The 65,406-nt window shown below is 47.7% G+C and overlaps 1 protein-coding gene across 9 annotated transcripts; it reads left to right on the top strand.

Moving 5' to 3' along the window:
- Positions 1-4,719: 4,719 nt before the first annotated feature.
- ZC3H12D (zinc finger CCCH-type containing 12D) lies at positions 4,720-47,439 on the top strand. 9 transcript variants are annotated; one of them, XM_033235110.1, is made up of 7 exons: positions 4,734-4,958; positions 10,387-10,420; positions 15,943-16,317; positions 29,018-29,157; positions 40,763-40,997; positions 44,926-45,032; positions 46,159-47,439. In XM_033235110.1, exons 3-7 carry the CDS (start codon positions 16,013-16,015, stop codon positions 46,950-46,952), a joined length of 1,581 nt encoding a protein of 526 aa, XP_033091001.1. In that variant the 5' UTR covers positions 4,734-4,958; positions 10,387-10,420; positions 15,943-16,012; the 3' UTR covers positions 46,953-47,439. The 9 variants fall into 9 exon arrangements, with proteins under 9 accessions (XP_033091002.1, XP_033091006.1, XP_033091007.1 ...); XM_033235112.1 differs by lacking the exon at positions 4,734-4,958 and adding an exon at positions 6,056-6,737; XM_033235113.1 differs by lacking the exon at positions 4,734-4,958 and adding an exon at positions 9,994-10,040.
- Positions 47,440-65,406: the final 17,967 nt, after the last annotated feature.

The following is a 65,406-nucleotide window of genomic DNA, read 5'->3' on the forward strand; positions in this document are numbered from 1 at the left end:
TGCCATTATAAGCTTGGATTCTTTCCCTACCAAGATATGCAAAAAAAGAAAAAAAGAAACAATAAAAAAGAGCTTAGATTATTTCTCATACTGTTTATCAAAAGAAATTCCAGGTCATGATTAAAGACCTGAATGTAAAAAATAAAACTTAGGGTGGGCATTGTGGCTCATGCCTGTAATCCCAGCACTTTGGGGGGATCACTTGAGCCCAGGAGTTTGAGACCAGCCTGGGCAAGACGATGCTTCTGCAAAAATTGAAAACATTAGCTGGGTGTGGTGGTGCACCCCTCCTAGTACAGTTCCAGCTACTTGGCTGGGAGGATGGCTTGAGCCCAGGAGTTCAAGGCTGCAGTGAACTGTGGTTATGACAGTGCACTCCAGCCTGAGCAACAAAGACCCTATCTCAAGACAAACGAACAAAATATATATATGAACATTAATACAAATAAAAAGAAAAAAAGTCTACAGAATAGGAAAACGGACAATGGAAGGGTGAAAAAGGAAAATTGCAATGCCAAGAAACATATAAAAAGATCCTTAAGTTCACTGTGAACCAAGGAAATGAAAGTTAAAATAATCATGATATACCATTTCTCACACATTAGATTAGCAGAAAGCACTGAGATTGTCTCAATCCCAGATGTTGGCAGGATATGGAGGAATGGGGACCCCCTCCCATGCTGCTGGTGAACAAGTCATTGGAGAGCAGCTGAGCAGTTTCTAGTGGGGCCCAACCCATGCATGTCCATGTCACCACTGCAAATAGCTCTATATACTCTCTTTTAGCTCACTGGAAAAACAGGTTACACAACCAATGATATTCAGGATGTTCACTGATGCTGCAGATAGAAGGGGACAGGCAAGCTATGGGGTCCCCTCCTGGACCCATGGATGGGCTTCCAGTCTCCAGGACAAATGTTATCTCTCTGGGCATCCGTGTCTTCCTCTGTGGTGACGGTCTGTACCCACACATCTGCCATCCACCATCTCAGCATCTCCGGACTGCTTCCTGAAAGCACAGACCTCAGTCTCACCACAAGGGCCAGAATGGGCAGAAATAGCCTTGGGACAGATCCAATGACAATTTTAAACAAGGTAGAAGAAAGTATGTGAGGCTCACTGCCCCACTCTCTTCTCAGTGCTCTAATAGTGTCCAGAGATGTGTGGACATTGGCCCCACTGCCACAGCAAGAGGGAAGCCATGGCCTTCTCTCTCTCTTTTTTTTTTTTTTTTTTTTGAGATGGAGTCTCGCTCCGTTGCCAAGGCTGGAGTGTAGTGGCACGATCTTGGCTCGCTACAACCTCTGCCTCTTAGGTTCAAGTGATTCTCTTGCCTCAGCTTCCCGAGTAGCTGGGACTACAGGCACGCATCACCATGCCCTGCTAATTGTTTTATTTTTAATAGAGGCAGGGTTTCACTCTGTTGGCCAGGCTGGTCTTGAACTCCTGACCTCATGATCCACCTGCCTCAGCCTCCCAAAGTGCTGGGATTACAGGCATGAGCCACTGCACCTGGCCGCCATTGCCTTCTCTTACATCTCTCAGAGGCAGAGCCTAGTTTTGGTTCAGTGATGTAGCTGAACTTGTTGTTACCCCTGGAAGGCCTTACTTTTTGCTCAAGTGTGCAATAAATATCCTCAACAATGATTTCATTCTTCCAGCTTCTCAGAGTCATGGCAGCAAAATCATTTTAGCTGTGGAGGATTCAAGATGAGGTTTCTCTAAATCAGCTACTGTAAAAAGACTGTAGCATGGCTCTTTTCTTAAATTGAATAATCATTTTTCTGCCCTAAATAATGTCTCCAAAATTTAAGGCAGAACTTTGGGGGCCTCCACCAAATGCTTGTTGTCTGCTAGTTGAGCCGATTCCAGAATCTCTTTTGAGAAGGAGTAGGTGCTGCCCACTGTGGCCCCTGTCCTGTGCAGGCATGCCTGCTCACCTGGGGCTGAGTACACATCAGGATTTCTAAATTTCATTGCCCAGGTTCATCTTTTCTTAAATGCACAGCCAGGTTGCTCTTAGCAATATCCTCAGAGAGTTTCCTCTTTGATCGGTTGCTATCTCACACCTGCCAAAAATGTGGCTCAGTCATCTAGTGTTTGAAAGAGATCATCCAAGGAAGCCATTGCACTATGTGTCTCTGAGTTCTGTTGCTTTACTTGGTTAGACGATCAGAGAGCAAGGCTCTTGGACAGTGATAGCTCATTTCCCCATAGAAATGCCTTCCTTTGAGTTGAGGTATGAGGTTATACCCTCAGCTTTTACTGGGGCTTATGGTGAAGAATGGGCATTTGAAGACCAACATGGCATCTTCTACAGGACTTGAGCTGAAGACATTAACTGATTTCTTACTCAATGTAAGGATTTAGATCTCTTCTTTTTTTTTTTTTAGACGGAGTTTCGCTCTTGTTGCCTAGGCTGGAGTGCAATGGTTCAATCTTGGCTCACTGCAACTTCCACCTCCCGGGTTCAAATGATTCTCTTGCCTCAGCCTCCCAAGTAGCTGGGATTACAGGCACCCACCACCACGCCTGGCTAATTGTTGTATTTTTAGGAGAGACGGGGTTTCTCCATGTTGACCATATTGGCCAGGCTGGTCTCGAACTCCTGACCTCAGGTGATTCACCTGCCTTGGCCTCTCAAAGTGCTGGGATTAGAGGCGTGAGCCACCACACCCGACCAATCTCTCCTAAAATTTAACATCAGGAATGTATTTATTTCTCTTGGAAACTCTGCATCCTTTTTTATGGTTTTGGGAGCTTGGAGGCAACGTGTGTTGTGTAAAGCATGTTTTTGAGCCTGATGGCCCTGGGTTTCCATCTTCACTCAACCACTTAATGAGTGAATGTGTGCAGGTTGGCTACCATTTCTCATCCCCAATGACTTCATCTGGAAATGGGAATAATTATTCCAATGCCATTGAGCTGTTGTGGAGATTAGGATACTTTGATGTAAACTACCATGTATATCATTGGTGCTAAACAAATAGGAGTTGTCGGCCATGTGTGGTGGCTTATGCCTGTAATCCCAGCACTTTGGGAAGCCAAGGTGGGCAGATTATGAGGTCAGGAGTTTGAGACCAGCCTGGCCAACATGTTCAAACCCTGTCTCTACTAAAAATACAAAAATTAGCCGGGTATGGTGGCATGCACCTGTAATCCCAGCTATGTGGGAGGCTGAGACGAGGGAATTGCTTGAACCCAGGAGGCGGAGGTTGCAGTGAGCTGAGATCACACCACTGCACTCCAGACTGGGCGGCAGAGCGAGACTCCATCTCAAACAAACAACAACAAAAGAAAAATGGGAGCTGTTACTTGAAAATCCATTGTACCAGAAAACTTCAAAGCTAGAATTAGTGTTCTAATGCAGTGACTACTCTAATCTAGCTTTCTAGTATGATATTCTTTTTTTCTTGTAAGGATTTCTGATTGAACTTTTAAAAAAATTTTATTTATTTGTTTTTGAGACAGGATCTCACTCTGTCACGCAGGCTGGAGTGCAGTAGTGCAATCACAGCTCACTACGGCCTCAACCTCCTGGGCTCAAGCAATCCATCTCAGCCTCCAGAGTGACTGGGACCATAGGTGTGTGCCACCATGCCTGGCTAATTTTTATACTTTTTGTAGAGCTGGGGTTTGGCCATATTGCCCAGGCTGGTCTTGAACTCCTGGGCTCAAGCACTCCTCCCACCTTGGCCTCCCAGAGTGCTGGGATTACAGGCATGAGACACTGCACCTGGCTTTATTTATTATTTTAATTATTCCATTCTCTATGTGTTTTAATCTACACTGCTTCCCATTTTCTTTGGGAGACAGGTGGTGAATAAATAAATAGAGCTACACATTCCAGTTACCTTGTGCCATTCTTACCTCCCTAGCACCAACACCTGGGTTCCAAACCCACCTTGACCAACTGGTTGACTGTGTGTCCTTGAGCAAGTTGCTGCCTGAGACACGGAGGTTTTTTGGGAGGTGGGCTACCGTGTGGGTTGATTGTGTTTTTTCCTCTTCTTCTGACCCCTGATGAGCATCGGCAAATTTAGGAAATCATTTCAGAGTTCTGGGTCTGTTGCCTGTACCTGGTGAGGCTGGAGGCCAGGCAGCCTGCAGAATGCTGTGGTCAGGTGGTGTCAGACTTCTGGGTCAGACTTCCCCTGCCACAGTGGGAGAGAAGCTACCACCCACGCCCTGCAGGGCAGCAGTAGGGAGCCACAGGGCCATGTTATCTCTGACACAGGCTAGTGCCTTGGTCCCTAGTCAGAAGGACTTCGTGACTTGCTTGGAATTCCCCTTCATGAAGGTAGGGACAGAGTCCTCCCTGCACCATATCCCCATATGTACTTGTATCCCCGTAGCCATCTCTGCTCTCTCTCTTGCCCTGACACTCTTCCTCCTGCAAGCTATGTTTGTATCCAGCTGTGAGTACCGACTTTCCCCAGGAGCAGCTAGAATCTGATCATCTTCTCAGCTGGAGGCAGGAGAACTTCTGTTCCAAGTTCCCACTTGGAACAGGGGTTCTCCCCCTTGGACTCTGAATGCTGTTCTTCTCATGGTGCCTCCCCTGGCTTTGCTGTGCAGCCAACCCCAGCCGCCCTCACGGAGACTTGCTGCCCTCATGGAGGTTGTGAACTTTGATTCTGTGACTCATGCTGAGGCGCAAACTTTAAGTCACCCCCCCCCCATTTAATTGCTTTCTTCCTTTCCTTTTTTTTTTCTTAAAAAAAAAAAACAAAACTCAAAGCATAACTACTTTTGCAGCTGAACGTGACTGTGGCGTGCAGGAAGTGGAGCATTGGCATGAAGTGGCTCCTAGTGGCTGCGTGGCGCATGCCAGCTGCCCTCCTCTGACTCCACTGGTACCTGGGGGCCTGGCCTCACTGGTGGGAGAACATTGGTGTGAAGGCTGCTGGTGACTGGGCCAGCATCCATTGTGAAGACCGGAGGGACACACCCCGCTGGTGAGCGCATGTCCCCTGGCTGTTAGTCAGTGTGGCCAACACCACGCAGACTTGAGTCCAGGGGTGGAGGAGAGAGGCTGGAACCCTGGGGCAGGGGCGGAAGGAGGGCTGTTAGAGAGCAGTCCTGGGGGAGTGTGACCCTGAACAAGCTGGTTTCTCACACTCTAAATTATTTTAAGTGCCAAATAAAAAAATAAGATAACCCTCTTTAATTTCATTTAGGTGAAATCCTTGGTCATTTTAGTAAAATTGTGCTTAATTTCCAGATGAGTTTTTTGGGGGAAAGATTAAACAGAGGAAGCTCTTCAGTTTCAGTAAAACCTCCTTCAGATCCGCTGTGGCCTTTGAAGATATTTACATGTTAGGAAATCAGAAAGAGTAGAACTCTCAGGCACATTTGAGCCCTGTCACCATGCTCATGAGAGCATCTTCTAGACTAGTTATCATCTATGGGAAGCCTAGTTTCCAGGCTGAATGCAGTCAGGAACTTTTGGTAGTGTCTCTTACAGAGGATGCCTCTGTGGGCTTCATGAAGGCTAATGAGGAAACTGAACTAAATCTTAGTCTGACTGCAGTGAAGACAAATTCCCTGCTTCCATAAGAAACCTCATCTGTGGCCCCCAAGATTATGAGCTTTTCTCTAAGGCCAGGCGATGCCAATCATGGGGTGCCCTTCCCTGACACATGAACAGGCTGGGGTGTGGACTACGGTAGAGTTGCTCCGGGATGTGGATCAGGGCTTAAATACTTGTGTGTCCACCTTAGAGAAACCATCACAGTGCAGAAGAGCAGGGGACAAGTTTGAGAAAGCAAAAGGCCAGGCCAGCACTCTTACGTTCACAGCAACATCACTCACAGAGGCCCAGAGGCAGAGACAACCCAAGTATCCATCGAAGAGTGAATAGATAAACATGATGTGGTGTATACATACAAAGGGATGTTATTCAGCCTTAGAAACAAGAGAAATTGGCTGGGAGTGGTGGCTCACACCTGTAATTCCAGCACTTTGTGGGGCCAGGGAGGGAGCATCCCTTGAGGCCAGGGGTTTGAGACCAGCCTGGGCAACTTAGTTAGACCCCTGGCTCTAAAAAAATAAAAAAAAACAACCCGCCAGGCATGGGGGTGTGTGCTTGTAGTTCCAGCTACTCAGGAGGCTGAGGTGGGAGGATTGCTTGAGCCCGGGAGTTTGTATTGAAGATACAATGCTGAGCAAAATAAGCCGGTGACAAAAGGACAAATACTGTACCGTTCCACTCCTAAGAGCTGCCTAGAATCATATTTATTGAGACAGAACGTACAAAGGCGGGTGCCAGGGGCTGGGGATGGGAAATGGGAAGTTACTGTTTAATGAGCAGAGAGTTTCAGTTTTGCAGGCTGAAAAGAGATCTGGAGCTGGACGGTGGTGATGGTTGCACAGCAGTCTGAATGTGCTCCATGCTACTGATCTGTGCTCTTAAGATAGTTACAATGGTACATTTTATGTTACATATAATTTACCACAATTTAAAGAAAATTTTTAAAAAGTACAAATTCCCTTAAAAAAAAAAAAAAAAAGAAGACCAGGCAAGAAACACTAGTCCCATGAACCACAGTCTTTGCCTCTCTGTGACTTCCTCAAAATCTAACTGACAGCTCGACTGAGGGCCTCTAGCTCTGAGCTGAACCAGAAACTTTTTGCTTGGCCTCTGTGGAGAAGCTCAGGGCAGGAAACTTTCTCTTCACCCTGGTGGCTGAGTTCTGGAGGCCATAATGTCGTGGATTTCTGTGGAGCTGACAGAGGTGACCCGGGAACAGACTTGGGGGGCAGGGGCGAGGTGTTGAGTGTGCTGGTCTTGGGACTGGGGTGGCTGTGGCCTGCTCCATGGTGCCTCATGGTGGCCGGTGGCCTTTGGGTGGCACCTGAGCAGCCCTGGGCAGTGCCTTCTGGCCTCGGCGAATCGCCACCTTTGGGAGTCTGCTCTCCCCTATTTACAGTAGGGGCCTGGGTATGTCACCGAAGCCGCTCTTTGCCTCAGTTTCCTCCCCTGCACTGGGAGTAATAAGGTGGTTCCCAGGACACTGAGGTTCCCACAGATGTGATAATATACAAGGAAGCCCCCATGGGAGCTGCCACTTCTCCCCCACCCTCCTTCTCTCCTCTTTGTTTTTCTTTTCCTCAGGACCCTTCTAGTCAGAGGGTGCAGACTAGAGCCTGGGACCCCTCCCTTGGATTGACTGATTCTAGAATGGACAGATCTGATCTGTTCCAGCCGCGGGGCCCCTGCTCTTCCAGGCCGCCCGAACCCACCCCAGGGGCCCGCTCTGACCACAGGAAGCTGCTCCTGTGACCTCCCAGGGCCTTGCGGGGCCACTTGGAGGATTTTCTAAGTGTTGTCGCTAATCATTTGGACAGCGTGTGACTTCCAGTCAGGATGGAGGAAGGAAACTGAAATGAAGTCGTTCAGACTTTCAGGTCTTCAAAATAGGAAGGAAGAAATGAGTCGCGGCTGGCAGAGCTGCAGCTTAAGACCTTCATGTCCTGGGGGAAGGCTGTGGCCCCGAGACCTGGGGGGCTCCTAGGAGCAGCACCTCACCCTCACCCCTGCTTCTTCCGTATTTAGAAGTTTTAAAAAGGAACCAAGTTGATTCTAAAGTCTCAAGGGAGAAAAAGCCTCTGAAGTAGATGCGGTCTTTCAGTTAGTGTAGTGTGAAAACAGCTCTCCTGGCCATGCTTGCCCCTCAGTCTCCTCAGAAAACGGGCTGTGGGCTGTGGCCTGAGGGCCCCTAGGGGAGCTGCCCCCCACTTTGGCCCGGGCGGCTCTCCCTGCGCCCCCCAGGCGAAAGCCCCCAGTATTTTCGTTTTGGAAACGTTCATGTTTCTGTCACATGGAGTGCAAGGACTTTCCTCAGAGCCGTTCCTTGGTAACAGAAGAGAAGTTACCTGACCCAGCTAACAAGATGCTGCCTGTGTCCTGACCACAACTCAAAACGACAAATTATTTTCGTCACTGCCGATCATCTCCGCCATTTTACTAGCCATGCAGCCTTTACTTTCCAAGCCTCAGTTTCCTCACCAGCGGGAAGGGAACACTTGTCTCTACCCCATCTTCCCACCAGGGGTAACAGGAAGGCCTTGGATACAAAGGTTGAGCCACGGCCGGGAGCGTGGTTCACATCTGTAATCCCAGCACTTTGGGAGGCTGAGGCGGGTGGATCATTTGAGGTCAGGAGTTCGAGACCAGCTTGACCTACATAGTGAAACCCCATGTCTACTAAAATACAAAAATTAGTTGGGCATGATGGCATGTGCCTGTAGTTCCAGCTACTCGGGAGGCTGAGACAGGAAAATCACTTGATAATCAGGAGGCAGAGGCTGCAGTGAGCCGTGAGCCGAGGTTGCACCATTGCACTCCAGCCTAGGCAACAGAGCAAGACTCTCTCTCAAAAAAAAAAAAAAAAAAAAAAAAAAAAAGCTGAGCCATAGGAAGTGAACTTTTCTGTTCCTGTCGCCTGTTCCTTTCTTCTGTTCCTTTCTCTCTCTTAGTTCTCACCCTCTTTTCTTTCTTCCACATATCCTCCCTCTTCCCTTCTTTCTTTTTCTTCCAAATTAAAACAAATGTCACAGTGCCTGCGTGGGGAGGGATGGAGGTGGCCACGGCTGTCAGGGGTGGGAAGGCTTCTGAGAGGTGTGGCAGTGGGGTTTGCCTGTGAGGTAGATGTTCTGGGTGAGGGAAGAGCCTGACTGGAGGCCTTCTGGGCTCAGTGAGTGGCCCTGGTGTGAGGCTGGCCTGCCAGGCTGGGTGAGTGTCCTCTTCCTTTATGGAGTCTGGGCCGCAGGTGGACCTCAGCTGAGGGGACAACCGTCCTGAGAGAGAAGGACTGGTCACCAGTCAGGGAGGAGGTGAGGCTGGGCTGGAGACAGGTGACCAAGAGCCTGGAGGGTGCGCTGGGCCCGGCGGTGATGATGGTGTGGAGTGTGACATGGCCCCTCTTCCTGCTTGGAAGAGCCAGCCTCTCTCCAGCAGTTCCTTGGCCTTACCTGCCCCTCAAAAGAAGATAAGACCTTCCTCACCTGTATTATTATTATTATTTTTTGAGACAGAATTAATTTCACTCTTGTTGCCCAGGCTGGAGTACAGTGGCACAATCTTGGCTCACCGCAATCTCCACCTCCTGGGTACAAGCAATTCTCCTGCCTCAGCCTCCTGAGTAGCTGGAATTACAGGCACGTGCCACCATGCCTGGCTAATTTTGTATTTTTAGTAGAGACAGGGTTTCTCCATGTTGGTCAGGCTGGTCTCGAACTCCCAACCTCATCCTCACCTGTATTTTGATAGCACATTTTTCTTTTTCTTTCTTATTTTGTTTTATTTTTTTGAGACAGGGTCTCACTCTGCTGCCCAGGCTGGAGTGCAGTGGCACAATCATGGCTCACTGAAACCTTAAACTCCAGGCTCAATCCTCCCACTTCAGCCTCCTGAGTAGCCGAGACTACAGGTGTGAGCCAACACGCCCAGCTAATTTTTTTTGTATTTTTTGTGGAGTCAGGTTTTGCCATGTTGCCCAGGCTGGTCTTGAACTCCTGGTTCAAGTGATTCGCTCACCTTGGCCTCCCAAAGGGCTGGGATTACAGTGATGAGCCACTGTGCCCAGGCTCCAACTTTTATTTTAGGTTCAAGGATACGTGTGCAGGTTTGTTACATGGGTAAATTACATGTGGTGGGAGTTGGGTGTATAGATTATTTTGTTACTCAGGTAATGAGTTTAGTACCTGATAGGTGGTTTTTCAATCCTTGCCCTCCTCCAACCCTCTGACCTTAAGTAGGTTCTGGTATCTTTTTTTTTTTTTTTTGAGACAGAGATTCAAGCTTATTGCCCAGGCTGGAGCACAATGGTATGATCTCAGCTCACCGCAAGCCCCACCTTCCTGGTTCAAGCAATTCTCCTGCCTCAGCCTCCCGAGCAGCTGGGGTTACAGTCATGCGCCACCACACCCGGCTCATTTTGTATTTTTAGTAGAGACAGGGTTTCTCCATGTTGGTCAGGCTGGTCTGCTTCGGCTTCCCAAAGTTCTGGGATTACAGGAAGAAGCCACTGGGCCCGGTCAGTTCTGGTATCTATTGTTCTCTTCTTTGTGTCCACGTGTACTCCATGTTTCACTCCCACTTATAAGTGAGAACATGTGCTATTTGGTTTTCTGTTTCTGCATTAATTCATCTAGGATAATGGCCTCCAGCTCCATCCATATTGCTGCAAAGGACATGATTTTGTTTTTTATGTCTGCATGGTGTTCCGTGATGTATATGTACCACATTGGAAAGCACATTTTTCTAATTGAATGTCCGTGCTTATCTTCATGATTTACAGCTCATTGTTAACGTTTTTTGTCTGTTTTATTGAACTGATTGTGAATGAGTTGACGCTGGATTGTCTTATTTTGTTTTCATAGAGCTGGGGTGCAGCACAGTGCTGGTGTTGAGTTGGTGAGTAGCAAATGTTTGTTACACAAAGGAGTGAATGAGGTAGGGTGGTGGTGGTGTGAGTGTGAAGGGGAGGGTGGTTATGGAAAATGTCCAGGAAGTAGAATTATTGGCCAATGGGATGTAGAGGTGAGGAAAAGAGAGGAGTGAAAGGGCACTTCGAGATTTCTTCTTTGGGCCTCTGGGAGATGCCATTCAATAAGATTGGGAGCCCAAGGAAAAAAATATTTGAGGAGACAAGATAACTTTAGCTTTGGACATTTAGTTTAAAAAATCTATTAGGGCATTGTGGCACACACCTGTGGTCCTGGATACTTAGTAGTCTAAGGTGGGAGGATCACTTGAGCCCAGGAGTTCAAGTCCAGCTTGGGCAACATAGTAAGACCCTATCTCTAAAAATTAAAAAAAATCCATTAAACTCCTCAGATATACTAGGCATCGTGCTGGTGCTGGTGATTCTGAGGCAATAGGTCAGGATACCTGAGTAATTCAGCGTCTTGAGAAACAGAAGAATGACAATTCACTGTGTTATAAGACAGGTGTGAGCAAAGTGCTGTGGTAGATGAGATGGTCAAGCTGCTCATTCTGTCTGTAGGCGCAGGGATGACAGCTCTGAATAACATCTGAGCTGAATCTTGATGTCTTCCAAGACAAAAAGAGCCTTCCAGGTAGAGAGGAAAACATATGCAGAAACACAGTGCTGAGAACATCCTGTTTTTTTGTTTGTTTTTTAAGTTTAGTTTTATTTTTTGAGAGATAGGATCTTGCTCTGTCACCCAGGCTGGGGTGCCGTGGCGTGATCACAGCTCACTGCAGACTCGACCTCCTGGGGTCAAGTAATCCTCCTGTCTCAGCCTCCTGAGTGACTGGGATTTCAGGCACAAACCAACATGCCCAGATAATTTTTAACATTTTTTTTTTTTTAGAGATGGGGTCTCACTATGTTGTCCAGGCTATTTTTGAACTCCTGGCCTCAGGCAATCTTCCCACCTCGGCTTCCCAAAGTGCTGGGATTACAGACACGAGCCACTATGCTTGGTGTGAGAACATTTTGGAATGCCTCGGGAGCAGGGAAACGTTCAGCATGGCTCTAGAGAAGGGGTCAGGTGTGCCAGGGGTGGGCAGTGAGGTGGACGATATCAGGGCTGCTTTGTGACAAGCTCATCAGCCTGCCTAGGAATTTGGTGTATTTCTTGTAGCCAATGAGGAGATTTCGGAGCAGGTGGCGAACATGATCAGACTCGTTTTAGAAATACAACGCTGGCTACAGGTCAGATGGAGGCTGTTACAGTTGTTGGGTGTGGGGTGAAGACGGCAGGACTGAGGTGTGGGTGGGGCAGAGGACAGTAGGAGATACATTTGAGAGGGCCAGACTGAGGGAGTAAAGACACTGGATGTTCTGTACTGGGGCCCTGGGTGAAGGAGGGCATGTCTATAGGTCACCTACATGGAGTCAGCTATGTGGAAATACCTGTTGGAACAGCTCTAGATTTAAGAATTAACTTTTAAATTTCCGAACCCCTTTATACTCTTAAAAATTACTAAGAGTCTTTGTTTATGTGGGTTCTATCTATCGCTGAATACGTACTTTATTAGAAATGAAAACAAAGAACTTAAAAAAATTCATTTATTTCTACATAAATAATAAACCAATTACACTGACATAAATGACATATCTTCATGAAAAGTAACTTTATTTTCCAAAACAAAAAAAAGTTAGTAAGAAGCCTGGCACTGATTCACATTTCTGCAAATCTCTTTAATGTCTGGGTTAACAGAAGACAGCTGGATTCTCATACTTGCTTCTGCATTCAAGCTGTTGCAGTGTCACACAACATGTAGTCTCTAGAATATTCTGTTGTACACATAGGAGAGGATAAGAGTAAAGCACAGAAATTACATCTTAGCATTATTATAAAAATAGTGTTTTTTTGTTTGTTTGTTTTTTTGAGATGGAGTCTCACTCTGTTGTCCAGGCTGGAGTGCAGTGGCACGATCTCGGCTTACCACAACCTCCGCCTCCCAGGTTCAAGCAATTCTCATGGCTCAGCCTCCCGAGTAGCTGAGACTACAGGTGTACAACACCATGCCCAGCTAATTTTTGCATTTTTAGTAGAGAGGGGGTTTCACTATATTGGCCAGGCTGGTCTCGAACTCATGACCTCGTGATCTGCCCGCCTTGGCCTCCCAAAGTGTTGGGATTACAGGCATGAGCCCTGTGCCCGGCCTAAAAATAGTTTTTACTTTGAAGATGCCCTGAAAAAATCTTGGAGTCCCCCAAGCTTCCCTACACCACACCTTAGGAACCACTGAAGTAGTCACTTAGCAAATGTCTGTTGTGTGACAGCATTCTGAGTTCCCATAAGATTTGAATAGCATGCACAGCATTTGTCTCACAGACTTATAACTGTGCCTGGCGCTCAGTGGGAGGTGTGAGCAAATCATGCAGCTGTGGGGCCCATCAGAATATAGGGGCTGGTGGAGAGTCTGGGTGGCACCCCAACACTGAAGGAGAGGGGACATAGCTGGACCGATTTAGGGAAAGAATGAGGCCAAGTTATACAGCCTAAGGGAACAGATAGTTTCAAGAAAGGGCAGTCCACAATTTTTTAATTTAAAGTAACAGGTCAAGGAGTGGTTCCCAGTTTCAAAAACGGCAGAGAGGTGGCATAAGGCAAAGACTGTGAAGATGTTGCTGGAGTTGGCAGTTAGAAGAGGCTGGTGCCCCTGGGGTCAGTTTCATTATTTCACGTGGTACCTGCCATCAGTGGGCTGAGGTGGAGTGGGAGGTGAGCAGGTGGCCACTGCGGCAGAGGCCTCTCTGTCCAGGGGACTGGCTGCGAAATGCCCTTCACTTGCCAGACCCTGCCATTGTTAGATCTGCTCTGGCTCCTGAACTCCTGGGGCAGGTCTGCAGAGAATGCCAGGCCAAAGTGGGAACCTGGCTGAGAGATGTGATTGACGCAAAGAAGTCAAATAGGAGAAGAGGGACTGAAGGTCAGGAGCCTGTGATACTGAGATGAGGATGGTGTAGAAAGGTGGATGTGCCAGAATGTTCACTGAGCCTGATTTGTAACAGCGAAAAATGGAAAACAGACTTTCATCCTATGACACATGGTTTAAACACTGAAGAACATATTCACTCATTCATTCATTCATTCATTCACCAATCAACATGTATACATTGAATTCAACCATGTGAGTCACTGTCCTAAGTGCTGGGGATACAGTGAGCAGCAGAACAGGTAAACTGGCATGGAAAGATTTCTAAACTGCATTTCTTTTCTATTCTATTCTATTCTATTCTATTCTATTCTATTCTATTCCATTCCATTCCATTCCATTCCATTCCATTCTGATTTATTTTTTAGACAGGGTCTCGCTCTGTCACCTGGGCTGAAATGCAGTGGTATGATCTCGGCTCACTGCAGCCTCAAACTCCTGGGCTCAAGAGATTTTACCATCTCAGCCTCCTGAGTAGCTGGGACTACAGGCCAACGCCACCATGCTCAGCTAATTTTTTCATTTTTTTGTAGAGTCAGGGTTTTGTCATGTTGCTGTGACTGGTCTCAAATTCCTAGGCTAAAGCGATCCACCTGCCTCGGCCCCCCAGAGTATTGGGATTACAGACATGAACCACCGCGCCCAGTCAAGAATGCATTTTTTTTGTTTGTTTGGAGAGATGGAGTCTCACTCTGTCACCCAGGTTGGAGTGCAGTAGCACAATCTTGGCTCACTGCAGCCTTTGCCTCCCAGGTTCCAGCGATTCTCCTGCCTCAGCCTCCCAAGTAGCAAAGATTACAGGCATGTGCCACATGTCTGGCCAATTTGTGTATTTTTAGTAGAGATGGGGTTTCGCCATGCTGGCCAGGCTGGTCTCGAACTCCCGACCTTGGGACCCACCTGCCTTGGCCTTCCAAAGTGCTGGAATTATAGGTGTGAGCCACTGTGCCCAGCCCCCAAAATGCATTTTTAATAATAAAAGTAAGTTGCTGAGCAATAAGTGTAATATGACACCATTTGTGTGAAACTAAAACAAAACAACTCTAAAACAATATTTGTGTTTATCTATTAGACATGCAAGTGAACTTATAGAGAAAGCACTAGAGGGATGCAGAAAAACAGTAGGGGAGGTGAGTGGGTTGGGGTTGCGCAGGAGAGACATCATGTATTTTATTCATCGTTGCTTGGAGTTTTCGCTTGCAGTAAATATGTTTTCATGATTATTTCTGTATTAAAAAATTTATTTTTTTGAATATATCGGTCTTTGCGGGTAGAAAAGAGGAGGGACCCAGGCTGTCTAGAGTGTTCCTATTGGTTTAGTCGTCTTCCTTTAGAAACCATCTATCAGGCTGCAACCCCCTTCCCAGGTCACCCCCCACCCCCTGGTGTAGGCCAGGATGTAGTGCCTGGCTGGGACGGATGAAATTTGGGGTAGGCCCTTTTTTTTTTTTTTTGAGATGGAGTTTCACTCTTGTTGCCCAGGCTGGAGTGCAATGGTGTGATATTGGCTCACTGCAACCTCTGCCTCCCAGGTTCAAGCGATTCTCCTGCCTCAGCCTCCAGAGTAGCTGGGATTACAGGCATGCGCCAACATGCCCGGCTAATTTTTGTATTTTTAGTACAGACGGGGTTTCACCATGTTGGCCAGGCTGGTCTCTATCTCCTGACCTCTTGATCTGCCTGCTTCAGCCTCCCAAAGTGCTGGAATGACAGGCGTGAGCCACTGTGCCCGGCCGGGGCGGGCCCTTCTATTGCAGAGATTCAGTGTTGTCTGAGTTAATCATTAGGGAAAGCTGTGCAGGGCACCAAGCAGAATTTGGATGGGAGCACTGCCTTTCTGGGAGTAGAATTCACCAGGGGTCACTTGGCCTTGGGTAAGCCAGGGGCCTCTGTTAGTCTGCTTGGCCCCAGAGCAAAGCACCATAGACTGGGGGCTTAAGGGAAATTCATCGTCTCATAGTTCTGGGGCCTGGAAGTTCAAGGTCAAGGTGCCTGCAGGGTTACTTTCTCCCTTCTCCATGAGTCTTCATATGGTGGTCCCTCTGTGTGTTCTGTGTTCAAATTTCTGCTTCTTATAAGGACACCAGTCATATTGGATGAGGGATCTCCTTTTAGAGGTCCTAGCTCTAAATACAGTCACACTCTGAGGCACTGGGGTGAGGAATTCACCACGGGAATTTTGGGAGATCACTATTCAGCCCCCTACAGAGCCTGAGAAACAAGAAATCTGTGTTTGGCCTGTCCTGAGTGCTGGGTGCACGCTCAGCCCCTGCAGCCCTGGTGTGTGGTCAGGGTTCCCTGCCAGTCAGTGTGGGGTGAAGGCCTCAGAGAGCGCACTGTGAAAGCAGCGTGATTGCTTCTGCAGCTCCGCAGCCACACTGAGCAACTGAAAGTCCACAAGGGGACTGGGCTTCACCTGATTTCCTGACAGCTAGGCCGGGAGGGAGCCAGCGCAGGCATACCTTGCCCTTGCTGCAGTCTGCCCAGGAAACACCTGATGGATGCGTTTTTTTTCTCTTTAGCTCACGCCTGCAGGGCTCTGAGAGGAGGACACCTGGGGCAGGACCTGTGCCCGTGGCCGCTGGGCACAGCATGGAGCACCCCAGCAAGATGGAGTTCTTCCAGAAGCTGGGCTACGACCGGGAGGACGTGCTCCGGGTGCTGGGCAAGCTGGGCGAGGGCGCCCTGGTCAACGACGTGCTGCAGGAGCTTATCCGCACAGGCAGCCGCCCGGGGGCCCTGGAGCACTCGGCTGCACCCAGGCTAGTGCCTCGGGGCTCCTGTGGGGCCCTGGACTCTGCCCAGCGTGGCCCGGGGACAGCCCTGGAAGAGGACTTCGGAGCCCTGGCCAGTTCTCTGCGACCCATAGTGATTGATGGCAGCAATGTGGCAATGAGGTAGCTTCCCTTCATCCTGTAGCTGGGGCTGGGGAGGCCCCTGTTCGCAGGAGCCCTGAGAACTGTCCCTCTTCTCTGTGGTTTGGTCCAAAGAGCTCTGGGGCCAATGGATCAGGCTTTGAATCCCTGTGCCATCTCTTAGTAGCTGTGTGGCATTAAGCAAGTCACTTAACCCCTCTGAGTCTCGTTTTCTCCATCTGTACAGTTGGGATAAAATCTCTGTAGAGGGTTTTTGTGCACAAAATGCCTAGGATAGTGCCTGACACAGAGCAAGTGTTCAACAAGTGTAGCTGTTATTATCATAATCCAGAGGAAGAGCCTTCTTTTGGGGAAGGTGTGGTAATGAGGGAGGCAACCTGGGTCAAGTGTTGGCAGATGTGGCTTCTTGTTGGGAGTTTCTTCCTAACTGGCTGCGAGACTCTGGGAAAGCTGCAGGACTCATTTCCTCGTCTGTGAAAAAGGCCCATAAATATCTCTTCTACTCTCTCAAGATTTTGAGCAACAGAGGGGCTGGTGTGCTTTGAAGTGTGCTGGAAGCCCTCTGCTGGGGTTGCTGGGGAGGCGGTGTTGCGGTTCCCCAGTTAAGTTTGAGAGATTTGTTTGTGGCCCCCTCAGCTGCAGATGCGGCTGTGTGAACATTTGTGTGTTGGCATCTTTGTGGGTTTCGGAAATGCCAGCCTCATGCCCGAATTGTTATCTGCCTGTCTTGGCTAAGCTCCTCTGTGACGGAATCTCTGCAGCCTCCCCCAATACCCTGCTGGGCGAAGTGGGGCATTGCTCAAACAAGTGGATTATTCTACCACTTGGCTTTGTTACAGCCGTGCAAAGGGCAGAGCCATAGGAAATGGTTTACTCACAGCTGTAAATATATGTGCTTCCCTTTTCAAAAGCTGAGTTACTCCCACCATAGGTGGGAATCCATAAAAGCAATTCTCCACAGTGCCGAATGTGTCAACAGAGCCTCCAAGAGTTTCTCCTGGGGATTTGGGCTCACTTTGGGTTTGGTGTTGCAGGACCTAGGTTTGCAATGGTTCAACCCAGATAGTCCAGCCTCAGGGGCTGTCCCTGCCCTTTTTGAGGTGTGTACTGAGGGTTTTTTTTTTTTCAACTTTTGACCAGCTAAGTCTCCTTGGCATTGATGACATCAGCAGGCGATGGAACCCTCTCTTTCTCCTGGGACTTAGGGGCTGGCCCAGGGGTTCTCTGTCACATTCTCACCCATGTCATGTATAGGCACCAGATAGGTAAACCTATGAAATCCTGCTCAATTTAAGATCTCTGGGAAGCTAAAAGGATTTTTAAGAATCCAGTAGGCTCTGAGGGTCCTAGAAAGTCTAGAAGGGGTTGTGAGAGGGGCCTGGCCTCTATATGATCTGAGCAAGGAACCTCTCTCTCTGGGCTTCCATAGAAAGAAGGCTTTGAATGCTTAAATCAAAGACCTTCCCAGTCCTAAGGCTGTATGAGTTCTGTGATTCCAAATCAAAAGAGCAGAGTGGCTGTAGGGTAAAAAGACTCTTTCGGGGCAACAAGAAACATGCCTGGTCTCCAGAGAATCTCTTTGGGGACCAGGCATGTTTTAGAAATTGTTATAACAGGACAGTGGTGGAGGGTTTTGTTTTTATGGGAGTCTCTGTTGCTGCTTGGAGTCAAACTTAAGCCACATCCTCTGTTTGCACATGACCGTAATGTGTCCTGGGTACACCCATTGATCCCCCACCTCTGCCCCTCACCTCCCATGATTGCAATCAGATTAATTTTCTCATGCTCAGTCTGTGTGGGTTGCACATCGAAACCCTTACTCAGACTTACTACGAAGAATGTGTCAGAGCATAAATGTTTTCACACACTGGCTACCTCCAAAACCTCTAAGTTCCAGAGCACATATACGTATGCTCTGTGTCACAATGTGTCTACACACACACACATATCCCCTCCCTCTACCCCTGGATCCCAGTAGTTAGGGAAAAGAGACAAATGGCACAACCGCCACCTGATCACAGGACTTAATTTGTTCCTTTTAAAGGCAAGTTCTGGGGAGAGTGGGGTGTGAGGTTCCACCCTATCCTCTGCCCCTTCTGCAGTGACATCTGTTGTGTCCTCCAATGGGATTTTCAGCAGGACACACGTCCCCTGGGTCTGCCATATCCTTAGTCATGAAAGGTTCAAGCGGGTGCTGACCCTTCACAGGCAATGGGTGATTGAAACCCAAAGTGGTGTCTCATTGTTATCTGTTGACCTCAAAATTCAATTAACCTCAGAAACATGGTTTCTGAAAATTCCCTTTCACTGAGGTTTTGTAGTATTGCAGACATTGCCATTTTCCGTTTTTGAAGGCAGTACTGCTTCATGCACTGTCTGGCCTTGAAATGGTGGAGAAGGGCTTAAAGACCGAATGGGACACCTGTTCTTCCCTCCTTGAGCGGATGATAAATGTGGCTCCTATTGGTGGGAATGTTCTTCAGTGTGCCTGTTCCTGGCTGTGGCTCTGTCCCCTGGAAACGTCCTTCTGGAAATTCTAGAGGAGAGTCTTTTTATTTTTTCCAGTTTCTAGAGACTGCATTCATCAGCTCATGGCCCCTTCTATCTTCAAAGCCAGCAATGGCCTGAAATGATATACACAATGTGGCATGTCTATGTACATATATGTGTTTCTCTGGGGGAAAGATTTATAGCTTTCAATAGATACTTAAAAGGCCTGTCATCCCCAAAATATGACAACCCACTGACATAGAATGAGAAATTACAGATAATACTATGCTTTATGGCCTGGGATTTACTTTTCCTCTGCCTTTCGGGAGGCACTAGGCCATGTGTCCCCTGTTAGCACAGAGAATATTAGAGCAGACCATCAGTCCTTGTTCTGATCCTCTCAGTTACACAGGAAGGGACTTGACAGGCTTGACAATGGTCAACACTGGCTTGAATCAGACCCTGACCCCCACCTATGCTTCCTAACCATGACACAATAGGTAGAAGTTTCTGTGGGCTTCTTTCCCCAGTGCTTCAGAATGTTTAGCCCAAGGCCATTGGTCGTGCTTGGCTGAACCCAGAAGGCCTGGCTGCTGCTCTCTGGAGGCTGACAGAGTGGGCCACTGGCCCAGTGCTTTTTACAGAAATGGGCTCTTCTAAGCAGGACTACTGGCATCATTCATCATTTTGTTTAAGAGGTGGGTCAACGTAATGAGAACTACAAGTGATGATGTGGTGAGAGTGGAAGATGGGGCCCTGGTAAACAGACCTATGGCTGCCCCCAGTTTTGCTGGACCTCTTGCTGCACCCCATAAAGGAAACCAGGGAGGTCAGAGGCATGGGACCGCTAGGCCAGGGCTGCCCAACACAGCTCCCGGCAGGGAGGGCAAGGCCCACCCCTGCCCTGTCCCCCCAGAGCCACTTGCCATGTGTGGTCATCGAGCACTTAGAATGTGGCCAATGCAACCAAGGAACTGGCTTCTACATTTTAGTTTTTAAATTAATTTTAATTTAAATGTGAATAGCCAGGTGTGGCAAGTGGCTACAGATTGGACTGTATAGCTCTCCCTTTTCAGCCATCCAGCTGTGTGACCTCAGGTAAGTCACCTGGCTTGAGCCCTATCTACACAATTAGGAGGCTGGACTAAACCTTAAAAGGCCTTTTCATCTCTAACATGTGAGGATTCAAGGTGGCTATTTTACATATGCTTGAAATAAATAAATACATTTATTTTATTTTATTTTTTTCTTCAGACAGAGTCTTGCTCTTTTGCCAGGCTGGAGTGCAGTGGTCCAATCTCGGCTTTCTGCAACCTCTACTTCCTGGGTTCAATCGATTCTTCTGCGTCAGTCTCCTGAGTAGCTGGGATTACAGGTGCCTGCCACCACACTCGGCTAATTTTTGTAGTTTTTTGTTTGTTTGTTTTGAGACAGAGTCTCACTCTGTCGTCTCGCTCTGTTGCCCAGGCTGGTGTGAAGTGGCAAGATCTTGGCTCACTGCAACCTCTACCTCCTGGGTTCAAGCAATTCTCCTGCCTCAGCCTCCCGAGTAGCTGGGACTACAGGCATGTGCCACCATGCTTGGCTAATTTTTTATATTTTTAGTAGAGACTGGGTTTCACCATGTTGACCAGGCTGGTCTCGAACACCTGACCTCGTGATCTGCCTGCCTCGGCCTCCCAAAGTGCTGGGATTACAGGTGTGAGCCACTGCACCTGGTCAAATTTTTGTATTTTTTTTAATAGAGATGGGGTTTCACCATGTTGGCCAGGTTGGTCTCGAACTCCTGACCTCAAGTGATCCACCCACCTCAGCCTCCAAAGTGCTGGGATTATAGGTGTGAGCCACCGTGCCTGGTCAATACATTTTTCTCATAAAGGAATTTCTCTTCTTTAGAGGTTCAGAGAGTGTAAGTAACTCGCCTGAGGTCACAGAGCAAGAAGAGCCAGCTCTGGATTCAGTGCTTTCTCCAAAGCCTCGGGTTCCCCTGAGACATTACCATTCCTTCTGCTCTCCCCCTGGCCTAGGAAAGGGCCACAGGGTAGGAGACCCTGATCCATAGGCTCTTGTCCTGCAGCCAGAGCCTGGCAGAGCACAGGTGGGCTCTGGCTGCAGTTGACAAGCCCTGGACTTGTCAGCTGCAGACAGGAGGTATGAGGCCCCACTCCCTCCACAGGGGCCCTCTACAGGGCAGGTGCCCAGGATGCCCTCAGAGTGCCACATGTGCCTCAAATAGTAGCTCTCATGGACTAGCAGCCCAAAGACTGATTTCTGAGTGCAGTCTCCACACCTTCAAGGTAGGGCCGTGTGTGTGTTTCTGTGAGAAAGAGAGGGACATCGGCTTGGATTATTCAGCTGAATATCTGAGTCCATAGATACCTCGCCTTAAGAATAATGTCCAGCAACTTTTTAAAAAGAAGGTATCTTTCATTGAAAACATGTTCAAAACGGCATCATGGCGTGTGGGAAGAGCATGAATTCTCGCGAGCCAACAGTTGCAGCATTTTCTTGCCTAGGGCAGGCAGACTCACAAGTGCCCAGCCTGTTTTACATTCTGTAGGCAAATCTAGAAAAGGCGGGATTTGAAGTACAAGCTTGGGGGAAACCACCTGATAATTTCACATCCTCTTAGTGCCCCAAAGTAGGGTTTCATGTAAATGTGTCCTCATTTTGGAATGCACAGGGCTTTTTGCTTTGGCTGTTGTTTACATTTTTATACTCTCAGGACACTCTGCAGGCTCTGGTTTGTGCTGGAGTAAGGGATCTCCAAGGAAGAGACAGATCAGGCTTGAAATCATACCTCTCAGTTTTCATCATGACCCTCTCAGTGGGTTCCCAGCAGGCAAGAAAGATAATGGTGGGGTTTATGACAGGGCTGGGGGTCAGACCTGAATCTGTTCTGTCCGACGTTAGCCTTGGGCTCCTTCCTGTCTCCACCCATTTCTTGTAAGATGAAAGCTCCCAGAGCAGCCCCTGCTCACCCTCTCTTTCCCCTGTCTTGAGCTGGGGAGAGATCTCCTAGTGAGGTCAGGGTGTTTACAACTGAACCCCCAATAAGAAACAGAGTTGGCAACAGCAGCTTCCCTTCACATCTCACACCCCTGAGGAATCATTCCTCCTCTTTCCTCCCGCCCACAGCCACAACCTTCCTCCACATGTGACTGCTTTGTGAGCCGCTAGCCTTTGCAGGAATTTCTTGGCAATAGTCAAAGATGAAGTGGTGTACAATTGGATTGTCTAGTTACTGAAACTGGCTGGCACTCTGATTGCAGTTACCCCACGCACAGTTGTCAGGCAGGCAAAATTTGCCTTAGGTGCCAACCCACTTCCTATTTGTACCTTCGGTTATTCAAAACTCCCAGCTCTGGCAGGGTGCAGTGGCTCATGCCTGTAGTCACAGCACTTTGGGAGGCCAAAGCGGGCGGATCAACTGAGGTCAGGAGTTTGAGACCAGCCTGACTAACATGGCGAAACCCTATCTCTACTAAAAATACAAAATTAGCTGGGTGTGGTGGTGCACCCCAGCTACTCGGGAGGCCGAGGCAGGAGAATCGCTTAAACCTGGGAGGTAGAGGTTGCGGTGAGCTGAGATTGCGCCATTGCACTCCAGTCTGGGCAACAAGAACAAAACTCTGTCTCAAAAACAAACAAAAAACAAAAACAAAACTCCCAGCTCCTGTCTCCTTTTCCCAGGGCCTGGCTCTTGGCTTGCTGCCTGATGAGCTGGTTCACAGTACTGGTTAACAAAGGCATGAGGTGCCTTTTTGTTTAAGCACGAGCATTTAAACTGTGGGTTACTATTGTTCCAAAGGAGCTGCCATCTGGAGCCTGGGGTATAGATGGAGTTGGGGGGAATCAGTGGTCTTCGGGAGACTAGGGAGGAAGAGTTTGCAGCCTAAGGGGTCAGGTTTTGAGGGCTGCCCCTAGATCAGAGAGTTGGACACATTGTTTTGCTTCAGTTTCCTCAAGGGTAAAATGGGGACAGGGTAACTTCCTCAAGGGCTTATTGTAATGATTAAATGAGGCAAAAAGTGCAAAGTGCCCCGGCAGACAGAACCCTCTACAGATCTTAAAAATGAGTTCCAAGGCCAGGTGCAGTGGCTCATGCCTGTAATCTCAGCACTTCGGGAGGCCAACGTTGGAGGATCACCTGGGGCCAGGAGTTCAAGACCAGCCTGGGCAACATAGCCAGACCTTATCTCTACAACAAATTTCTAAAATTAGCCAGGTATGGCAGTGCGCACCTGTAGTCCCAGTGACTTGGGAGGCTGAGGTGGGAGGATTGCTTGAGCCTGAGAGGTCGAGGCTATAGTAAGCCATGATTGTACCACTGCACACTCCAGCCTGGGTAACAGAGCGAGACTCCATTTCTAAAAAAAAAAAAAAAAAAAAAAAAAAAGAGCTCCAAGAAGCAGGGGTGATGTCTCTTCTTTTTTTTTTGAGACGGAGTCTTGCTCTGTCGCCCGGGCTGGAGTGCAGTGGCCGGATCTCAGCTCACTGCAAGCTCCGCCTCCCGGGTTTACGCCATTCTCCTGCCTCAGCCTCCAAAGTAGCCGGGAGTACAGGCGCCCGCCACCTCGCCCGGCTAGTTTTTTGTATTTTTTTTTTTTTAGTAGAGATGGGGTTTCACCGTGTTAGCCAGGATGGTCTTGATCTCCTGACCTCGTGATCCACCCGTCTCGGCCTCCCAAAGTGCTGGGATTACAGGCTTGAGCCACTGCGCCCGGCCGATGTCTCTTCTTAGCACGAGTGCAGAGCCTTGTAGTAGCTATTCAGGAATTGCGCTGAGTCTGTGAAGGAACACGCGGATGAGTGGATGCCTTCGGTGTGTGCATTCCTGTCTGTGTGCTGGGGAGTGGGCTCCCAGGGAGACTGACAGCTCTGCCAGGGTCCAGGTTCCCTTCCTCTCTCTCACCACTGAACACTGCCTCCTACACCCACGAAAGGTGTCAGAGATGACTTGTGAATGGTTAAACGCAAATATGTAAGGAGATCCTGAAAAGAGACCAGCAAGTAAGAAACAGTTTTTTTTTTTTTTTTTTTTTTGACATGGAGTCTCGCTCTGTCACCCAGGCTAGAGTGTAGTGGCTTGATCTCGGCTCACTGAAACCTCTGCCTCCTGGGTTCAAGCGATTTTCCTGCCGCAACTTCCTGAGTAACTGGGATTACAGGCACGCGCCACCACGCCTGGCTAATTTTTGTATTTTTAGTAGAGACGGGGTTTCACCATGTTGGTCAGGCTGGTCTTGAACTCCTGACCTTGTGATCCTCCCGCCTCAGCCTCCCAAAGTGCTGGGATTACAGGTGTGAGCCATTGCGCCTGGCCAAGAAACAACTTTTAAAATAATTGTGGTGGTGCTATTTTCCCTTGAGAATTAACTGAGGGTGGACTTGACTACACTGAAGAGATGCATATATCTCAGGGGTGACGTGGGGGAGGGTGTCATCAAATGTTCACTTTACTGCTTCAAGGACACAGAAAATGGACCTCATTTTCTATGACAGGCACGATCTCTTCCCCTCTTTTTTAGGTGGGGAGGGGGTACATCTTATATTTGCCAGTGTACATCAGGTGGGGCCTCCGTTTCTTCTGTCTCCTAGGCGACTCAGGCTCTGTGGTTCCTATCCACCCCCTCCTGTCTCAGATGGCCTCTGGGGCCTTTGAGACCTGGTATTGGCTGGAAAAGGGGTCTGGGACCCTCACTGGTTCTGCTGGGCTGGCCTGGCCTCTAAACATGGAAGTGGCCTTCTGGGAGCCATACTGGCTTAAAGTGCTGTCTGCTCACTGGCACCAGCTTGTCCATCCCCAAACAGTCCACTAGGCCTGGGGGCACGTGAGGGATGGGGTGTTGCTTCAGACTCACCTCTCCAGCCATGTTCCTCCAAGGCAGCCCTACAGAAACCAGGTTTCTCTGAGGGGCTTGCAACCTGCCTGGGCTGTGCTGAAAAACAAAGGTTCAGCCTCTTGTTCACACAGTCTCGATGTTTCTCCATCTCCCCCTCCTGTATGGCTGGGCTGGGTAGAGCTGGAGTGGGGGTGCGCGGTGAGGACCTTCTCCCTCCATCTTCCCTCTTTTTCAAATTCTGCTGGGCTGGAAGGTACCAGCGATCTGCTTCCTCTTCTTTTTTTTTTTTTTTTTTTTAGATGGAGTCTCGTTGTCGCCCAGGCTGGAGTGCAGTGGTGCGATCTCAGCTCACTGCGACCTCTGCCTCCCAGGTTCAAGCGATTCTCCTGCCTCAGCCTCCTGAATAGACTACATGTGCATGCCATCACACCCAGCTAATTTTTTTGTATTTTTAGTAGAGACAGGTTTCACCGTGTTAGCCAGGATGGTCTCAATCTCCTGACCTCGTGATCCTGCCTCCTTGGCCTCCCAAAGTGCTGGGATTATAGGCGTGAGCAACTGCGCTCGGCCTTCTTCTTCCTTTTGACCACAGACATCCCTGTTGATATTTTCTCCTCACTGTACAAGCCTCAGAGTTCAGCCTCAATAGTGAAAGGGATATTTATCTTTTTTTTTTGAGACAGAATCTTGCACTGTCACCCATGCTGGAGTGTAGTGACCCGATTTCAGCTCACTGCAACCTCTGCCTCCCAGGCTCATGAGATTCTCCAGCCTCAGCCTCTCCAGTAGCTAGGATTACAAGCGCGTGCTGCCACATCCAGCTAATTTTTGTCTGTTTACTAAAGACGAGGTTTCACCATGTTGGCCAGGCTAGTCTTGAACTCCTGACCTCAGGTGATCCACCCACCTTGGCCTCCCAAAGTGCTAGGATTACAGGCATGAGTGTCCTTTCTTTTATAAACTTGTGACTATCCTAATCTCCCCTGAGAAAATAGCAGGAAAGGTCACATACGAGAGAGAGCACAGCAATGCGAATTCAAAATGTCATCCTTGTCTGCATATGGGTTGACTGCCAGGCTTCTCGGGAGAGGGCATGAGTGGCGTGGTGGTCCTTGGCTCTCTAAGAACTTATCCTTGCCTCTCCCTTTACACCTGTTGCCCGGGCTCATTCCTCGTGCTCCAGCCCCACTCCTGTCTTTCTGATCCTTAGACCATATCAGTCATGCCTATGTTTGGATCTTTCCGGTCAGCTCTTCCCTTTGCTTCAGCTTCTCCTCTAGTTGCGTCTCAGCTGAGTTTCTTCTCAGCCATTCGTTTATTCAACGGCTTTTAAATTGGGTCATTACAATTATTAGGCGCAATGCTGGGCACTGACAGTTGCGTGGTGAGCAAGAGGAGCTCATGGTTTAAAGAAGGGAGACCCCGGCCATCCCCTGGATGGGTGCGAATGTTCCCCAGTGCCAGGAAGGAGCGGGAGGGTGCATTGAGAGCTCGTGAGATGGATCTGATGGAGTCTAGGGAGTAGCAGATGCTTTCCTGAGGAAGTGAGGATGAAGCTGGGATCTGAAGGTGGAAGAGGAGGCAGAGTGATCTAATTTGAGGCCAGGCTCTGTCTTATCCATGGCTAAGTCCAATTGATTTTGCCTTCTCAATATCTCAAATCTATCCACTTGTCTCCCTCCAGCGAAACCCCACTGACCCCACTGACTGAGTCTGAGGGACATCTTCAGGTTTCACCAGTTACTTGAAGCAGCGTTTGGTGGCCCCTTTCCCTCCGCTTTCCTGATGCGCACCCTCTGGTTTTCTTCCTGCTTCTTAGATCCGTCCCTCCTGAATCCCATGTGATATTGCCCCCCATCTACCTATAACCAGTTGTGAAGTCGCAGAGTTCCTCCAGGTCCAGCCCAGGCCGCTCACTTTCTCTCCAGGCGAGTAGGAAATTCTGTCCATGCTGTGGCCTCAGCTATTGCATACACAGAGATGGCCTACAGCTTTAATCACTCAGGCATCTCCTCTGCACCATAGCTGTTTACTTAACATTTCCTCTAAGTGGAAATGTTAACAGCTTGATATGTGTCTAAAATAAAACTCATGATCTTTCCCTCTAACCCTGTTCCCTTCCAGAATTCCTGGTGTCAGTGAATAGCCCACCATCCTGTTACACAAGCCAGAGATCTTGAGTCATCTTTGATGCCTTCTTCTCTATCACTCCCATATCCAATCAGTCATTGAGTTCTGGAGATTTGACTTTCTAAATAAATATCTCTCAAGTTCACCTACTCTTCTCCCTCATCCACCACCACCAGCTTAGTCCAAGTCACCGTCAATTTTTGCTTTGTCGCCCAGGCTGGAGTGCAGTGGCACAATCTCGGTTCACTACAACATCCGACTCCCGGGTTCAAGCAATTCTCCTGCCTCAGCCCCCTGAGTAGCTGGGATTACAGGCACGCGCCATCATGCCCGGCTAATTTTTTTTTTTTTTTTTGAGACGGAGTCTTGCTCTGTCGCCCAGGCTGGAGTGCAGTGGCCGGATCTCGGCTCACTGCAAGCTCCGCCTCCCGGGTTCACGCCATTCTCCTGCCTCAGCCTCCCGAGCAGCTGGGACCACAGGCGCCCACCACCATGCCCGGCTAGTTTTTTGTATTTTTTAGTAGAGACGGGGTTTCACCGTGTTAGCCAGGATGGTCTCCATCTCCTGACCTCGTGATCCACCCGTCCCGGCCTCCCAAAGTGCTGGGATTACAGGCTTGAGCCACAGCACCCGGACTAATTTTTGTATTTTTAGTAGAGACAGGGTTTCACCATGTTAGCCAGGATGTTCTCGATCTCCTGACCTCATGATCCACCCGCTTCAGCCTCACAAAGTTCTAGGATTACAGGTGTGAGCCACCACCCCCAGCCTCAGATTGGGCTTTTTGAATCATCACATCACATCACATCATACCACACCACATCACATCACATCACATCATCTACTTCAAATCTTAAAATCCTTCCGTGGCTTTTTAATTCCTCTTAGGAGGAAGAAAGGAATCTTCCATAATGTCTGCAAGGCCCTGCCTGATCTCACACTCTCTCCTTATTGCTTCCACTGAAGTCTTCTGTGGAATTTGAGGGGCACTGGCCTCCTTGCTTGGACTTGGGAAACCCAATAACACATTTACGACCATCTCTCAGGGTGACAGTGATTCTGTAGATGGCTACTCCTATCTGTCTTATGTTGATCTTTCTTAGCTTCAGTTAAAGAGAGGGTCTTGTCTGTTAGTCCTCAGAATGTATTCTCCTTGGAGCTGTATTAGTCAGGATTCTCTGGAGCGAAGAACTAATAGGCTAGATGTATATACGAAGGGGAGTTTATTAAGGAGTACTGACTCACACGATCACAAGGTGAAGTCCCACAACAGGCCATCTGCAAGCTGAGGAGCAAGGAAGCCAGTCCAGGTCCCAAAACCTCAAAAGTAGGGAAGCTGACAGTGCAGCCTTCAGTCTGGCCGAAGGCTGAAGAGCCCCTGGCAGACCACTGGTGTCCAAAAGCTGAAGAACTTGGAGTCTGATGTCGAGGGCAGGAAGCATCCAGCATGGGAGAAAAATGAAGGCCAGAAGACTCAGCAAGTCTGCTCATTCTACTTTCTTCTGCCTGCTTTGTTCTAGCCATGCTGGCAGCTGATTAGATGGTGCCCACCCAGATTGGGGGTGGGTCTGCCTCTCCCAGTTCACTGACTCAAATGTTAATCTCTTTTGGCAACACCCTCACAGACACACCCAGGAACAATACTTGGCATCCTTCAATCCAATCGAGTTGACACTCAGTATTAGCTATCACAGAGCCCAAGACCCCTCTACATACCTATCACACGCTATGTGGTTCTTGTTAATGGATATTATTTGTGAATGAAAGAATGAACTATCTTTAAAATGTAGATTTTTCCTGTGTGTGTATATGTGTGTGTTTTGTTTTGTTGTTGTTGTTGTTGTTATTGTTGAGACAAAGTCTCCCTCTGTTGCCCAGGCTGGAGTGCTGTGGTGGGATTGCAGCTCATTGAATCCTCCACCTTTCAGGTTCAAGTGATTCTCCTGCCCCAGCCTCCAGAGTAGCTGGGACTGCAGGTGCGCACCACTACACCTGGTTAATTTTTGTATTTTTCATAGAGATGAGGTTTCATCATTTTGGCCAAGCTGTTCTCAAACTCCTGACCTCAAACGATCTGCCCGCCTCGGCCTCCCAAAGTGTTGGGATTACAGGTGTGAGCCACCGCTCCTGGCCTAAAATGTAGATTTTCCTGGTTCCCCCTTGATTATGAGACTGTGATCCAGAATATTCACAGGGAATCACTCTTAAGAACACTTGCAGTGTCTCTACAGATTTCTTTGTTTTCCCATTGTAGCCATGGAAATAAAGAAACCTTCTCTTGCCGGGGAATCAAGCTGGCTGTGGACTGGTTCAGGGACAGAGGACACACCTACATCAAAGTTTTTGTTCCATCCTGGAGGAAGGACCCACCAAGAGCTGACACCCCTATCAGAGGTATGCTGGTGCAGATGTATGCCCAAGAGGTACTAGACAAGTGTCCTTGGTGCACTTCTAACATCAATAGTCATATATCTACTTAGTTGTTTGTTTAATGATGTTTGTCTTCCTCACTGTGCTATAAGCTCCATGAAGGCACTGATTATGACTGTTCAATGCCATAGCCCCAGCACCTAGTACCTAGCACCTAGCGTTAACACCTGGTATTCAATAAGTAGTTCAAAATTAGATGTTCATTAAGCAGTTGTTGAGTAGACGAATGAACAAGTTACTCTTTTGGTGTGTTAAGTTATCAAAATAATTGTGCCTGACACCTTTTAATACCTGAAGAGACACTGGATCTGTATTCCACTCCTAATAGTTTATAGCATTTGAAAGAGACATTTATTTGGTCAGGTAATATTTATTTACTGAATACCTCATCTAATCTCTTTATTTAAAAAGAAGAAGAAAACTGAGACCCAGGGAATTCTTCTTATTTTTTGAGACCGAATCTTGCCCTGTCGCCAAACTGGAGTACAGTGGCACGATCTTGGCTCACTGCAACCTCCTCCTCCCGGGTTCAAGTGATTCTCCTGCCTCAGCCTTCTGAGTAGCTGGGATTACAGGCATGTGCCACCACACCCAACTAATTTTTATATTTTTAGTAGAGATAGGGTTTCACCATGTTGGCCATGCCAACTCTTGACTTCGTGATCTGCCCTCCTCAAAATCCCAAAGTGCTGGGATTACAGGCAAGAGTCACCTCACCCAGGCTCTTCATTTTTGATTCTTCAATCAGCTAGGAATATTTTAAGCTAAAATATTAGAATACTGCGGTTTTATTATTTATTTATTTAGTTTTGAGATGAAGTCTCATTATGGCTCATTGCAGACTTGCTCTCCCCTGGCTCAGGAGATCCTCCTACCTTAGCCTTTTCAGTAGCTGGGACTATAGGTGTCCATCACCACACCCAGCTGGTTCCTTCCTTCCTTCCCTCCTCCCTCTCTCTCTCCCTCCCTCCCTCCCTCCCTCCCTCCCTTCTTTCTTTCTTTCTTTCTTTCTTTCTTTCTTTCTTTCTTTCTTTCTTTCTTTCTTTCTTTTCTTTCTCTCCTTCTTTCTGCATGGAGTTTCACTCTTGTCACCCCGGCCAAAGTATAATGGCACGATCTTGGCTCACTGCAACCTCTGCCTCTCAGGTTCAAGCGATTCTCCTGCTTCAGCCTCCCAGGTAGCTGGGACTGTAGGCACACGCCACCACACCCAGCTACTTTTTGTATTTTTATTAGAGATGGGGTTTCACCATGTTGGCTGGTCTTGAACTCCTGACCTCAGGTGATCCACCCTCCTCTGCCTCCCAAAGTGCTGGGATTACACGTGTGAGCCACCACACCTGGCCCTAGCTAGTTTTTGTTTTTTGTAGAGAGGGTGTTTTGCCATGTTGCTCAGGCTGGTCTTTAACTTCTGGGCCCAAGCAATCCCTCTGCCTCGGCCTCCTAAAGTGCTAGAATTACAAGCATGAGCCACTAGGCACGGTCAGAACACTGTGGTTTAAACAAACAGGGTCTTGTTTGTTGTTTGGCTTCTTAAACAGGTTGAGTATCCCTTATCTGAAATACTTGGGACCAGAAGAGTTTTGAATTCCTGAATATTTTCATTATGCTTACTGGCTCAGCATTCCTAATCCAAAAATCCCAGATCCCAAATGCTCCAGTGAGTGTTTCCTTTGAAAATCATGTTGGTCAGATTTTTGGATTAGGGTGCTCACCTGTGAGAAGAGATCAGATGCAAAGCTCTTTATTATTATGATCAAGTGTTACATACTGTACATAATTGTACGTGCTAGACTTTTGCACAACTGGCAGCACAGTAGAGTGTTTCCACCAGCATCACCTCAGACACATGAGTCACGTGTCACACTACAGGGTTAGGATGGCTATGATGATAGGAATTTTTCAACTCTGTTATAGTCTTATGGGACCACTGTCACACACATGGCCTGAAACATTGTTATGCAGCACATGACTGTGTATCTGTGCAATTGCCATGGGTTTTCTCTCCTAGTATAATAACTTCTCCCTGAATGACAGTGTGGACCATTTGTGTTGACTGGCAGTTTTCACTTTAGTATACCTGGCATGGAGTAGGCAGGCAGCCTGGCGCCTCTGCCCACCACTTATTTCAATGGCAGGATGATGATGGTTTTATGGTTTTATTCTAGGAGGTCAACAGCAACAATGGGAGGCTTCCTCCTTCCTAGTTGTATCTTCATTTTGTTTATCGGGATGGGGATGGGAAATGAGTGGAGGTCCATGCTCCTGGGAGCAGCTGCCAGGGAGTAGCTCAGCTCACCTGTTAGTCATCCCGACTTTGCCAACGTCCACTCCATCTCCACCACTGGGAGTGCTCCAAGGCTGCAGGGAAATGGCTCTCACCTCCACTCCAGCCTTCTGCGCACATTCTGGGCTGTGGTTCCCTTCATGCCCCAATCAATAAGATCCTCTCTGCTTTCTGTCTTCCTAAAATATGTCAAAATCCGGGGTTTGCTGCTGTCCCCAGACCTACTTTTAACATGATTACAGCTCTCCCCCACCTTTCATTACGTTGAAACTATGAGAAGGAGGGAATAAAATACTTGTGTTCAGTTCTCTGTCATAAACTTGTTGTCCTGAATTATTCTTTATGGTCTGAATATGAAGAATGGTGAATTTCAACAGTAGTGTAATACTTAAATATAATGTAGGAAAAAGTAGAGAAATTCCTTTGGGGTAGGGAAGGAATTTTTATTTTTTATTTTATTTATTTATTTATTTATTTTTATTATACTTCAAGTTCTAGGGTACACGTGCATAACGTGCAGGTTTGTTACATATGTATACTTGTGCCATGTTGGTGTGCTGCACCCATCAACTCGTCACACCCATCAATTCATCATTTATATCATGTATAACTCCCCAGTGCAATCCCTCCCCACTCCCCATGATAGGCCCCAGTGTGTGATCTTCCCTTCCAAGTCCAAGTGATCTTATTGTTCAGTTCCCACCTATGAGTGAGAACATGCGGTGTTTGGTTTCTCTTCTTGTGATAGTTTGCTAAGAATGATGGTTTCCAGCTGCATCCATGTCCCTACAAAGGATGCAAACTCATCCTTTTTTATGGCTGCATAGTATTCCATGGTGTATATGTACCACATTTTCTTAATCCAGTCTGTCACAGATGGACATTGGGTTGATTCCAAGTCTTTGCTATTGTGAATAGTGCCACAATAAACATACGTGTGCATGTGTCTTTGTAGTAGAATAATTTATAATCCTTTGGGTATATACCCAGTAGTGGGATGGCTGGGTCATATGGTACATCTAGTTCTAGATCCTTGAGGAATCGCCATACTGTTTTCCATAATGGTTGAACTAGTTTACAATCCCAGCAGCAGTGTAAAAGTGTTCCTATTTCTCCACATCCTCTCCAGCACCTGTTGTTTCCTGACTTTTTAATGATTGCCATTCTAACTGGTGTGAGATGGTATCTCATTGTGGTTTTGATTTGCATTTCTCTGATGGCGAGTGATGATGAGCATTTTTTCATGTGTCTGTTGGCTGTATGAATGTCTTCTTTTGAGAAATGTCTGTTCATATCCTTTGCCCACTTTTTGATGGGGTTGTTTGTTTTTTTCTTGTATATTTGTTTGAGTTCTTTGTAGATTCTGGATATTAGCCCTTGTCAGATGAGTAGATTGCAAAAATTTTCTCCCATTCTGTAGGTTGCCTGTTCACTCTGATGGTAGTTTCTTTTGCTGTGCAGAAGCTCTTTAGTTTAATGAGATCCCATTTGTCAATTTTGGCTTTTGCTGCCGTTGCTTTTGGTGTTTTAGACATGAAGTCCTTGCCCATGCCTATGTCCTGAATGGTACTACCTAGTTTCTTCTAGGGTTTTTATGGTATTAGGTCTAACATTTAAGTCTCTAATCCATCTTGAATTAATTTTCACATAAGGAGTAAGGAAAGGATCCAGTTTCAGCTTTCTACTTATGGCTAGCCAATTCCCAGCACCATTTATTAAATAGGGAATCCTTTCCCCATTTCTTGTTTCTCTCAGGTTTGTCAAAGATCAGATGGCTGTAGATGTGTGGTATTATTTCTGAGGACTCTGTTCTGTTCCATTGGTCTATATCTCTGTTTTGGTACCAGTACCATGCTGTTTTGGTTACTGTAGCCTTGTAGTATAGTTTGAAGTCAGGTAGCGTGATGCCTCCAGCTTTGTTCTTTTGACTTAGGATTGTCTTGGCAATGTGGTCTCTTTTTGGTTCCATATGAACTTTAAAGCCGTTTTTTCCAGTTCTGTGAAGAAACTCATTGGTAGCTTGATGGCATTGAATCTATAAATAACCTTGGGCAGTATGGCCATTTTCACGATATTGATTCTTCCTATCCATGAACATGGTATGTTCTTCCATTTGTTAGTGTCCTCTTTTATTTCACTGAGCAGTGGTTTGTAGTTCTCCTTGAAGAGGTCCTTGACATCCCTTGTAAGCTGGATTCCTAGGTATTTTATTCTCTTTGAAGCAATTGTGAATGGAAGTTCATTCATGATTTGGCTCTCTGTTTGTCTGTTACTGGTGTATAAGAATGCTTGTGATTTTTGCACATTAATTTTGTATCCTGAGACTTTGCTGAAGTTGCTTATCAGCTTAAGGAGATTTTGGGCTGAGACAATGGGGTTTTCTAAATATACAATCATGTCATCTGCAAACAGGGACAATTTGACTTCTTCTTTTCCTAACTGATACCCTTGATTTCTTTCTCTTGCCTGATTGCCCTAGCCAGAACTTCCAACACTATGTTGAATAGGAGTGGTGAGAGAGGGCATCCCTGTCTTGTGCCAGCTTTCAAAGGGAATTTTTCCAGTTTTTGCCCATTCAGTATGATATTGGCTGTGGGTTTGTCATAAATAGCTCTTATTATTTTGAGGTACGTTCCATCAATACCAAATGTATTGAGCGTTTTTAGCATGAAGGGCTGTTGAATTTTGTCAAAAGTCTTTTCTGCATCTATTGAGATAATCATGTGGTTCTTGTTCTTGGGTCTGTTTATATGCTGGATTACGTTTATGATTTGTGAATGTTGAACCAGCCTTGCATCCCAGGGATGAAGCCCACTTGATCATGGTGGATAAGCTTTTTGGTGTGCTGCTGAATCCGTTTGCCAGTATTTTATTGAGGATTTTTGCATCGATGTTCATCAGGGATATTGGTCTAAAATTCTCTTTTTTGTGTTTGTCTCTGCCAGGCTTTGGTATCAGGATGATGTTGGCCTCATAAAATGAGTTAGGGAGGATTCCCTCTTTTTCTATTGATTGGAATAGTTTCAGAAGGAATGGTACCAGCTCCTCCTTGTACCTCTGGTAGAATTCAGCTGTGAATCCATCTGGTCCTGGACTTTTTTTGGTGGGTAGGCTATTGATTGTTGCCTCAATTTCAGAGCCTGCTATTGGTCTATTCAGGGATTCAACTTCTTCCTGGTTTAGTCTTGGGAGAGTGTAAGTGTCCAGGAAATTATCCATTTCTTCTAGATTTTCTAGTGATTTGCGTAGAGGTGTTTAGTATTCTCTGATGGTAGTTTGTATTTCTGTGGGGTGGGTGGTGATATCCCCTTTATCATTTTTATTGCATCTATTTGATTCCTCTCTCTTTTCTTCTTTATTAGTCTTGCTAGTGGTCTGTCAATTTTGTTGATCTTTTCAAAAAACCAACTCCTGGATTCATTGATTTTTTGAGGGATTTTGTGTCTCTATCTCCTTCAGTTCTGCTCTGATCTTAGTCATTTCTTGCCTTCTGCTAGCTTTTGAATGTGTTTGCTCTTGCCTCTGTAGTTCTTTTAATTGTGATGTTAGAGTGTCATTTTAGATCTTTCCTCCTGCTTCTCTTGTGGGCATTTAGTGCTATAAATTTCCCTCTGCACACTGCTTTAAATGTGTCCCAGAGATTCTGGTATGTTGTATCTTTGTTCTCATTGGTTTCAAAGAACATCTTTATTTCTGCTTTCATTTCGTTATGTACCCAGTAGTCATTCAGGAGCAGGTGTTCAGTTTCCATGTAGTTGAGTGGTTTTGATTGAGTTTCTTAGTCCTGAGTTCTAGTTTGATTGCACTGTGGTCTGAGACAGAGTTTGTTATAATTTCTGTTCTTTTACATTTGCTGAGGAGTGCTTTACTTCCAACTATGTGGTCAATTTTGGAATAAGTGTGATGTGGTGCTGAGAAGAATGTATATTCTGTTGATTTAGGGTGGAGAGTTCTATAGATGTCTTAATAGACATTAGGTCCGCTTGGTGCAGAGATGAGTTCAATTCCTGGATATCCTTGTTAACTTTCTGTCTCGTTGATCTGTCTAATGTTGACAGTGGAGTGTTGAAGTCTCCCATTATTATTGTATGGGAGTCTAAGTCTCTTTGTAAGTCTCTAAGGACTTGCTTTATGAATCTGGGTGCTCCTGTATTGGGTGCATATATATTTAGGATAGTTAGCTCTTCCTGTTGAATTGATCCCTTTACCATTATGTAATGGCCTTCTTTGTCTCTTTTGATCTTTGATGGTTTAAAGTCTGTTTTATCAGAGACTAGGATTGCAACCCCTGCTTTTTTTGTTCTCCATTTGCTTGGTAGATCTTCCTCCATCCCTTTATTTTGAGCCTATGTATGTCTCTGCATGTGAGATGGGTCTCCTGAATACAGAAGACTGATGGGTCTTGACTCTTTATCCAGTTTGCCAGTCTGTGTCTTTTAATTGGAGCATTTAGTCCATTACATTTAAGGTTAATATTGTTATGTGTGAACTTGATCCTGTCATTATGATATTAACTGGTTATTTTGCTCGTTAGTTGATGCAGTTTCTTCCTAGCCTCGATGGTCTTTACATTTTGGCATGTTTTTGCAATGGCTGGTACCGATTGTTCCTTTCCATGTTTAGGGCTTCCTTCAGGGTCTCTTGTAAGGCAGGCCTGGTGGTGACAAAATCTCTAAGCATTTGCTTATCTGTAAAGGATTTTATTTCTCCTTCACTTATGAAACTTAGTTTGGCTGGATATGAAATTCTGGGTTTCAAATTCTTTTCTTTAAGAATGTTGAATATTGGACCCCACTCTCTTCTGGCTTGTAGAGTTTCTGCCGAGAGATCTGCTGTTAGTCTGATGGGCTTCCCTTTGTGGGTAACCCGACCTTTCTCTCTGGCTGCCCTTAAGATTTTTTCCTTCATTTCAACTTTGGTGAATCTGGCAATTATGTGTCTTGGAGTTGCTCTTCTGGAGGAGTATCTTTGTGGTGTTCTCTGTATTTCCTGAATTTGAATGTTGGCCTGCCCTACTAGGTTGGGGAAGTTCTCCTGGATGATATCCTGAAGAGTGTTTTCCAACTTGGTTCCATTTTCCCCGTCACTTTCAGGCACCCCAATCAGAAGTAGATTTGGTCTTTTTACATAATCCCATACTTCTTGCTGGCTTTGTTCATTTCTTTTTCTTCTTTTTTCTTTTGGTTTCTCTTCTCGCTTCATTTCATTCATTTGATCCTCAATCGCTGATACTCTTTCTTCCAGTTGATTGAGTCGGTTACTGAAGCTTGTGCATTGTCACGTATTTCTCGTGTCATGGTTTTCATCTCTGTCATTTCGTTTATGACCTTCTCTGCATTAATTAGTCTAGCTGTCAATTCTTCCACTGTTTTTCAAGATTTTAGTTTCTTTGCGCTGGGTACGTAATTCTCCTTTAGCTCTGAGAAGTTTGATGGACTGAAGCCTTCTTCTCTCATCTCGTCAAAGTCATTCTCTGACCAGCTTTGATCCGTTGCTGGCGATGGGCTGCGCTCCTTTGCAGGGGGAGATGCGCTCTTATTTTTTGAATTTCCAGCTTTTCTGCCCTGCTTCTTCCCCATCTTTGTGGTTTTATCTGTCTCTGGTCTTTGATGATGGTGACGTACTGATGGGGTTTTGGTATAGGTGTCCTTCCTGTTTGATAGTTTTCCTTCTGACAGTCAGGACCCTCAGCTGTAGGTCTGTTGGAGATTGCTTGAGGTCCACTCCAGACCCTGTTTGCCTGGGTATCAGCAGCAGAGGTTGCAGAAGATAGAATATTGCTGAACAGCGAGTGTACCTGTCTGATTCTTCTTTGGAAGCTTCCTCTCAGGGGTGTACTCCACCCTGTGAGGTGTGGGGTGTCAGACTGCCCCTAGTGGGGGATGTCTCCCAGTTAGGCTACTCAGGGGTTAGGGACCCACTTGAGCAGGCAGTCTGTCCGTTCTCAGATCTCAACCTCCGTGTTGGGAGATCCACTGCTCTCTTCAAAGCTGTCAGACAGAGTCGTTCGCATCTGCACAGCCCTGCTGCTTCCTGTTGTTTTTTAGCTGTGCCCTGTCCCCAGAGGTGGAGTCTACAGAGACAGGCAGGGTTTCCTTGAGCTGCTGTGAGCTCCACCCAGTTCGAGCTTCCCAGCGGCTTTGTTTACCTACTTAAGCCTCAGCAATGGCGGGCGCTCCTCCCCTAGCCTCGCTGCTCCTTGTGGTTAGATCGCCGCAGACTGCTGTGTTAGCAATGAGGGAGGCTCCGTGGGCGTGGGACCCTCCCGGCCAGGTGTGGGATATATTCTCCTGGTGTGCCTGTTTGCTTAAAGCGCAGTATTGGGGTGGGAGTTACCTGATTTTCCAGGTGTTGTGTGTCTCAGTTCCCCTGGCTAGGAAAAGGGATTCCCTTCCCCCTTGCGCTTCCCAGGTGAGGCGATGCCTCGCCCTGCTTCAGCTCTCGCTGGTCCGGCTGCAGCAGCTGACCAGCACCGATTGTCCGGCACTCCCCAGTGAGATGACCCCAGTACCTCAGTTGAAAATGCAGAAATCACTGGTCTTCTGTGTCGCTCGCGCTGGGAGTTGGAGACTGGAGCTGTTCCTATGCGGCCATCTTGCTCCGCCCTCCTCAGGAATTTTTAAATAAGCCACAACAAGTGCAAACTTATGAGGAAAGATGAATAAATTTCACTATTTATTATGTATGATGTAATAAATGTAATACATACATGTATGTTAGGTATAATTTGACTACACGTGGCTAATTTTCTTTTTTTTTTTTTTACTTTTTGTAGAGACAAAGTTTCGCTATGCTGCCCAGGCTGGTCTTGAACTCCTGAGTTCAAGGGATCTTTCTGCCTCAGCTTCCCAAAGTGTTGAGATTACCCATGTGAACCACTGCACTCAGATGACTGCACTTTTAAGCTGCTAGGTGATTCTGACACTGCTGGCTTTAACCACAGTGGGAGAAACACCCAAAGAGGCCCACACAACCTATTGATGAAACAGCGAACAGGGAGAACAGTGGGAACTGAGGCGGCGCTGCAGGCGCAGTCCTATGCCCCGAGCACCCACTCCCTACTGCCCTCTCAACCTATTAAGCTTTTATTCATTAATAGATACCACAAAAACAAAAAAGTGAAAAGATAAGCCTCACACTGGGGTGAGAGTGTGGGGGCGGGTTATACATCACACATTACTGATGAAGGATTACTGCCTAGGTCTAGAGAGAACTTCTCCAAATCAATGAGAAAAGACAATGAATCAACAGAAAGATGGGCTAAAGCATGAAGAAGCTGTTTACAGAAAAGGAAACATATATGGCCATATAAACATACAAACATATGAAAAGATGCTCAATATCATTAGCAACCAGAGAAATGCAAAATGAAACCACAATAGGAGGCCATTTTGTGCCCACCAGATTGGCAAAAATTCAAAAGCCTGAAAATGGCAAGTGTCAGCAAGGTTGTCTTATGTGCTGTGTTGGGTATGTAACTTGGCATCACCACTCTGGAAAACAATTTGGCATTACCTTGTAAAGTGCCTTCCATACCACTAATCCATATTCACCCTTGGAGATATACCCTGAAGAGGCTTTTGCCTCTTCTGTGCCAGGGACTTAGATGCAAGACTAACAGTGATGAACATATGACATAACCAAACCTCACAAACATAATGATGAACAAAAAAGACAAGCTGCTTAAGTATATGTATAGTATGATTCCATTTGTGTCAAGTCTACTGTGTAATCACACTGAAAATGGTCCTCAGCAGGGCATGTGACTTACACCTGTAATCCCAGCACTTTGGGAGGTTGAGGTGGGTGGATGCTTGAGTCTAGAAGTTTGAGACCAGCTTGGGCAACATGGCGAAACCCCATCTTTACAAAAAATACAAAAATTAGCTGAGCGTGATGGTGCATGCCTGCAGTCCTAGCTACATGGGAGGCTGAGGTAAGAGGATCACCTGAGCCTGGAGGGTAGAAGCAGCAGTGAGCCATGATCATGCTACTGCACTCCAGCCTGGATGACACAATGAGATCTTGTCAAAAAAAAAAAAAGAAAGAAAGAAAGAAAATGATTTTCATAATCTGCATTTTTAAAACTAAAAACAAGGAAATTATAAACACAGAGTTCTAAAACTAGGGTTATCCTAAGGGCTTAAGGGGAATGGAGAGGATTGCAGACTGAGGGGACAGAGGGGACTTCAAAACATGAGCCACCTCCTGTTTCTCAAAGGAGATGCTGGATATGTGGTGTCTTTATTTTTGTTCTTTGTGTCATGGCTGCATTATGCACCTTTTAAAAATCAGCCAACAGTGTCATATGGGAAAGGACTTAAACTTGAGGGACCGGAGTAATTCTTACGGGTCAAATGGATTTTTTTTTTTTTTCCTGCATGTCTCCAAAGGCAAAATTCAGATCAAACAGTTGGCCCTCCTGGGATGCAGATTTTAGCCTCTGATAAAAAAAAGGCCTTGTAATGTTTGTACCATCTGGTATATGTTTATCTCTTGAGTAGTTTTTGCAAGAACTCACACTCACTTGAGCTCAGTCCACTTACAGACACTCTGAGACCGGAAGAGGAGGCGTTGCTATCTTCATTTTATAGATATAAAACCGGACGGACATTAAACGGGGGTGAAGTACCCAGGAACTGGAGCCTAGCCCAGACTCCAGGCTGGATTCCTAGTCCTGGACGCTTTCTACGATGTTCTTGAGTCCCTGTATCTGTCAGAGATGGGGTGCTCCATCCCGAAGGTGTCCCAGGCAGATTCCTGTATGGTGGGAGAAGATGGACCTCTGGCTCCCAGCTAGGGGCCCATGCAGGGCTTTCCAGGTGGAGGCAAGGCTCCCCATCATGCTGAAGGCATCACCAAGGTCCGGGTTAATACAGGAGTGTCTTTCTCCAGGAGGCACTCCTCCTGTGCCTGCTACCATAGGGACATTGTGGCATGGATCCCTCAAAAAGACAAAGGCTGTGGCTGAACCCTTCCTTCTAAAGTGACTCTCCCTTGTAGAGTACCGCTTTCTGGACTCCTGTCATGACGTGGGCAGGACGGAAGCCACACGCCCGCTTCACCTGGGGCTTCAGTCAAATTCGGTGAAATTGAGTGAAAGGAGCGAACGCTATGGCGGGAAAAACTGATATTTTTTCCCCCCGCTCCCCTCAAAACCTCTCTGGCCCTCATTTGACCGGCCCAGGAAGCGGGTGGGGAGGCGGGTGGCCTCGCGTTGGGGGTGGTCCTCAGGGGCGGTGCCCTTGGGCCCTCACCCGCATCTCCGTCGCCCGCCCCTAGAGCAGCACGTGCTGGCGGAGCTGGAGCGGCAGGCGGTGCTGGTGTACACGCCATCCCGCAAGGTGCACGGCAAGCGCCTGGTCTGCTACGACGACCGCTACATCGTGAAGGTGGCCTACGAGCAGGACGGCGTCATCGTCTCCAACGACAACTACCGGGACCTGCAGAGCGAGAACCCCGAGTGGAAGTGGTTCATCGAGCAGAGGCTGCTCATGTTCTCCTTCGTCAACGACCGGTACGGCCGGCTGGGGTCCTGACACCCGGGCGGGCGGGGGTTTGGGGGCGGGGCAGTGGCCATGCCCGCCTCCAGGTGGCGGGGCTTGGGGTCATCCGGTCACTCAGCCCCACAGACAGAGCTCCCCCAGGTCCGCATTCTCAGCGGGCTGCTTTGCTCTGACCTTGCTGTTCCCAGGGCCACATCTGACACACTACAGAGAAGCCCAAGATGTGGGCCAAGCATGCAAGCATGCGCTTAGGGCACCACTAACTTAAAAAAACAGAATTGCATACTTCAGATTACTGAAATAGTCATCATGGAAAAGATCTATACTTTGTTGTATTGCCTTTCACTTATTTCAGGTTTTTGTCTTATTTTATTTTATTTTATTTTTTGAGATGGACTCTTGCTCTGTCACCCAGGCTAGAGTGGCTCAATCTTGGCTCACTGCAAACTCTGCCTCCGGCGTTCAAGCGATTCTCCTCCCTTAGCCTCCTGAATAGCTGGGATTACAGGCACGCACCATCACGCCTGGCTAATTTTTTGTATTTTTAGTAGAGATAGGGTTCACCATGTTAGCCAGATAGCCTCGATCTCCTGACCGCGTGATCTGTCCACCTTGGCTTCCCAAAATCCTGGGATTACAGGCGTGAGCCACTGCTTTTTTTTTTTTTTTTTTTTTTTTTTTAACAAAAGTTTTGAATTACATATGGGAGTGCGCAACAGATTTTTTTTTTTTTTTTTTGACAGGGCCTTGACTCTGTTGCCCAGGTTGGAGTGCAGTGGCATGATCACAGCTCACTGCAGCCTTGAACACCTGGGCTCAAGCGATCCTCCTGCCTCAGCCTCCTAAAGTGTTGAGATTTTAGGTGTGAGCCACTGAGACCCGCCCAGAATCTTTTCTTTTGGGCTGTAAAGATCTCCCCTTGCCTGGCCCTGACTCTGTCTCCATACCTCTGGGTTGAAATGTTCAAGAGAACCTGGCTGGTTCATGTAGCCCTGAAATAGGACCCTTGGGTCAGTTCATCCCAGACCAACTGGCTATGGCTGGAGGTGGAGAGGGACACCAGGGCCACAGGCACAAACTGCTTAGCAGGTGGTGAGGGCAGACACTGGCAAGGAGGATGAGGGTCTGGAGACCAGAGCAGTATGTGACAGAGCACAGCCAGCTGGGCTGTTGCTCCCATTTCCATTTCTGTTCCAGGCAGTGTTAGCTTAGCCCTCATTCTGGGCTCTCTGACTGACTTTTTGGAATGTGGTTTGAGACAAAGTCCTCAGTTCTGTGAGGGCAGGGACTGTATCTGTCTTACATGTGGTGTCTCCAGCATGCCTGACCCACAGGCATGCAGTAACTAGTTGTAAAGGAATGACCGAGTGAATGGCCGTGGCCCGGGGAAGGGTCGATGGGGAGAGAGGTCTGGGCTCAGGCTGTTTGCACACGACTGAATAGCTCCTGATTCTGGACCCAGGGACACAGTGTAGTGTTTAAGAAAGGGCTGGGGCAGGTGAGGTTTCCATCTGAGGCCCTGCCACTTACTGGCTGGGAGTCAAGGGGGAACCACTCAACCTCTCTGAGCTGAATGTTCTTCAGCTTGAAAAGGGATTAATAGTGTCACCTCAGATCATTGTGAGGACTAGAGGCAATTGTGCCCCAGAAGTGGTAGCAGCTATTCCCAGGACATGGTGCCCCAAGGGGTACTGTGGTCCCCATGGCCAACTGCTCCTGCAGCCGTGGAGGTGGAGGGCCAGAGGCATGGCAGCAGCGCCCTGCAGGAGCCCCCATTCTCATTTCCAGCTGCAAAAGGCCGGTGGCTCTCACTGTCCATCTGTGGCCTGGAGGAATCTGGCTAGTCTGGGCCTATGAAATCCTCACTGAGCTCTCAGGGACATGGCCATCTCTGGCCTGACAACAGCCTGGGGCCGGGGCCAAGTCCTTTTGACGCACTGGCCTCTGTTAAGGGCCTGCCAGGAGGCAGGGCCTGCCGCCCGCTTGTGAGCAAGGGCGCCTGCCCTGGTGCCCCAGGCACGTTCACAGGGCCCTCTTGGCACAGCTTCTGCTCCTGGGAGAGCAGGAGAGGAAGTCTTTGGGAACTTTTAATAACCACAGTAGGCGGTTCCCCAGATTCTTGGTCAAGGCCCAATTCTGAGAAGCCGGCTGTGCAGCTGGGAGCTGCGCTGTGGAGACCACACAGGGCCGGGGATCACCCAGCTCTCTGCAGAGTGGGACTTCAGCATGACTCTGGACTCTTAGGGGGACAGCAACCCATAAAAGCATCTCCTCCTTGATTTAGAATCCCAAACTCTCTACAGAACCTTTGTATGACCTGAAAGTGGCGTTGGGAACAAAAGTATTTATATAGAAAGTGGAACCTCACTTAGCAAGGGGCGTTTTCCTTCTGAGGAATTGGGTTTTCCCTGTTGAACTCTGAGCATGCATTCCCTTCCTCATTAGGGCTCCATGCTAGGGAGAAGAGAAAGGCAGGTCGGGGGCAGGGCAGTCCTGGAAACTGAGACCAGACCCTGTGTCCCCAGGGTGTGCAGAGGAGGAGGTTAAGTCTCTGAGGTGGCTATATGTGCAGGCAGCATCTGGGGTCCACTTCCTCACTGATTCAAACTCCCTGTTCCTGTTGAACCTCTTCACCTGGAGGTTCACAGCCCAGAGCTATGTCACACAGCTCTGTTTCAAGGGGTGAAACACAGGAGAAATGGGACGTACGCCTCAAGGAGCTCATACAACTCTGAAACCTTCTGGAACTGTTGTTGTTTGTTTGTTTGTTTAGAGATAGAGTCTAGCCCTCTTGCCCAGGCTGGACTCCTGGGCTCCAGGGGTCCTCCCTCTTCAGCTTTTCTAGTAGCTGGAACTATAGGCGTATGACACCACTCTTGGCTTTTCTGAAAGTGTTTGTTAACCTCATAGAGGTTTCTAACCTTTTGTTGAGGACAGTGGGAAGCCACAGGAGCCCTTAGAGCAATTATACTTTCATTTTCCTGGATAAAAATCACCTGGGAAGTTCTTTTTTGTTTTGGAGATGGAGTCTCACTCTGTCGTCCCGGCTGCAGTGCAGTGGCGCGATCTCGGCTCACTGCAACCTCCGCCTCCTGGGTTCAAGCAATTCTCCTGCTTCAGCCTCCTGAGTAGCTGGGAATACAGGCACCTGCTGCCACGCCCAGCTAATTTTTTTTGTATTTTTTAGTAGAGATGAGGTTTCACTGTGTTGCCCAGGCTGGTTTTGAACTCCTGAGCTCAGGCAATTTGCCCGCCTTGGCCTCCCAAAGGGGAAGTTCTTAAAAGCAGATGCCTGAACAACTTCAGATTCTGATGAATCAGGTCTTGTGTGAAGCTCAGAGGCTGCAATTTTTTTTTTGTTTTTTTGCCAGGATCTCACTCTGTCACCCAGGCTGGAGTGCAGTGGCACAATCACGACTCACGGCAGCCTCCATCTCCCAGGCTCAGTCGTCCTCCCACCTCAGCCTCCCGAGTAGCTGGGACTGAAGACATTCACCACCACACCTGGCTAATTTTCTTTTTTTTTTTTTTTTACTTTTTGTAGAGACAAGGTTTCACTATGCTGCCCAGGCTGGTCTTGAACTGCTGAGCTCAAGGGATCTTTCTGCCTCAGCTTCCCAAAGTGTTGGGATTACCCATGTGAACCACTGCACTCAGATGACTGCACTTTTAAGCTGCTAGGTGATTCTGACACTGCTGGCTTGAACCACAGCAGGAGAAACACCCAAAGAGGCCCAGAGCTGTGCTGTGTGCTCTGCATGGGGTTCAGTGTGAAGGGAAGCTTTTGCTTTAAGATGCTGTGACATCCCGCTGGGTTATGGTGGGCCCAGGCCAGAATGCTTCCTGGTGCTCTCGGGGAACTTGGGCCTGCTCCTTTTGTACAGGTGCTGGTGGCAAATCCCAGGTGGTCTTGCAGTTGCACCTGTGCTTATTTTCCAGGTTCATGCCTCCTGATGACCCCCTGGGTCGCCACGGACCTTCCCTGAGCAACTTCCTGAGCAGGAAGCCGAAGCCCCCAGAGCCATCCTGGCAGCATTGTCCCTATGGTGGGTAGCGCCCAGTGCTTCACGGGCCCTGTTCAGGGCCTTGTGTGGGGGTAGTACAGGAGCACAGTCAAAAAGCACTGGCCTGGTGCCCAGCAGCCTGGGCTCTTGCCCAAATTCTGCCCTCCAGCTATGCCACCCTGGAGAGTGAACTTTCCTGACAGGGTTATTGTAGAACTGACATCCTGGCTGGTGATTTCATGGGAGCCAGGGTCCCATGCCACGGTCGGATGCAGGGATCATGCACACAGCAAAGCTGTGTCTGAGAAGCCAGGAGACTGGACACAAACCCAGATGCAGGTCTCAGTCCCTTCACCTGGCCCCTGGCAGCTTCTGTCCTCACCCTACCCCACCCCCCCACCTTATGGATTTTGGTCACTGCTATCCATGAAGAGTTAAGAATTTTATCCTAGCACCCAGGGGGATGCCAGCCTTCTAGTCAGCTCTTTCACTGACTTGCTTCACCAAGTTATTTGATGTCTCCAAGTTCAGTAAAGACGTGGGTGACAGTCAATCATTTCTTGTTAGAATTAGGTGACCATACATACATTCAGGCTGACTCCTTCCCCCTTTCACTCTCAGAAGCCCTGGGTCTGGATGGTAACACTTGATCATTTGTTCACGACTCTGTTGGAACAGGGTGCAGGGTGAAGGCAAGCGTTAAACAGCGAACAGGGAGAACGGTGGGAACTGAGGCGGCACTGCAGGCGCAGTCCTATGCCCCGAGCACCCACTCCCTACCGCCCTCTCCCTAAGCCTGGCCTTATCCACAGGGTCCCTGGGGAAGTGGAGGCTGAAAGTCTTTGAATCCAGATATTTGGTCTTAGTCCCTGGTCAAAGGGACCTGGGACTGACACTCCTCTGCGTACCCTGGGATGAGTGTGCCCAGCGCCCCCTCGCCCAGGCCGCCCGCGCCTCCTGGGCACTTCTCCCCACCTCGGCCCCGAGCTCAGATCCTGAGGCGTTTCCAGAGCACTAAGTCTGCGGAGTCCGCGGCGGCCTGGGGGCTTGCTTGGAGGACTCTCCACGGAGAGGCGGGCGGGCTGGCACTCCCCGGATGCACCAGGCAGCGCCGCCCCTCCGCGCCCCGGGCCTCACGCCTCGCCCTCTCTGCCCCCGTCCCTTTCAGGCAAGAAATGCACTTACGGCATCAAGTGCAAGTTCTACCACCCGGAGAGGCCGCACCACACGCAGCTGGCTGTGGCCGACGAGCTCCGCGCCAAGACAGGGGCCCGGCCTGGCGCGGGCGCAGAGGAGCAGCTGCCACCGAGAGCCCCAGGCGGCCCCGCAGGAGCCCGGGCGGCCCCCCGGGAGTCAGTTGCGCACAGCCTCCCGCTGGCGCGGGGGTCCCCAGACCTGGTCGCCCTGCAGGGGAGCTTCTCTCGGCTGGCCTTCAGCGACGACCCGGGGCCCCTCGGGCCGCCTCCCCCGGGCCACGCCTGTGGCCTCACGCCCCGACTGGGAGGGCCCAAGTGGGTTTCCGCGGGCTGCCTGGTGCCAGGCCCGCTCAGCTTCCCTAGCCCGGAGAGCCAGTTCTCACCGGGCGACCTCCCGCCTCCGCCCGGCCTGCAGCTCCAGCCGCGGGGCGAACACCGCCCTAGGGACCTGCACGGCGACTTGCTTTCCTCGCGCAGGCTGCCCGACGACCCGTGGGCCCGTCTACCCCGCTCCGACCGCTTCCCTGGGCGCTCCGCCTGGGCGGAGCCGGCCTGGGGCGACGGCGCCACTGGGGAACTTTCAGGGTACGCGGCTGAGGACGAGGGGGAGGCTCGTGCCCGGGCTCGCATTGCGCTCTACAGCGTCTTCCCGCGCGACCAGGTGGACCGCGTGATGGCCGCGTTCCCGGCGCTCTCCGACCTCGCCAGGCTCATCCTCCTGGTGCAGAGATCCCAGAGGGCGGGGGCGCCGCTGGGCAAGCCCTAAGGGACCACCACGCCCTTGCAGGGAATGGCCCAGCCTCGCCTTGCGTCTTGGACGGGTGGACCTGTGGTTGCCAGCCTGGACCTGAGTGGGCCCACCGTGGCGCCCCCTTTTCTTTAAAGATGGTCAGGGAAGCCTGCTTCCTCCTCCTCAGCAGGGTTGTGGGGGCTTGGTGGCACTTGGTGATACTCACTGAGGCCGGGGCCTGCTGCGGGGAGGTACACCTACTTCCGTGGAGGGAATGATTTTCCATGTGCACGGAGACTGCAGGTCCAAGCTGCAGTAGAATCCACAAGTGGGTAACGAAATCAATTTAGTGGGTCACCACCACAAACAGCGCACTGGGACAGGTCAGAGCGCACCCTGTGCAATCAGGCTGAGTCCGAACTCTTGTTACCTAGCCTGTGTCCCTACCCTCTTGGCAGCCGTGTAACTAACCTCAGTGTGGGTCGTAGTCAGAAGTTTAAAAAAGACTGTGAATGGTCTTGAATTTCATTACATCAGATAATGTTTGAAATATGTAGTCAGGCGGCCGGGGGAGGTTTGCTATCTGAAATTTTTCGTGCTGGCTATTGCTAACCCCACCCGCAAGAGGAGCCCAGCCTCCAAGTGTGGGCTCTGCTGTGCTCTGAATTGTGTGGCTGTGCCATGCTGGGGATGAGTGGCAGGGGTGCTTTGTCCAAGGGCCACCTCTGGGACCTTCACCCCCCTTCACACACATACCCCACACCACACAAATGTACACACACACACATATGCAGTCTCACACATGTATATACTCACACACACCACACAGACACATACCGTTTGGCTCAGGGTTAAGTATCTTCAATTTTTTTTTTTTTTAGCCACCCATCATGGCAGTTTCCAGAATAGGCCTTCTACTGTACCAGCTGAGCCACCTTCTTTTACTTCTTCTTCTTCTTTCTTCTGTGTGTGTGTGTGTGTTTTTTTGTAATAAGACAGAGTCTCAGCCCGGAATGGTGGCTCACGCCTGTAATGCCAGCACTTTGGGAGGCTGAGGCAGGCAGATCACTTGAGGTAAGGAGTTTGAGACCAACCTGACCAACATGGTGAAACCCTGTCTCTACTAAGAATACAAGAAATTAGCCAGGCATGGTGGCACACACTTGTAGTCCCAGCTACTCAGGAGGCTGAGGCAGGAGAATCGCTTGAACCCAGGAGGTGGAGGTTGCAGTGAGTTGAGATCATGCCACTGCACTCCAGCCTGGGCGGCAGAGCGGTAATCCATCTTAAAATAAAAGAAAAAAGGAGTCTCACTCTGTCACTCTGTCTGGAGTATAGTGGTGTGATCATAGCTCACTGAAGATTCAAACTCCTGGACTCAAGCGATCTTCCTGCCTCAACCTCCTGAGTAACTGGGACTGTAAGCATGAGAGCCACACTTCACAATTAAACTGGGACCGGGTGAGTCAGGACTTTTGCTCTGAAATCTACAGGTGGGTCAGCAGAAAGCTGACATGCGCTCAGTCAGAGTTTATTGCCACCCTCCTGGTGCCGTTTCTTCCAGCCAGCTACTGCTCTGGGTTTGAAGAGAAAGGGTCTCCCCATTTGCAATGGCTAAGAAGTGAGATGGTGCTGCCAGAGTGCCGACCCCCGAATCCTCAGGGGGCCCTGGCCTCTCCTGGCAGCATCCACCCATTCTGGTTACCGTGCCAGCCCGCCAGGCTATGGTTCATTTGTTCATTAGAGGGTTTGGTAGCTTGGCAGTTTGGGGAAAGCAGGAGGCACTTCCCAGGAGAAGACCAGCCCTCAACCCCACAAGCTTCCTGCAGCCTGCTGGTGCAGAGGGATCTCTTGCCAGTTTATTACCAGATTTCATGAGAGGTTGGCAGGCCTGGGGGGCACCTCAGGGAGAGTGCGTTCCCAGCCGTTTCATTCATGGTAAATGACACCCCTGCGGCATACAGTGATGTTAGGTTTTTCTCTGAGACTCCTTTGATCTTTTAAAACCAGATTCTTAGCATGGATTGAGCCAGACCTGTTCCTCACCCCCTTTTTCCAAAGAGGACGGTGCACCCATAGTTTTACCGTATTATATTGGGATCTCAGTCCTGAAGATGGCCCACTCTTTGTAAACAAGTTGGATTTTCCTCATGATGTGTGTGGGTTTTTTTTTGGCGGGGGAGAGGAAGGGGGCAGGATTTCACTCTGTCATGTGCCACCCAGGCTGGAGTGCAGTAGTGCAATCAGGGCTCACTGCAGATTTGACTTCCCAGGCTTAAGCAGGCCTTGTGCCTCAGCCTCCTGAGTAGCTGGGACTACAGTTGCACCACCACGTCCAGCTAATATTTTCTATTTTTTGTAGAGACTCAAAATGTTGGGATTACAGGCATGAGCCACTGCACTGGGCCTTTATTTTTATTTTTAACCTTTTGACAAGACATACTTTCTATTAGAGCTACTTTTTGTCTCACTGGTTCGGTTTCCTGATGTAGAATCGTTGTGTTGCTGATTTTTCAGTTAAAATGTTTAAACTGCTTCCTTTGAGAACAAGTTTGAGTTTTAGTAAGCTGTAAAGCTATTTTATTTGATTCACTGTGAATAAGACAAGTACAAAAAAGAAAAAAAAGTGAAAACACAGCACATTTCAAGTGTAATCCCCTTTGGAATTTTTCCGAAGTCTTAGTATATGTCTTTGTGACACAAAAACACAGATGGGACAGGTACATGAAATGTTCCTCGTGCATAGCTGTTACCGTGCTTCAAAAATAAATCATTTTTACCACACCTGGATTCTTGATTGTCAAATTGTCTATTAGTTTCTCCTACTGATTTTCCCCCAGATTGGTCTGTTCTGTTAAAAATTGTGGGTGTAGACTGAGCCCGATGGCTCATGTTTGTAATCCCAGCACTTTGGCGGGCTTCATGAGGTCAGGAGTTCAAGACCAGCCTGGTCACCATGGTGAGACCCTGTCTCTACTAAAAATACAAAAATTAGTTGGGCGTGGTGGGGCATGCCTGTAATTCCAGCTACTCAGGAGGCTAAAGCAGGAGAATCACTTGAACCCAGGAGGCGGAGGTTGTAGTGAGCTGAGATTATGCCACTGCACTCCAGCCTGGGTGACAGAGCGAGACTCTGTCTCAAAAAAAAAAAAAAAAAAAAAAAAAAAGGTGGGTGTGAAGAAGACTGAGGTTGTGGCCAGTCTCAGCAGCTGCAGTTCTGTGTTGTTCCACCTGGGACGATGTGACGGGCTCAAATCCACCTTTTCCAGGAGAAGCAGTAAGGCTATGGCAAGGACCTCCTTTGCTGGATGTGCAGCAGGCAGTTCCCAAGGACACAGGCTGCTTGCCCATTTCCTAGACTTCTAAAATCCTCATTACAGAACTATGAAGTTGACTCATAGAAGTCGCTCTTCTTGTTCAAACCTGCAGCAGAGCTCTCCTCGACTGATCAAACCAGAGGCCGTTGCCGTCCTGGGTTGGGTTTGCCCTGGGGCAGCCTTCCCAGAGGCCTCTGGAAGGGGGTTTGGGGCAGAACTGCAGAATGTCGGGGGTTGAGGGGTGGAAGCAAGACAAGCCACTCTAATTGGCATTCTTCCAGATAAAATGGATCCAGCTTTGGTTTGACATTGAGGTCAGCTGAGGAGCCATGCCCCAGCTGTGGCTGGCATGGACACAGCTCAGATGAGGCCACAGAGGCTGTGGGCTTCTGGGGAAAAAGTCCACCTATGGGGTGTGGTGGGGAGAAGACCACAGAAGTCACGGATGGGGGGAGGGAGGCATTAAGGTAAAGAAGACACAAGATAGGAGTGATCGGGAGAGAAGTTCTGGGAACTGGAGCAATTCCTTGGAATCACATATTCTACCAAGAGGGATGGCACAGAGCCGGGACCAGTGGCATAATCTGTGGGACTCTAAGCAAAATCAAACTGCAAGGTTCCCTATTCAAAATGTATAACAATTTCAAGATGTCAGCAGAGCATGAAACCAAACACGGGTTCCTTCTAAGCATAGGGCCCTGTGCGACAGCACAGGTCACATACCTAGGAATCTAGCCCTGCATGGAGTTACCTAAAAGACAAGCAAGAGAACATTCTCAGTGCCGAGAGTGTGTTCAGAACAAAACATTGACTGAAAGAAGTCAGAGGCCAAGATGCATGTGCTTCACTGCTAGAAAAGGCCATGGTGTTGGAGCAGGTGCTGGTCCCCCAGCCTCTACCTGAGGGTTTGCTCACTGCAGCCACCTGAGGACTAAGTGGGGCTCCCTTGGCTTTCCCTGGAAGGGGCTAAAGGGGAGAAGTCAAGGGGCTTGGGTAAATCACCCTCTGGATTGTCCACTTCCAAATGAGTGACAGATGTCAGTCGGGGTAGCTCTAGAATTATACTAGTTTGTATTAGCCAAGGTTCTTGGCTACAAGTGTGGTTCACAAAACCAAATGGCAGGAGGCCAGGGGTAGAAGGCAGCTGTGGAGCTGACTGGAATTAGGACCTCAAAACCCTGTCAAGACTCTTGTCTGTTTCCTTCTGCACCTGTTACCTTCTGTTTATTCTCTCCTTCCAAGGTTTTTCCTGCACATTGAGAGCCATTCTCGTGGCCGGCTTAAGCACACATCCTTCCTTAAAGGACTCAAGGAGACTGCTTCAGAAAGATCCTGGGGAAGGATTCTGATTGGCCTGGCTTGGGTCACGTGCCCACCCCTGGACCAATCACTGTAGGATGAGGAAGTACTACAATTGGTCTAGCCTGGATCTCAGGCCCACCTCTGGCTCCTCACCTCATATCTGAACCCACGTGGTTGGTGGGGGCTGGGGAGAGGGAGATAAGCAGTGCCCTTAAAGAAGGGGGGACACAGTTTAAGCAGACAACGCACATGCCCACAGCAATGTGCAAACCTGAGTACCGCACCAAGGCTTGGCATGGCCCTGCCCTCCTCCACCCCCTACCCCGGTCCTATGGGAGAAAGCCACAGCTATGTTAGGAAAACCCTTGTGTCTGCCCATCCATAGACAACACGGTCTCCTGTGGGAGGAAGGTGGAAGGGCCGCTGCCACAGAGCCGGAAGTATCATCATGTTAATCTCGCCAATGCTGTGACTGTGGCCAGAGGAGCCCTGCTGTGGCACACCACCAAAAACCCCTGTCGGGGAGGAAGAGGCTTTGCAGAGTCAGAAGGTGACCTTGGTTCTTTAATTACCCAGCTGGGTAATTAATTTGTCCTGAGTTCCTGGGGACAGCTCTCTGTCCTCACGAAGGGATAACACACACCTATTCAAATGCCCAGAAACAGGAAAGGTGCTGGTTAAGTAAACAGAAAGGCAAACAGGCCCAGTGCTCAGAAACCACCTGAACACTGTGCTTATTAACTGGCTGGCTGACATGGACTGACTGACAGTGATGGGCTGGCTGGCTGACACTGATTCATTGACACTATCTGACTGACCAAGTGACTGACAACGACTGACTGACTGACACTGACAGACTAATGGATGAACATTGGTTGACTGACTAGCTGACAGACACAATGATTGGTCAACTGACACTGACTCACATTGGCTGACTGACATTGGCTGACTGAAACACTGGGTGGCTGACACTGGCTGACACTGGCTGACACAGTGGCTGACTGATACTGGCTGACTGACACTGACTGACACTGGCTGACTGAAACACTGGGTGGCTGACACTGGCTGACACTGGCTGACACAGTGGCTGACTGATACTGGCTGACTGACACTGACTGACACTGGCTGACACACTGGCTTACTGACACTGGCTGACACTGACACTGGCTGACTGACACACTGGCTGACATTGACTGACACTGGCTGACACATGGGCTGACTGACACTGGCTGACTGACACACTGGCTGACATTGGTTGACAGTGGCTGACACACTGGCTGACACTGGCTGGCTGACACACTGACTAACACTGGCTGACACTGGCTGACTGACACTGGCTGAGTGGCACTAGCTGACGACACTGAAGTGTGGCCAGGACCTGTGGCTGGCTGTTGAGAGTGATTACTCAAATAGAATTAGCAAATCACAGTGGTTTTGACTTTATCTGCAGTCAGTCTTACTCCTGAATATAACATATGTGTGATGACATCAAGCCAGCTTAAGCCTCCAAAGTTATGCTTCACAGAGGGCATTCCTGAATGAGGCAGTTACAGAAACATTTCCCCCCAAAAGAAGCCTGGGAAGCACAGGAGGGGGTTGAGGTTCCTCCCCTGACAGGGGTGATTTCCTCTTCTGGCTCCTTGCTCTTTCTCAGAGGCTGTCTCCAGCTCTCAGTTCTTCGGAGCTCCAACTTCACAGCAATCACCCACCTGCAGTCCTCTGGGCTCTGTGTTTTGCTTCATCATGACCCCATTGCTCTCCCACCCTTCTCCATCTGTTACCTCCACACCCCTCAAATCTCCCCATCCTTCAGAGCCCTCCCCTTGACCCTTCGTCCAGGGCATCTGCCCAGGCCATTCCAGTGCCAGGAGCCCCCCTTATTCTCAGACTGCTTCAAAGCTGTTCTTTCAGGGCAGAACTGGTCCACTCTGCTCCGTGGCACTCTGGCAACAGTTCTGCTTTGAATGGTTACTTGTTGTGCATCATTGAACTCTTCCCTTACATGTAGGCTGGACTTCCCCAACTGGTCCACGCACACTTGGAGGGTTGGGATTCTGTCTCAATCTTGTTCCTGCATCAGCCCTGAGGCCAGTCAGTCAGGACAAGCTCAGAAACAATGCAGGCCCGAATCCCGGTGAGTGAGACCACTGAGTTGATTATTGGTTTGTGCTAGATGCCCATGGTAGGTTGGCTGGGGCTTGCATGCAGAGACCTGGGTGGAAGCAGTTTCTGCCTCCAGCCTCACAGTGAGTTACCTCCAGGAAGAGAATGTTCAGAAATGTGCACTGGACCCTGAAGCTTCTGTCCAGATGTCATTGCTGCTTCCGTTTCACTGGCCCAAACAAGTCACATGGCAACACCTAACTTCTAGGGACAAGAAAGCATGATCCCACTGTTTGCACGTGGTTGACATATTTGGAGAATAGCACTCATGACAATCTGCCTGTGGAAGCCTAGAGAGAAATACTTGCTGATTGAAAATCCTGAAGGAAAGAATGAGTTAAATGAAGCATGGTACATCCACTTACTGGAATACCATAGGGCATTAAAATGATATTGCAAAGGATGCTCATGAGCTAGAAAGTGTTGAGCATGTATTGTGAAGCGGCGAAGTAGGTTATAAAAAAGAATGTCCCAGCCAAGCACAGTGGCTCATGCCTGTAATCCCAGCACTTTGGGAGGCTGAGGCGGGCAGATCACCTGAGGTTGGGAGTCTGAGACCAGCTTGACCAACATGGAGAAAGCCTGCCTCTACTAAAAATACAAACATTAGCTGGTGTGGTGGCATGCACCTGTAATCCCAGCTCCTCAGAAGGTTGAGGCAGGAGAATTGCTTGAACCTGGGAAGCAGAAGTTGTGGTGAGCTGAGATCGTGCCATTGCACTCTAGCCTGGGCAACAAGAGGGAAATTCCGTTTCAAAAAAGAAAAGAAAAGAAAAGAATGTCCTATATAATCTTTTTTTTTATTAAAAATGCTTATTATAGGAAAATACCAAGGGAATTCACTAAAAGATCATCAGAATAGATCTCGATAGTAGGATTATGGTTACAGGTGATCTTCTCCCCATTTTGGTTTCTATTTTTCTAAATCCCTGTATTTTATAACTTTGGTAACATGAAAAAAAATTTTGCCAAACAGTGCTGTATTTAAAAGTATAATAAACACATTCATTATTCAGAAAATTCAGTCATCTTTGTAAAAAATTATTGTACAGAATGTAGCCATTGTAAAATTCAGGGATCTTGCAGTGACATCAGATAATACTAGTGTGGATCCTTTCAGGCCGTTTCCACACATACAGGCATGTATACATATTTCATGGAAAGAAAATTCTCGTGGACCAGGTCCCTGGCTAGCACCAGGGCTGTCAGACCTGAACCCACGCGCACAGTCCAGGTGAGCAGCGTGCCTGGTTGCCCTGCTAGAAAACCCTGTGCGGGCCCTTGCTCCTGGGACGGGGAGTGAAGGATCTTGGGAGGCTCCTCTAGGAAGTCGCCAGCTGCAGGCTGCAGTGACTATTGGGGGAAGACCTGTCAGTCTGCAGCCCCCAAGTCTGCGAACACTGTCCTGGGTCTGGCATTAGGGACTGTGCGCTCATCAGTGCAAGGAGGCAGCCCTCACTGTGGGTGCTTGGCTCTGGGGCCTCATGGTCTGGTCTGTTGGGAGAGAGGAGGAAGATTTTCCTGTTCTCTGTTTGAGCTCTTTGAGTTGATTCGGCTCCAGGGAATTTTTTTGGCCCAGTCATTTCCAAAATAGCTCTTCATGATCTGTTTGTGGCAAAGGCAGTAGATTTATGGCTTTGCTGACCTTTGATTTGTTGTCAAAGCTCTGCCTGGGGTCATGGGGAGGTTTTCCTTTGCTTATTTACCCAGAGTGATTTAGGAACCTCAGTGGCAAGAGGTTTTGCATTTCTTCCGCTGTAAGACCTGACCGCGTGGCCCCTGCCATCAGGGTTCACAGCCTGGGAGGGGCTCAGACTCATATTTCATACAGAATGGCAGTTATCCTTTGGACGCCCTGGGGCGTGTCATTCATATTCCTTGGCCCACAATCCTCATTGAGAATCCCCCGAGAGAGTCCCCAGAGCTGCATGTCTCACTCTGCCCTGCCTCCCGCCGCCTGGCCTCTTCCCACCTCCTTTTGGGCTCCTGGCCCTCCACAGCTGAGGGACTGAGGAAGAGCGGATGAATTACTATTATTATTAATTCTGATGAGTCAGCCTCCTACCAGAGTCTGTGAGTGCAGCTGGCGCCTGCAGCACCCGTGGGCAGCTGGGCTGGTGTGCAAGCAAGGAGGGCTCCTGGGGTAGGTTAGGGACCCTGAGCAATCCTGGGCCTTGTTCTTTGGGCCTGTGTACTTTTGTGTGTGGCTTTGTCTTTTTACTGCGGGGTAGAGTCTGGAGGAAACTCAGAGGTCCTAAGGGGACGCCTGTCCGAGGAGGCCGAGTCACTTGCTCAAGGCACAGGGGGAGCTTGTGGCCCTGGGGTCTTTCTGTCAGTTTAGGGATTTCTGAAAAAATGTCCTGGTTCATTCATTTATTTATCCAGTATGCTATTTGAGACCCCTGATCTATGCCCTCTGTTCTAGGACCTGGGGAAAATCCTGCTATCACAGAGTTCACCTTCTGGTTCAAAACAAAGCTTGGGTTCATTGTGCACATTCCTTCTACCCTGTTTCTGAATCACCCTGGGACCCTCACAACAGCCTTTGGGATGCGTGCCTTTAATTCTGTCTCATTGAATAGAAAACTGAGGTGCCGGAAGCAACTTGCCAAAGGTTGGTTTTGTGTTATCTTTATGGTTACTTAGGCTAAAAAGGTTTCAGTGTAAATAGTAGTATGAATGCATTTATAAGTAACTCTAGGGGCCGGTGTGGTGGCTCACGCTGGTAATCCCAACACTTTGGGAGGCAGAGGCGAGCAGATCACCTGAGGTCAGGAGTTCGAGACCAGCCTGACCAACATGGAGAAACCCCGTTTCTACTAAAAATGCAAAATTAGCCGGGTGTGGTGGCGCATGCCTGTAATCCCAACTACTCGGGAGGCTGAGGCAGGAGAATCTCTTGAATCCCAGAGGCGGAGGTTGCAGTGAGCTGAGATTGTGCCATTGCACTCCAGCCTGGGCAACAAGAACAAAACTCCGCCAAAAAAAAAAAAAAAAAAGTAACTCTAATCTGCATGAAAGGTTGTTTGGTTAGCATTTGAAGGCCCCTAACTGGGGTTTCTCTCTCCAGAGGAGGGACCTGAGAGCCTAATAACTGTTACAGAAATAAATGCTAGAATCTTGTTAATTAGCAGAAAGGAAATGAGAAATAATTTTTCATTGTTGAAAAGTGGGATGTTCAAAATATGTGCTTAGTTGGCTCAGGCCTCAGACCCACACATAAACCTGTGAAGGTCTGCCAGTAGTGCTTTGGTTTCTTTCTTTTGCTGGGAGAATGAACTGAGGCTGGGCTAGATGGGGGAAAAGCAAGGGGTTGGTGGGCTGGGATTCCAGGCTGCTTTTCAGCTTCTGAGCTGACTCTTCCTACTGACCTCAGCAAAACAAAACAAAATTAACCCCAAATCCCACCTCCACCCAGCTTGAATTGGGAAGAAATATAAATCTTGAACAGACCAATAACAAGCAGTGAGATTGAATGAGTAATAAAAAATCTCCCAACATTAAAAAGCCAGGACCCAGTGGAATCACAGCCAAATCCTACTGGACATTCCAAGAAGAATTGCTATCAATCCTACAGAAACAATTCCAAAAGATTAAGGAGGAAACCCTCCCTAACTCATTCTATGAAGCCAATGATCACCCTGATAACAAAGCCAGGTAAGAACACAACAACAACAAAAAAACCACAGACCAATATCTTTGATGAAAACAGATACAAGAATCCTCAACAAAATTCTAGCAAAGTGAATCCAATGGTACATCAAAAAGATAATTTACCATGATCAAGTGGGTTTCATCCCAGGGATGCAGGGATAGTTCAACATACACAAGTCAATAAGTGTGATTCACCACATAAACAGAATTAAAAACAAAACCATACGATTATCTCAATAGATACAGAAAAAGTATTCCATAAAATTCAGCATCACTTTATGATAAAAACCCTCAACAAACCAGGCATAGAAGGAACATAGCTCAAAATAATAAATGCCACATACAACAAACTCACCGCCAACATCATTCTGAATGGGGAAAAGTTGAAAACATTCCCCCGAAGAACTGGAACAAGACCTGAATGTCCACTTTCACTACTTCTATTCAACACAGTACTGAAAATCCTAGCCAGAGAAATCAGGCAAGAGAAAGAAATAAAGGGCATCCAGACTGTAAAAGAAGTCAGGCTATCTCTGTTTACCATGATATGACCTTATACCTAGAAAATCCCAAAGACTCATCCAAAAGACACCTAGATTTGATAAACAAATTCAGTAGAGTCTCAGGTTACAAAATCAATGTACACAAATGAATAGCACTGCTATACACCAACAATAACCAAGTTGAGAGTCAAATCAAGAACTCAGTTCCTTTTATAATAGCTACCAAAAAGCCGGGTGCGGTGGCTCATGCCTGTAATCCCAGCACTTTGGGAGGCCAAGGTGGGTGGATTACCTGAGGTCAGGAGTTCGAGACCAGCTTGACCAACATGGAGAAACCCCGTCTCTACTAAAAATACAAAATTAGCTGGGCGTGGTGGTGCATACCTATAACCCCAGTTACTGAGGAGGCTGAGGCAGAAGAATCACTTGAACCTTGGAGGCAGAGGTTGTAGTGAGCCAAGATTGTGCCATTGCACTCCAGCCTGGGCAATAAGGGTGAAACTCTGTCTCAACAAAACAAAACAAAACAAAACAAACAAACAAACAAAAACCCTAGGAATATACTTAACCAAGGAGATGGAAGGTCTCTACAAGGAGAACTACGAAAGCAAGTAGATGAAAGAAATCATAGATGACATAACCAAACAGAAAAACATTCCATGCTCATGAATTAGAAGAATCAATGTGAAAATGACCATACTGCCCAAAGCAATATGTAGATTCAATACAATTCCTGTCAAAATACCAAGGTAATTTTTTACAGAATTAGAAAAACCCTCAACCTAAAATTCACATGGAACCAAAAAAGAGCACATATAGCTAAAGCAATCCTAAGCAAAAAGAACAAATCTGGAGGCATTACACTACCCAACTTCAAATTATATGTTACAAGACTATAGTAGCTAAAACAGCATGGTACTGATACAGAAATAGACACATAAGACCAATGCAACAGAATAGAGGATCCAGAAATAAAGCCAAATACTTATATCCAACTAATCTTCAAAAAGCACACAAAAACACACTCTAGGGAAAGGATATTCTATTCAATAAATGCTGCTGGGAAAATCGGATTGCTACGTGTAGAAGAATGAAACTGGATCCCCTTCTCTCACTGTATACAGAAATCAACCCAACATGGATGAAAGACTTAAATCTAAGACTTGCAACCATAAAAATTCTAGAAGAAAACCTAGGAAAAACTCTTCTGAACAGGCCTAGGCAAAGAATTTAGGACTAAGACCCCAAAAGCAAATGCAACAACAATAACAACAAAAATAAATGGGACCTAATTAAACTAAAAAGCTGCCCAACAAAATAAAATATCAACAGAGGAAACAGACAACCTACAGAATGGAAGAGAATATTTGCAAGCTATGCCTCTGATAAAGCACCAATATCCAGAATCTACGAGGAACTAAAACAAATCAGCAAGAAAAAAACCCAAATAATCACATTACAAAAGTAGGCAAATGGCATGAACAGACATTTTTCAAAAAAGATATGCAAATGACCAACAAATGTATGAAAAAATGTTCAATATCACTAATCATCAGGGAAATGCAAATTAAAACCACAGTGAAATACCACTTTACCCCAGCCAGAATAGCCATTACCAAAAAGTCAAAAAATGATAGATGTTGGCACGAATGTGGTAGAAAAAGAATGCCCATACCCTGCTGGTGGGAATGTAAATTAACACAACCTCTAAGGAAAGCAGTATAGAGATTTCTCGAAGAACTAAAAGTAGATCTACCATTCAATCAAGCAATTCCACTACTGAGTATCTACCCAAAGGAAATTCAGTCATTAAATACTAATTAAAAAAAGACATCTGCATGCATATGTTTATTGCAACACAATTTACAATTGTAGACATATGGATTCAACCGAAGTGCCCATCAGCCGATGAGTGGATAAAAAAAAAATGTGGTGTCTGGCCGGAAGTGATAGCTCAGCGGTGGTTCATACCTGTAATCCCAGCACTTTGGGAGGCCGAGGCGGGTGGATCACTTGTAGAGGCCTTGTAGAGGCCAGGAGTTCAAAACCAGCCTGGGCAACATGGTGAAACCCTGTCTCTACTAAAAATGCAAAAATTAGCTGGGCATGGTAGTGCTGGGCATGATGTGATAACAGCACTGTCCTCGGCTATGGGAGCTCCGCGACCCCGGGCCCTGGCACCTCAGGGCTGTCATTAAGCTCCTCGCAGAGTGAGTCAAGGGGGCACAGTTGTCCCACCTACAGAGGGCACTTTGCTGGCACTAATCTCAATGTGGCTGTGAGTCCAGGCAGGCTTGTGGCTGTTTTCAGCCCACACTGGGGGTTGTGGCCCACGACAGTGCTGTTATCACATCAAAGGCTGTGACAGTGGCTGCCAAACACCCATCACTCTTGCCCCATGGAGAAAATATCAGGGATCCCAAGTTGCAGCTGACCCAGCCACACAGCCACTGGGCCATGAGTCCATTGAACGCTTTCGTGGGTGCAGGACGGACACAGTCTCCAAATAGAGGGAGACAAAGAGCCCGGAGCCACTTGGAATCCTGGGGATCCTTGGTGACCCATCACTCAGCTTGCCCAGGACCATCCCAGTGTTAGCACTGAAAGTCCTGCATCCTGGGGGACCCGTCAGTCCCGGGCAAACTGGATGAGGGTCACCCTGACTCCTCACAAGCCCATGGCCCCTGAAGGCAAATGGCTGGGCAGCTCTGAGCACTGGCTCCCACCCTCCTCTGCTCCAGTGTCTGCAGAGACAGGAACATCTGGAGGAGCAGGGAGGATGGTCTTTCTGTGACCCTCAAAATAGAAATCACAAAAAGCCAGATGGCAGAGCTTTGGGCCTGGGATGAGGCAGCTGGCTGCACCAAGGTCCTGGGAAGAGTCCACAGCACAGGCCAGCCCTGCGCCCAGCTGCCACCGGCCTTCCCCAATCGTTATTGTCACCTCTGGGGAGTTGACTGTCACTGCTGAGTCTATCATCTCCCTGCTCTGGTCACGTCATGACCTTCAGAGGCAGGTAAGTTGTCAAGGGCTAAGTCACCGCCAGCCCAGAATAAGAGACTAATGTGGGACAATCACTTAGGGCCCTTGGTTGACCCCATTCTCTCTCCACCGTCCTCCTTCATGTCCTTGTCAAAACCTGCTCTCAATAAAGACAGTGTAGGAGGCGTGATCTGGGGGGAAGAAGACCTTTCTGGGGTCCACGCCCAGGAGTGAGGAGGCAGCTCTGTCTTCTCTGTCTCCATTTCCTGGGGCTAAGGTTGGAGCGCCTTGTGGGCTTCCCACCCTGTGGCATGGGACCTTCTCCCACGTCCCAGAGAACGCTCAGCAGCCCGTCATAATGACAACAAGAAGCTGGGCGCGGTGGCTCATGCCTGTAATCCCTGCACTTTGGGAGGCCGAGGTGTGTGGATCACCTGAGGTCAGGAGTTCGAGACCAGCCTGGCCAAAATAGTGAAACCTCGTTTCTACCAAAAACAAAAAAAAACAAAAAAAAACAAACAAACTTAGCTGGGATGGTGGCAGCTGTAGTTTCAACTACTCAGGAGGCTGAGGCAGGAGGATCACTTGAACCTAAGAGGTGGAGGCTGCAGTGAACCGAGATTGCACCACTGCCCTCCAGCCTCGGCAACAGAGTGAGACTCTGTCTCAAAACAAACAAAAAACAAAAAAACGAAAATCACACAAGAATACATGTTTTGCTTTTATTTTACACTGTATCAGTTACAAAAATCATATGCATTATTTCTTCTGCCAGATATTTCATCTGTCAGTTTTATCACACCTCACTTTCCATACTTACATCCTCTTAGTGGACAAATAGCATCATTTTATTCATTAATGGATCTACTTAATTTTTTCTTAAAAGTTTACAAAAACAGATGATTGAATGTTAATGGGAAAAATATGAAGTAAACACCCAAATCTTTTCCATTAACCCCCCATCTTAGCTTCACATCATGGCACTCATTCAGAGTGGCTTATAAAACTGAGAGGACACATCTTTTTTTTTTTTTTTTTAACATTATATTTGGTAAAAATGAGTGAAGAATGACTTTTTTTTTTTTGAGACGGAGTTTCGCTCTTGTTGCCCAGGCTGGAGTGCAATGGTGCAATCTTGGCTCACTACAACCTCTGCCTTCCAGGTTCAAGTGATTCTCCTGCCTCAGCCTCCTTAGTAGTTGGGATTACAGGCATGTGCCACCACGCCTGGCTAATTTTGTATTTTTAGTAGAGATGGGGTTTCTCCACGTTGGTCAGGCTGATCTCAAACTCCTGACCTCAGGCGATCCACCCGCCTTGGCCTCCCAAAGTGCTGGGATTACAGGCGTGAGTCACATTTTATATTTTTATTTTTTGTAGGAACAAGGTCTCACTATGTTGCCCAGGCTGGTCTCAAACTCCTGGCCTGAAGCCATCCTACCTCGGCTTCCCAAAGGGCTGGGATTACAGGCGTGAGCTACGGCGCCCGGCCTATTGTTTACATCTTTATGTCTATGTATACCTACGCTTTCACTCCCACTTGTAAGTGGTTTTCTGTTTCTGTGATAATTTACTTAGGATAATGTTCTGCAGCTGCATCCACGTTGCTGCAAAGGGAAGCCCCATTTTCTTTATCCAGTCCTCCGCTGATGGGCACCTAGGTGGATTCCACGGCTTTGCTGTTGTGGACAGTGCTGCAATCAACATGTGAATGCAGATGTATTTTTGGTAGAATAATGTATTTGCCTTTGGGTACATACCCAGGACTGGGATTGCTGGGGTGAATGGTAGTTGTAGTTTTAGTTCTTGGAAAAATCTCCAAACTGCTTCCCACTGGGGCTGAATAATTTACATTCCCACCAACAGTGTATGAGTGTTCTCTCTTCTCTGCAACATTGCCAACATCTTTTATTTTTTGACTTTTAAAGAGTAGCCAAGAATGACTGACTTGCTAGATGGTCACACAGTGTGCACACAAACAAACATTTATAAGATCGTAAATAAGGAACATTTCAGAAGCTTTGCTGAGTAAGGATAGTCATTGCAAAAAACAAGCTTCCAAAAATGGTTAACTAAAACTAGGAGGGAAAGATATTGTAATACAGACAGCTTACATTTGTGTGGCATGTTGGCATTCATCAAGCCAATTTCCATGTACTGTATTATGTACTTTTCATGTTAATGGTGAAAGTACCATTAATATGCTGTGAGGTAGGTTTTAAGTCCCATTTTATGGATAAACTGAGGCTCATGGGGTGACTTGTCTGAGTCCTTCAGCTGATGGGTATTGGGTTCCAACTGTGAAGGACAGGGACCAATCCAGGGATCTCTCCAGTATACCTGTGGGCAGTGTTGGGACAGGGCTTCTTTGCTACCTGCTGCTTTGTGGCTAAGTAAGCCTGCCTTGGCCTCAGGCAGCCTAGCTGCTGATCTCAGCTCTACCTCCTACCATCTGCTGTGAGTCCTTAGGAAAGTATCTTAGCTTCTCTGAACCTCAATTTTTTCATTAGTAAAAAGGGTGCAAAGAGTATCTGGCATATTGGATCATCAAGAACACTAAATGAGCTACTGTAAATAGAGCCCCAAGTGCAGTGCTTGACAGCTTACAGCACAAAATGCTGGCAATTATCATTACATTGTTATCCAAGTAAATCATAAAACTAATTGAAGGAAGTGACTAGGGGATGCTCTGTAGCCTCTGTGACAAAAATGTTGCTCCATGAAGATATAGATTTTCAGTAATTTATTTTAATGTTTATTATTTTATTATTTATTTTGTTTTATTTTACTTTGAGACAGAGTCTCACTCTGTCGCCCAGGCTAGAGTGCAGTGGCATCATCTTGGCTCACTGCAACCTCCATCTTCCAGGTTCAAGTGATTATCCTGTCTCAGCCTCCCGAGTATCTGGGATTACAAGCATGTGCCACCACGCCTGGTTAATTTTTGTATTTTTAGTAGAGACGAGGTTTTGCCATGTTGCCCAGGCTGGTTTTGAACTCCTGACTTCAGGTGATCCTCCCACCTCGGCCTCCCAAAGTGCTGGGATTACAAATTTGAGTCACTGTGCCTGGCCTGATTTTCAGTAATTCTGAAGCACAAAGTACTCAGGCTATTGATGATTTCACCATCAATACAAGTAAGCAGTCAGCTTCGTTAGTGGTCTGTTGTTGTGCAGATGTAGAGAATTGATAAACAGCATGGAAGGAGAAAGGTACTCTTCATCGCATGATGTGGGAACACATGTGTGTAGTGCTAGAAATACTAGTGTTTAGTATTTTAGTATATTTAGTAAAATTTAGTAATTTTAGTATATAGTATTATTGAGTCAATTTTGTTCTTAGTTTCACACTTACATTCTTGGACATTTCGACATTCAAATGCCTTGTGGGGAATTAGTAACATATCTCTAAGGTCTTGTCCAGCACTAACATTCCATGATTTCTAAAAACCACCCCAACACATTTACATAGCATCGCTGACCAACTTGCTTTGAAACGGAAAAAGTATGTTTCCATTTCATGCGGTTTTTTCCTATCCTACTACAGAAATAGTTCTCCCCCTCAAATCTCACTTCAAATGTGGGTTTGAGGCATGATTTAAAAAAAAAAATTTTTTTTTTATTATACTTTAAGTTCTAGGGTACATGTGCATAACGTGCAGGTTTGTTACATATGTATACTTGTGCCATGTTGGTGTGCTGCACCCATCAACTCGTCAGCACCCATCAATTCGTCATTTATATCAGGTATAACTCCCAATGCAATCCCTCCCCCCTCCCCCCTCCCCATGATAGGCCCCGGTGTGTGATGTTCCCCTTCCCGAGTCCAAGTGATCTCATTGTTCAGTTCCCACCTATGAGTGAGAACATGCGGTGTTTGGTTTTCTGTTCTTGTTATAGTTTGCTAAGAATGATAGTTTCCAGCTGCATCCATGTCCCTACAAAGGATGCAAACTCATTCTTTTTTATGGCTGCATAATATTCCATGGTATATATGTGCCACATTTTCTTAATCCAGTCTGTCACAGATGGACATTTGGGTTGATTCCAAGTCTTTGCTATTGTGAGTAGTGCCACAATAAACATACGTGTGCATGTGTCTTTATAGCAGCATGATTTATAATCCTTTGGGTATATACCCAGTAGTGGGATGGCTGGGTCATATGGTACATCTAGTTCTAGATCCTTGAGGAATTGCCATACTGTTTTCCATAATGGTTGAACTAGTTTACAATCCCAGCAGCAGTGTAAAAGTGTTCCTATTTCTCCACATCCTCTCCAGCACCTGTTGTTTCCTGACTTTTTAATGATTGCCATTCTAACTGGTGTGAGATGGTATCTCATTGTGGTTTTGATTTGCATTGCATTTCTCTGATGGCCAGTGATGATGAGCATTTTTTCATGTGTCTGTTGGCTGTATGAATGTCTTCTTTTGAGAAATGTCTGTTCATATCCTTTGCCTACTTTTTGATGGGGTTGTTTGTTTTTTTCTTGTAAATTTGTTTGAGTTCTTTGTAGATTCTGGATATCAGCCCTTTGTCAGATGAGTAGATTGCAAAAATTTTCTCCC

Source organism: Trachypithecus francoisi, unplaced genomic scaffold, assembly GCF_009764315.1.
Source record: "Trachypithecus francoisi isolate TF-2019V2 unplaced genomic scaffold, Tfra_2.0 Lachesis_group15, whole genome shotgun sequence".
Classification (NCBI taxonomy): Eukaryota; Metazoa; Chordata; class Mammalia; order Primates; family Cercopithecidae; genus Trachypithecus; species Trachypithecus francoisi.

Coding starts and splice junctions, on each gene's coding strand:
- ZC3H12D (XM_033235111.1), top strand. CDS start 16,013: ATGGAGCACCCCAGCAAGATGGAGTTCTTCCAGAAGCTGGGCTACGAC. Junction 16,318..29,017: donor GGCAGCAATGTGGCAATGAG/GTAGCTTCCCTT, acceptor TTCCCATTGTAG/CCATGGAAATAAAGAAACCT. Junction 45,033..46,158: donor CTGGCAGCATTGTCCCTATG/GTGGGTAGCGCC, acceptor CGTCCCTTTCAG/GCAAGAAATGCACTTACGGC.